Raw genomic sequence first — 72,089 nt, 5'->3', positions numbered from 1 at the left:
AAGAGCCATTTTGGAACAAATAAAAATTTAATTGAAAGCATATAAATTTGCTGATGTGATGGTATATCAAACACACGGGCTGCTAGTATAGGCTTTAAAAAAAAACCCACAACATTCTGTAATAACTCAAGGCTATGCTAGAAGATGTACATGCCTCACTGCATCTCAGAAACAAAACAATTTCCTAACACAACAAGAGAATTAAAATGAAATATGTACACATAATACTTGAGTAATAACTGCTTGTTTCCTGACCTGACCTAGTTCCTGGACAGTATTGCCTCTTTAACAGCTCCTAGGCACCTGCCATGTTATTTGCTCAGGTGCAGTATGTGAGCACAGGGAGCCAGTGCAGGCCACAGGATACTGTAGCTTTCTTTCACCTGGACCAGCACCCTGCCTAGTGAGCCGTATTATAACTAGAACTGTCAGAGCATGTGAGTATTAACTTCGGGTAAAGGTTGTTCAAATTGAGCTCTAGATATACACACCACATGGTACATGATCTGAAAAGCTTGGCCAGGTCTGCGTTGCTCCTGTGTGACCACACATCATGGTTGTACTCGTGGTTGACTGCAGGAAGTCAAAGTTTCCTTTCAAGAGAGCTGACTTTGTGTGTGAGTGGTACATGGGAGGAAGGAGAAAATAATGATTGTCAGCAGTTAGTATAGTTAATGGAAACGTTACCACCTTTATCTCCAGATCCACAAAGCAATGTGGTAGTCTTTTGACACTGCTCTCTCTCATCTTCAAATGAAAGTGTTGGACAGACAACTTTTGCTCATTCATTCTAATATATTTTAATTTTGTACAGTAGTTTGCTACACTTATCTAAACTCACCCTACAAGTCCTCCCACTGATGTTATTAAAATGTCTGTATGCAGTGACTGGGCTACTTTGAATATCCTTCCTGGAAAAAAAAAAAAAAAAAGAAGAAGAAAAAGAAAGGGGAAAGAATTTAATCTGTATAAATGTTATTAACTCATACAGACAAAAAAGCCTCTCCAAACAAATGCCCAGTAGAACAAGTATCATAAAAAATTATGTGGGAAAATGATTCTGGGAACATATTGTTATTACTACCTTTTCTTATTTCTAAACCTTCACATATTAAGACAGACAAATACTTTACTCCTCTAAACAAACATCTGGTAATCTTCACATTTATAGAGTTCTAAAGTAATGATTCTCACAATGCAATAAGAGCTGCAAACAATGCATGAGACAGAGCTTTTGTTTTCAATAGAAGTGAGTATCCAAACATCACAAGGAAAGCCTGAAAAATAGAAGGCCTCAGTAGGATGTAGAGCGATGTGTGGGAGCATATAAAATCACAGGGAAAAGGTTTTTATATTTAACATCTGTGTATGGTACATAAATACGTGATGTTTTAGGAAACTTTTTTCCATCTTCTATTTCATTTCTCCCTTGCTATATCACATTTCTCATCAGACTGCAATACTTCTGAGGGAGGGCTTACATCTAGCTGAGCCACCCCCAAGGTGCTATGGAAGCACATATTTTTAATCCCTACTTCTCCATACTCATTCTCATCTCTGTTTATTAACTGCCACTCTTTAGAAATCCTGGTCTTGAAGATTTCTCTGTGTTGTTATTTCCCTATTACTCTACGTTGCTATATGCTGCTTTCAATTTAAGCAAGTAAATTAAGTCAATGGCACCCAGCTTCTTCTCTCTCCAGGCTTTCACCTGCTGCTTCAAGGCAGGAAAAAAAAAGAAAAAAAAGAAAAAAAAGAGAGCAGTTCTCCCCAGTCTGCAGCTGTAGGCTAATTATCTCCCCCGTCTGTCAGCAGAAAATTTAAAGAAACACACACTTTTACTCTTTCTTCTTTTCTTTCAAGTAACCCACAGGCCAAGTCTTCCATCTAATTTTTTATTTAACTCCTCTGACTTCAGAGCCTGCTCATAATAGCAGAATTTAGTTGGGCAGATTATCACTCACTCATTTCTCCCCAGGCGCTAAATGGGGAATTCAGGCACCATATTTGTGTCTCTGGATTCTACCACAGAAGTCAGACACCTAAAATGTAGGTTTGAGCATTGCCATACCTACAGCTCTCTGTATGTGGGACATCCCGACCTACATCAGCAGTGCCTAAGGCTGCTTTTCCCTCCCACATCCCTTCAGCTGTGGTTAACTGGCCTGCATTCACAAATAAACGGTGAAGGATATTAAAGACACAGAATCTCTCTTTCAGATTATGTTTAAGCTGGAGTCAGTGTTTTAGGGGTGGAAAAAAAAAATAAACAACAAAAAAAAACCCTGTCTTTTTATTTTCTAGAGACATATTTTTCTGAAAGTAGGAGTTAGATAAGACCTCCGGATATTCAGGTTGGATATTTGAAAGAATTTCTTGTCAGAAAGAGTGGTGAGGCACTCGAACATGCGGCCCAGGGAAGTGGTGGAATCACAAGCCCTGGAGGTGTTTAAGGAAAAGTTAGATGGTTTTGTGGGACAACGGGGACTTAGGGATATGGTTTAGTGGGCAATATCAGAAATAGTGGATGGCTGGATTATGTGATCTTAAAAGACTTTTCCAACCTAAATGATTCTATTATTCTATGTGTTAGCAATTTTCAAGTTTATTATTCTTCTTTACATTATCAGGAAGAAATTAAAACAAAAATTAGTTCAGTAGGTGATAGTTTCCATTAATGACCTAATTAAATATGAAACAATGGGGTGACCTGTAGTTTACACCTGTTCCGTCTGAACAGAACTCAAGACAGCATATAAAACAATGCTGAATTCTTTCCTCAGCTAACAGTAATTTTATTCACGTTGCCATGGGAAATGCATTGCTCATTAATTAGTTTACTCATCCTTAATATTTTATTTATTTATTTATTTATTGCAATAGCTTGTAAACAGGCTTTTCTAAGTAAAATCAATCATACGTCAAGGATCTGATTGGCTGGCCATGTCTGCGTTGGAGAAAATGGTCAGCACTTGATTGAGAAACTAAAAATTGTCATCTCTGCTAATGGAAGAGAGTCCAAATCTTCTGGAATTAATTCTAAAATAACAAGGCACACCAGAGGCTTTCGTACATTTATTTTCCACCTCGTAGTGGAGAACCAAAAGTGGTTATAGACACCTAAGCAACTGAAGCTGATGGAAAAGACATATGGCATTGGATACAGCGTGTGTTTGCCTGAACGCAAAATACTGAAGACATCTGAAAATGTCATCTGTGAGTCTTGAATGTTGGTGGGAACATCTCTCACCCAGAGATAATCTTTTTGAAGTGCGAGGCCTCAGCTGTTTCCTCAGCACTTCCTGCTGACATCGTCTTTGATGCCAGCTCTGGCACTGCTGCTTTTAGCATAGAGTGTCTTTAACATGAGCCTAGATTTTATTCATTGAACCTTAAACAACATTTTTCTCTTGTTCTGTTTTTCCAACTGTATGTAGATGTCATTTGTTTTAATACATTTCAGGCTGTGACTATTAGAATATAAAGTCCCAAAAATGCTAAAATGGGATAGTATATATTTATATATACTATACTATTTATATATATGTATACTTTTTTTTTTTTTTTTTTTTTCCAGTTATTGTACACTGCATAATTGCCCCTTCTGCCAGACTATTATTTACAGGCCAGCTAGTTCTGGCTCTTAGGGGTGGAAAACATACAAGGAAATTGAATTCATGAGATACATTTACAGAAGTCTTCCTTTCTGCCTTTCCTCTTGTTGAGAAAATGAAGGCTATTGATTTCCTATTATTTATTTTCTGCTGTTCTGAGTTTAAGATGTTCATAGTTAGAACCTCAGAGGATCTAAAACTGCAGTGCTGAAAGAGTTAAGCAGGTTTTTAAGCAAAGAAAATGTGTGTCCAGACTTGCTGAAGCCTTCAAAATGCCATCTAAAAATCAGTGTATAGGAATCAGCACAGGCTCAGACACAGCACAGAAAGCAGTACTTTGAGAAGAGCTCTTTATTGTTCAAGTACTTTAAAAGTGTATTTTTAAACATCTGGAGATGTGAAAACTGTACAACTGAGACTGTTTGTTACGGGAAGAGGCAAGGGATGGCAAGCAGCTGTGAGATCAACAACATAACACCTGGTTTCTGACCTAGAGTGACTAAGAAACTGAAGATCTCATCATTGGCAGCCACAGCCTTGCAACATGATCTATCCTCTGATATATTTGTCTAATGCTCCTTTTAGGCCTCCTGTAGGCTGTGGCTGCAGAAAACAATCCCTCTGAGTTCTTTTTTTTTTTTTTTCTTTTCTTTCTGTAGAAACTGGCAAAGAGATAAGAAATAAAGTAGGAAAGATAGCAAATGGATCTTGGGGGAGGGTGGCGTAGGGGGAGCCCTTCTCCACATATAAAGAACAGCCTTTTCCTACAATAAAGAAATTCAAGTTCTGTCTTTAAAATCTCCAGGTGTCTCCTAGACCTCATGGATTTCCTAATTTTTCCTCAGTTTCTACTTTTAGCATTCACACTTCCTGCTGCAAGAGACTAACTGCATCAAAATGTTTTTAATCTGCCAGAAGGTTAACATATAAGCACTGTACATTTATTTCAGTCCTACGCACATCCGTACATTTTTTTTTTTTTGGTGCAGACGTGTTGCAAAGTCAGTGGGAATTATGCCTGCATATGCCACAGCTGAATATGGCCCTAGATTTACTGTGTCATCAAGTATTTGCAACACAATAGCATTTGTCAAAATGCCAGTGTGAAGTGCAAGTGGGTTTCAAACAGCTGTAGTACTGACATATGCTGCCCTTTGGTTAAGCCATGACTTAAAGTTCAGCTTCCCATTTAGAACAAAAAATTGACAGATTCCTCTTTTCCAGATCTTCAGAAGTAGTCAGACTCTCAGCTGTGCCTTTACTCATCTAAATCATTCAGACGGGCACTACGAACACCCCCTACTCCTGTTGAAACAAGTTGGTAGCTTGATTGCTGAAAAAAAACTCCTAATAGAGTTCTCTTTCTATCATCAATGATGTGTTTGGGATCTCAGCTCAAGCCAAAACTCAGAGACCTTTCAAATACGTGCATTGCCAGTAAGATATATACTGCCACTTATAATGTATACTGAACTGGGATAATGTAACAGTCAAAGTGAACAGGCTTTGGACTGCTTAGGAGTATTTGCATTCTCTGCTGTGATGTGAGCTTTGTCTTCAATATTGAAAAGCACTTCCCTAAATGTCAGGTTTTTAGTTGGTTTCTCTTACCAAAAAGCAACAGGGGTGAGGCTCGATGAGCAGGTAAGGATCTCACTCCCTAGACTACTGTTTAATAAACTGCTGTATGTTAGAGACTCTGCACTCTTCCTGTCTGTTCAGCTATCAAAAGTGTTGGTAATCCAACAAAAAAGAGAGATAAACTGAAAAGACTTGATAGGGCACTTACATGAAATCCTATACTTATATCTCTGCTCTGAATCACACTGGCCATGTATGTAAAAGCAGGACTCTTGCATCCCTGGTGGATAAACTAAAATGGAAGGCAAATGAGTCTCTTTAGAGACACAGGAGATGGTGGCATTCTGGCAGTGACACCTGGTACCTAGGAAAGGATCCAGCCTTTGCTTCAAGCTTGATGTGTCTGCAAAAGATGTATTGAGGACTAAGGCAAATTGTTGGTGTGTGGATGATTCACTTGGTTTGTGAGTAAGGAAACAGATTAAAGTGGATATTTGAAAAAGGAGTTTTATGCCTCAGGTTGGACGGTACAGTGATAGAGTATACAGAGAAATATTTCCAACCAATGTATTGTGAAAGAAATCCTGATTTTGTTGTAGAGAAATACAGGTAGAAACCTTTAAATCTTTTTGACAGTGGTCAAAAATATAATCCTCTCAGGATAAGTTGCCTAAGAGGTGCTGAGTAGTTTCAAATCCAACTACTATTAAGGCAAGCTGAAAGTGCTTATCACCAAGCAAGATACAGATGTTTTACAGGAACAGTCTGCCACAGTGCTGTGGACAAAATAATTGGTCACGATGGCAGCCAAACTGTTTCATATGTAGTTCCTACTCAGACAGTCTAAGATTGCTCTATCAGAAAAAGCCGTGTAATCTCAACTAGCAAACTATGTATTCTTGGCAACTTTGCTTTGTAAGGATACAGCAGAAAGTAAGAAAGATTTTAAAGTACAGAGTAAATAATAGTTTAGGGCAAGCAAAATTCCATAAATGCAAGTAGACTGAGAATAAAGAAAACGTACTATCAGGATGAGAAGGAGATGAATGAAACTGTCAAAAAAAAAGAAAGTCTAAATATGCAAAAAAGTGATAGAATTTAGGAGTTTTCCATGTCTCAGAAGACACTAATAGAGTTAAGTACATTAAAAGTGGAATGCTAAAAACTGATCAAAGAAATCACTCTTCTTTATGATGAGTGACTGAACTATAAAACTCAGCTCCACAGAAAGCCACTGAGGCCTAGAATTTAGTATGATTTAAAAAATCAGAATTCAAACACCAATCAAGAACTCTCAGAGTCCTGACTTTCACTGCTTTTGGAGAAAAGAACTTGCTACATTCACATTCACCTTAAAACACTGGGTAACAGGCAGGAGTTTTACAAGAGTCATATTTGTAAGAAAACAAGGGCTCGAACCATTCGTGCTACTGAAATCAGTCAGTGGCGTGAGTGAGAAATTCTGCTTCACATCTAAGAAATCCCTTTGTCTCCAGCAGCAGCACATGGAGTCTGCCCATACTGAACACCAGGCCTCCCTGCACCTCCCAGCAGTATGCTGTGCTGATAGGCTGGTGCCCACCCCCAGGTCTGTGAAGGCCTCACTGTGATGCTGACATCTGCTCCTTCCTGCCTTGGTGGTTTGCACCACGCAGGCTGGTTCTGAGGATTTAGTCAAGCCAGTTCCTCCTCGTTTATTGTTATTTCTGGCAAAATAAAGCTTGCAAAGCAGTACAGAGGGAGAAGTCAGATGAACTATGGCATGCTGAAAGCCCTGCATCAGCCCCCACCTGCACTCCTTAGATGATCAGTCACTTTGAGGAATCTTTTGATTTCCAAGTGGTCCCTTTGTCACTGTCATCTGCAGAAAGCTGAACTGCTTGTCACCACCGCTTGGCCTCGCACTTATCTCTGCTCAGTACAACCACCAGCACTGTCTGCGGAACACAGAGCAGCTCTTTGCTTTGAGAAAGAGCCATCAAAGCACTCAGCACTGAGGCCTCCCTACCTCCTATCTGCCTCCGTACAATAGCCTGGGCAACCCAGTGTAGTCCCTTATTGCTGGCGACATAGAGAAAATAAGATCAGTCCTTACAATGCCTGCAGGCCTGGACAAGGCCTTTTGGCACCAAGCTGTTGTGGTGCTTCAGTCTGTCAGTGACGTGGCACGAGTGAAACGTGACAGTCAAGTGGCAGTAAGAGATTTCCCAAAGCCTTAATATAAAATTAGCACAAAAATACGTTCTCTTGAGTCTCATCTACATATTCGTAAGCTTTGCTCTATTAACGGCGCCTTCAGTGAAGGGATGCTGTGGAAACATTGCAATCATCAGTCAGCTACAGAAAAAAAAACAAAAGTGTTATATAACATGACAAATACAGTCCTATCTTGAAAGTACTGAGGCTGGGGAAAAATCTGTTTGCTGTTTTAAAACACATTAAAAAAGGGTGGATGGAGGGAAATGGCAAAAAGATTTATGTTTCTCCTGCAGATACGATGTCTTTGTATAAATCTCTTGTATTGTGTGTAATCACATAGGTTACACCTACTGGTGGCCAAAGCAGTCAGACTTTAATTTCATCACTGCTCATCATAAGAGACTTAAAAGCTACATAAATAAGCCCCAAGGTGGATGCCACCAAGCTGTTGCACAGACAGCAAAACCAGCAGTGCTTTCTGCTTCTTTGTATAGACAGAAATAAAACAAAACAAAATACTGTCTACTGGCAAAAGTCATTACAACTTTGAAACATTTTCACTCTATTCTGAACAGCGCACCAATCACCATTCCTTAATTCTGCTCAAATAATTTCCAAAGGAAACTGCTTACACTTTTCTGTATTTTTAAAAACTTAGCATTTTATTTTAAAGCACAAGAAATAGGAAAATATAACTTCAAATATTTTATAATATATTGATGAATGGAGATGTAAAACCAACTGGACTGAAATGAGTTATATTTGAATTGTATTTAGAAATTTCACTGTATGCTATTTTCCTTAAGATGCAATTGAATAAATACAAAAGGAAGATAGAAAGCCACATAAAAATTCAAACCAAAGCTGATTGGAAAATAAGGGGCTTAGCAGAAAACACACTCTTTGTACAAGAACTGTTTTCCATCAGAATGTTTTCTTTACGAAAATGTTGTTACCAGCTGAAGTCCAGACCCAGTTACATAAAAGAAGGAAAGTCTAGGGTAACATTTGAAAAGAATCTTTCATAGTGAGCAACAAAAGCTTTGTCCAGAAGTGAAACCTTATCTTGGAAGATAAAGGGCTTTGAAACTGACAGGGCTAGTATACTGAGCAGGTGATCAGGGCATGGCATCAGGGTGTGTGATTCCTTAAAGGCTAAAGGAATGCAGCTACTATTTTCTCAGTCTTGGAAAGTCAGTAGTACTCCAGAATTAACAGTATGAATTTTACAGCCTGAAGCCTGTTTTGCAGTCTGGAAAACTCACATCTGCTTTGTAGGTTATGGACAAAGAGGACACAGAGCACATAATGGAGAAAATGTGAAACAAAGACAGTCCATATATTTCTTTATTTTTTTATTTTTTAATTTGTGTATCATCATTCGGATTTCCCCAAACCTTGAGATTTTTTCAGACTGACACACAAGGAGACATTCTGCATCATATTCTGACTTCTGAGCCTTCTGGCTTTACAGAGGATCATAGAATCACTTGAGTTGTAAAGGGTTATCTAGTCCCTGTCATGGACAGAGACATATACAGCTCAGTCAGGTTGCTCAGAGCCCTGTCCAGCCTGACCTTGAATGTCTCCAGGGATGGGGCATTCATCACCTATCTAGGCAGCTTGTTCCACATCCTTTAGTGTTCTTCACTGTGACAAAGGCTGAAATGCTATTTCTTCTGAATAATTACTGAATTGTTCATGTCTTCCAACATGCCAAATTCCAACAGTCAAATTTAAAGAAAGCCAGCATTCAGTATTTGGAGCTAATCGTGAGATTCAGAAATATTGGGACAATGGTTTGAGGGGATGAATAGAAGACATGAAAACAGCAGACAGCTGACCTGCCTTTTATGCTTATGGAATAGGACTGAATGTGGGAGTAGGAAGGAATGGGTTTAAAAATTGCAAGAGAGGACAAAAAGGCACATTAAAATGTGAACTATTTTTCATTATATATTTGATAGTAATCCAACCTATTTTTAATGAACAGATACAGCAAAATTGCTGATGATGTTCAATACTGTACAAATTACAATAGCTATAGCATTTAATAGCAGTATCTTAGAAAAGCATGTCATTATTGATATGTTTTTTAGTGCAGCCCTTATAATATTCAAGATGACACTCTTATAAAGCACTTTCTCATAGTGTAAGAGGTATAATAAAATCTGTATGAATATTGCTTATGCATGTGCACTTCTGAACTATGATAAGTAGGATCAGATAACAAACTGTACAATGCTAATTTATATCTACGGAAGGCCTGACCTAGAAGCAATCAGTTTTCCTACCCTCAATGGATTCTTCATATTACTAAATTTATGACTCCTCTTTAACACCCTAAGTATACGAGGCTCTTTCAGTGTACTTATGAAAATACTGATTTTTGTCCATAGGTTTCAAGAGCTACACATAAGCTTCTCTGCTGTTCAGACTTTTAATAATCTACAGTTGCTCACCTTTTTTTTCTGCAGACTTTTGATCCCTTTTCACAGGATCCATCCCTGCTTGCAGACAACACCAAGTTCTGGTGTCCATTCTCCATTCCATGTAGTGTCTTTTCCCTCTCTGTGTGTAGCAGAGCAACCTGGTCTGGTTTCCTCACATTTCCATAACAATAGCCAACACTACAAATTACTGTATTTATTTCCCTTTCCCCCAACATTTTTCTTCTACTTGCTGTTACCTGTTGTCCACTGAACCCTCTATCAGGGCTGTGAAGACACTGCCTCTCTTCCTCCTTCCACAGCTGAGCTTGTCTTCTTGGTCTGATTTTTGCACAGGGATTTGTCATTACAGATGTCCCCAGACCTCTTCCTTGGGCAGCTGTTCTGGTTTGCTGGCCTTCTCTCTCCTCTCCTACTTCCTCTGCTCTGCATGAAGCCTTTCTGCAGGAAGACCCACCTTCAGCTTCTCTCCATCCTCAGTCTCTTGCCCATAAATTGTAAAACTTGCCAGTCACAATTTAGAATCATAGATTCCCTTAAGGTTGGAAGGAACCTTTAAAGGCTGACATCCATAGCTAGATCAGTTTGCCAAAGGCCTGATCCAGCCTCACCCTGAAAGTCTCCAGGGATGAGGCATCCACCATATCTCTAGGCAACCTATTTCAGTGCCTCACCACCTCACTGTGAAAGATTTTTTCCTAGTATCTTAATGTAATCTAACCTCTCTAAGCTTAAAACCATTTCCTCTTGTTGGCAGACTCTGCTAAAGAGTCTATCCCCTTCTTTCTTCTAGCTACCCTTTAGATTCTGAAAGGTGACTGTCAGGTCACCTCAGAGCCTTCTCTTCAACAAGCATTTGCCAGCACCTCACCTCTTATTGCAAGATCCAAGCACAGGCAAGGATCACATCTGCACACTTCCAATGGTAACTCTAGTTCCCCCATGAGTCCCACAGTTTTATGGGCTGCATTATGCTTTAATTAAGCATCAAAGTATATCTGTGAGTCATGTGAAAAACAGATATTATTTTATTTCATAGATTATAGCTCAGTCAGCTGAATCTGGCACCATACGGATTATGAATGGCACAACTATGAATACACTGTGGTATATTCTTCAACCTTCTTCTTTTTCCAAAACAAATATTACTTGATTTTTGATCTGATGCATCATGTAATGACATGCCAACTGTATAATGAGTACATTTGGTGTTTTTAAAACCCTGGGCTTTTTCCCACTACAATTTCTATTTTGGCTACAAAGGTGAAGAATGTCTCTGAGAAAAAATGAGTTTTTGTTGTCTTTTATTTTGCTAACCACTACGCAATTTTAAACTTCTCTGCAAAAAAAGGAAATTTACTGTGCACACAGAACAGAATAAGCATGCTGCTGACTGAGCAAGCATTTGATCAATGCATCACAGCACGGATAAAGAAAGAGGTACAACCTCTTAAACATAGGTAGTAACACTGTTATGCTTACATTGTGAAGCAGTTTTTTATGTAATAGAATCTTATTCCACCCTAGATGGATAACAACTGTGAATTATAATTTTATTTTCCACTTAGCAAAGCCTATTGACTTGGACTAGTTCTTGCCAGGGAGCCAGTTTCATAATAAAGGCAGTAAATTCTGATTTTGTGCTTGTTTGATAATTAATAGTGCAGTGTCAGCAGCAGTGCAAAATGCAAGTATGATGTTTTTCTTCCTCTGCAAGTTATAAAAGACAGGTTATAAGTTAATAGCTTTATGCTATTTACTAAATAGCATTTACTATCATTAACTAAAATGAGTTTAACAGAGTCAGTGGGGGCTCAATTTTATGTGTGAATGCGTGTGCAAGGCCCACCCATTAACACAGCATCCTTTTCCCCAAGTATATCTATACAGTTGCACTGCCAACCATTCATTCCCCATTTATAGCTACACTCCATTGCCTTATTGCTAAAACAGTGACAGAAATAGGTGTGTGGGGGTGTCAGTATACATGCTAGATATAAATACTGTAATTATATAATAATGTTTATCTTGGATGGAAAAAAAGAGGCCCAGAAATGAAAATGACGTGTAAGCTTGACTCAATCAAATTAATTTTATCACTGCACTCTGGTTGTTTATCAAGGCCGAAAATAAAGCAATCAATTTAAACCTTAAATAAGCTAAGGACTTGCAGATCTAACAGACAAAATGTATCAGAAAAGCTTTTAGTGTGGACCACAGCATTAATGAGAGCCACACAGTCACATGGCAACCCTCACCGCAACCCACCAAGATGAGCAAGTAAAATTCCCCATGTGCAGGCAGAAAGCGGGGAGTGCAGTCTTGATACATCCAAGTCTTCATTTGAGTTGACTCACAGCCATAAATGCAGCATTAGGCCCAAGTGATTTACATGAGAAGTCAGCATATGCTCACACACTCCACCATGGGCACAGTTTTCTGCTGGATGAAGGAATTCTCCCAGGGATATACATGGCAGAGGCAGGAGGGGAGCCTGAGTTTGAATTGCCCACTAAGGTCAACCTCCAGCACTGATTCTGTAAGCTGGGTTGATAAAATGAGCTCCACCAGCAAGAGGCCATGCTAGCCCAACTGTTAGTAGTCTCTAGGGCCTGCATAAATCTGCTTTGAGAACACTTGTGCTACTGCAAAACACACACAATGCCTTGAAGTTTACCTTTGCAGTCAGTCACTTTTTCCCTGACTAGTCATAAAAGAAAATAATTTGACAAACAGGAATTGCAGGACCGATACTATAATAACTTGCTGCCTTTCTTCAATGAAAAATGTGTATCAGTTGCTACAGTGACAAATTCATCTTTCCCCTATGCAGACCTTTCCCACTTGTTAGTCTGTGGGTGATCATGCCATTTATGCACTGCTAACTTGCTGAAAGATGGTTCCTTCACTTTCAAGGTGATTGGAAATTCCCAGAAATTAAGGTATTTGTTAAGCCCAAGAACTGATTAACCAAGTGAAAATTAGAGCAACACAAGGATAAAATTTGTGTTAAGGATTGTGTCACCTGTATACATTGGCACCAATCTTCTTTAGCTTGGCTTTGACAACGGGTGACTTCAGAGTGCCTAATTCACAGCAGCAAAGCAGGGACGGGACATTGCACGGCCCCACTGAAAGACACACGCTCAGATGTTTTGGCATCATGTTCTTTTTAATCCCTCACCATTCCTCCCAGCTTCTTCCACCTCCTTTCCCTCCTTACTCGGTCCCAATGTTCCAGGCTTGATTCTCCTATTTATGAGCAGCAACCGCGCCCAGAAGTGTCTACATAATGTTTTGTTTTGTTTTCCTCTGGCTCTGCCCACAGTATAAATCCTCCACATAATTTCTAGGAATCATTTGTGTGTTTATAATCTCATCTCCCAGATGATCCAGACAACCTGGTTACCGTGCCTGCTACAAACTCACTGACTTCTGTGTGTTTTTAATCCATTGATATGCGCAAGCAATAGTCTGAAAAATAAGGTTAACGGAAGTCTGTATGCTGTAAGGAGCTTGTTTTGCTTATGAACCAGGAGAAACGCGAGGTAGAGAGATGCGTGAGGAGAGACAGGGAGGAAATGAAGGAGGGGCTTGCAGAGGCATGCCTGATTGCTTTCTTACTTAAATATCTGACAAAAAGAAGAACATACTTAGAAGGCGAGGTTTCCATAGGAAAAAAATATTTTATTTTTTTAAGAACAAATTCAGTTTGAAACAGACGTGGAATGTGATTTTCATAATTCTCATTTTCTGGGAGCTAATTGCAGTGTGGAACTAAAGCAGATTTCAAACTTATTACCGGCTAGTTTAAAAACAGAACAAACAAAAACAAACGAACGAACAAACAAACAAAAAAACCCAAAATAAAACAAACAAAAAAAAAGAGAAGAAATTATTTATAACTCAAGCATAATACTGTGTTACTTACAAACTGGACAAAGAAATTCTTAAATAAATATTCATGGTACACGATTTCAGCACAAATATGTGGCAATTTGGCAACCTTTTATACCATTTTTTCCTCAATACAGTGCAAAGGGGAATGACACTGCCTTTAAACAAGCTGTAGCTAAATACATTGCAAAATTTTATACAAAACATCTTGCTCAGACTTTATAAAAAACCAACATTGCTTTATATACACAATCTGGTTAAGAAAAGCCATTTTTGTCTTGTTTTCACGTGTTTTTTTTTTTTTCTTTTTTTCTTTAAAAAGGCGAATAAGGCTACTGTAACACCCCAAATCCATATACAGTAAATCTGAACCTATTTACAGCATCTTCACTTAGACATGATGGTGCAAATTTCAAGTCGGGTGACTAGGGATGATCATACAAGCAAGGCATTTACAGTAATTTTCAAAGCTGAACCAACGTCAAATAAAGGAACAGTTGGTAGATTGTCATAATTCTGCACCAGACACAAAGCAGACACACAGTACATTTTATTTTCAATTGGTTGCAGGTTGCTCTTGAGCAATTTGTCTGATTTTCTTTATTTATTTTTCACAGTTTAATACATAACTAGAATGTAGCCAGCTGATGATGAAGCATAGGTTCAATTTGATAAAAATCAGGATCAGCAAACCCGCCCCCTTCCTCCCCCTCCCCCCAAATAAAATCTTAATGACTTACAAGAGAACCTTGTATGGATGGATTCACAGAAAGGAAGGGTTGTTGAAAAGAATTACATATGTAGTGTAGTTAGTCACCATGGTAACCTTCCACAGATCCATGGGTTGGGATTTTTTGTTTTGTTTCTCTCATTTGGACCAACATCTCAACCTTATTTTCAGGTCCAGGAAACAGAGAGTGATCATTTCTATGACAGATTTTTTTTCTTTTTTTTCTTTTTTTTTCTTTTTTCTTTCTCTTGCAGGTGCTCAACAGAGATCTAAGAACCCCAAAATGCTGTTGCTACATTTTCTTTCCAAATCAGAAAGCAAAGCGTTACCATAGTAACGTGACTATGTTAGAAATGTCTATTTGCATAGCACATATAAAAGTAGAGTTTTCTTATTTCCTCCCCAGGGTGGGAGACGTAGGGGAACAGCCGTGCTAAAGAGAAAACTTTAACCTGAACCTCTCCCTCCCCCTACGAATCTCAATGAAATCTACAGAACACTTCAGTCCATAAGGCAAGGGAAAACACAACACAGAATATATATGCCGGCACACTTTGTTGTTACCTATGTGACTTCACGACGCTTTGGGCCTATTTCCCAATTTTCTCTTATGTGATGCCATTAAAGGGCTTTGGATTTTTTTAAAAATTATTTATTTTTTTAATATGCTCTCATTACCATTATTTTTGGATAGTGGTTGTTTTCCCCAGAATTGGTTTCTTTTTTATGTATGCATACACATGCATACATAAAGATATATATATGTTCATGTACACACACACAGACATCTGTAGAATGATGGCAAGTTAAGACTATTTAATTGCCGCACATGAAATTCACATCTTCTGGTGTAGATTCTGTGCAATCTCAAAACATGTATTAGTAAAAACAAAACAAAACAAAACAAAACAAAAAAAAAAAAAAAAAAGGAAGAAAGAAAAACTCTCACTTTGTATCCCTTGTGTTCTATACAGCTATTATAAATAAGACATATCTTCCTTCTCCATCTCAGTGTCATAATTTATTTATTTTATTCTTATGGACTGCAGGAGGTTTACCGTATGTGCTTTAACTTTGCCACAGAGCACCAACTAACTGCTGTGCCCATTACAGTACCTACAGGCACTGTGCAGGCACAGCACTAGGATAAACCAAAGTGTCAAAAGGCTCAGTCAGAAAAATATTGTTTTACTCTTAAGAGATGAGAATGGTTTTGTTTTTGTTTTTTTTTCCCCGAAACTTTACCGATGATAGCATTACAGCTCATTTGACCTGTTGGCTTATAATCACCTTGGTTAGATTTGGCTCTCTGCTATTTTCTTAAATGCTTTCCCTGTGTTTAGTATAACGCGACAGTATAGCAGCTGAGTCTGCTTAAAAGTCTTCCAAAGCAGACTACATTTTTGCTACAGCTTCGAAGCTGTATAATTTATTGCCAGTACCGCAACAGCCCTGCCCTAATATATCCTTGCTCTTGTCTTGTCCCCTCCAAGCTTGTTCACTTCCTAACAATACCCCTTTGTTCTACTGTATTGAAGGTACTATTTTTTACTGCACACTGGTATTTGATAACCATGAATTCCTTCAAATTCAGCTCTAAGTCACTGCACGTGTTATTGTGTCTCCTACTTGCCTCTTAAAACGTAGCATATCAAAGTGCTGTGCTACCTAAATGTGTTTTTTTTTTCTTCCCAGCTTTTATTCTTGAGGCAGCGACATTCAATCACAACCGCAGTCAGCCCTTCCCTCCACCACCCAGTCCTACTCTTGACTTGTTGACAGCCTAACTTTTTGGCTGGAAGGCTCCTTACTATCAGACACAATTTCTAAAAATGCATTACCCATTCAAGTGAGGCTGCTGTAGCAGATGGATGGAGCACGCATCTCTAAACATTAATGTTCCATTAGTGATTCAGGAGGTGGAGTGAAAGAAAATCTTATGTGAAGGATGGCAGAGCCCTGAATAACAAAAATAAATGGAACAGTGACGGACTAAAGCAAGAGAACTCTAGCAAGTCTTAGACACCAAGGTCTGTGTGACAAATCCAGTATGCACTGAGAGAGACACACAAAAGTCAGAAGATTGCATTTCAAGCTTGATATCCTACAGCACCTTCACAGGATGCCTAGAGCTATTAACATCCACAGATCACTCCATCTTCCCTTGGCTTTTGTACATGCCTGAAGGCCTGCAGCACATGGCTTTGAGGATGATGAATGTAACAAGAGTACAGCAATCAGAATGGGCATCTTCTACATAAAAGTCTTCCAGCTTTTAGTGAATACCAATTCACTGAGATAGGAATTCTACAGACTAGGTTAGCTGTCCAGCTCGAGTTGGCTCTCACAGAAAGAGCTGTTGCCTTCTTCCCTCTGTGCTTGAGTCAATGCTAGCGCACAAGGCGTCATCACAAACCCCAACAGAAAGCATTTGACCAGTGAGTGTCCTCTACGCCTCAACTGTACCACAGAATTGCTGGAGTGTTTCTCAGACCTTGTAGTAAATGTTTGCTGGACTCTGAGGAGGCATCTCTTGAACTATGTACACTGGATGTCCATAGTCACCGCTGACCTTTTCATAGTGGGGGCAAAAAACACTGTCTGCAGTCCTTAGAGGAATGATAATGTCACTGGGCTCAGAACCATTGTTGTTGCCACTGCGTTTTGGGGTGGCTAATGTACTAAGTGAGAGAGTTGTAGTGTGTTGTGGGGAATGCTTCCTGTGTCTTCTCCGGTACTTCAATAATAGAACCACCAAAGTGATGATGATGACGATGAAAATGATGCACCCTGATGCAATTCCTGCAAATAAGGCCACTTCTGAACCCAGTATACTGGAATGCCCAGCCTTACTGCCATCTGTGCTAGATCCTGGAAAGAAAAGAAATACAACAGACAAAAGTTATTGCCATCCTGTGACCTGTTTACGCTGCTTAAAAATGTGTAGAGTAAGCAAAGCTAGAAGAATTAACTGACAGCTATACTTTGACAAACCAATTACCCTGTTAGATAGCTAAATGCAAACAGCCGAAGTCAGCAATCAATATTAAACAAGACTTTGTGTCTGTTGGTCTCACTTCTGTGCTGCTCCCAAGCCACCCCGTTTCATACATCATCATCCATCAGCAGTGAGGACTGGCACTGACAAGGCAGCCTTTGATGCACACGGCATCTTTTAACAGATGCCGGCCAGCTCAGGGCAGCAGAAGGGGGTGGGATAGGACTGCAAGGGGAAAATTAACAGAGTGAAATGGTAATTCTCAAAACAACTGGTACTGTTTAGTGTCACACAATTCTGCTATTTTGTTCTTCCGATATTGATTTAACTGTCATTAGTGCCTTTCTATGTGGAGTTCTCATGCTTACAAATGAAACAAAAGAGCTTGAGGCAGTGTGGAAGATGGGCAAAACAGTTATGGACTATATCTGTTTATATTATGTATCTTACATTTATTTAAAAGAAAATAACAGCATGTATTAGGTAGTCAGGAAGGGCTCAATAGCTGAACAGCCTGTTGAATACTGTCACATTATTTGTCACAAAAACAAAATCAACATTTACTTGAGAACTCCTCACTTGAAAATCTGAACTGACTTCCCTCTCTTAATGCTCTCTTACAAGTGGAACAATGCTGCAGATACTATGTCCTCATAACATCTGGAACCTCAGCAGGAAATGGCAAGAGCCTGCCCAGTAACTGTCATATCAAATGATGCAGCTAGCAAGGAAAATATGCAGCCATTTTTGGGAACCCCAAAATCAACTGTCAGCATATTTTGCTTTGTAACACTTCCAGCTCACTGAATTTTCTTCCAGTGAACTTGTGTTTTAAAAGTTATTCATTTTCTTGCTCGTAATACCAGAAATGCATCCTCAAGATTTTTGTTCCTAAACACCCCATCTGTTTATCCTTTTTTGTTTTTTTTTTTAATCTTTACATTTAGTGAAAGACTGGCCAATCATATGTTGACTTTATATTGTCAGTTAAAAGATAAGGATATGAATTATAGATGTCTCGAAATAAACTTTATAAATGGCTGTCGAGAACCACTTGATAATGTATTGTGCGGGAAGAGAAAGACAGAAAGACTCGTTCATCTGCCAGAGTACTAAATGTAAGGCAGCATTTACCATCGTAAAGCTGCTCAGAGAATGCCTTATCCAAAAACTTTCCTGTAAATGAGTGATACTCTTACAAGATGTAATTAACTTCTACTGCAGAATGAGGGGAAAGAGCAGCCGTTGCCAAAACCAGGAGCTCCAAAGGTCTATCCATGAGAGCATCAGAACTGGCTTTTCTGTCATCTCAATATGAAAATATTTGCTTTTCTGACATTTTAATGCTTAAAGAAACTCATATTTGGGAACAAACAGGAATCTGCTAGAGCCTTTCTGTTCCCAGGGGAAACCTCACAGAACCTACCTGAGTGGTCCTTCACAAAGGGACTCGTGGTGGAGCTCTTCCCGTTTGTACCAGCTTCCTGTTCGGGGCGCCTGGTCGGGTCTGTGCTCCGAGGTAACCCTGCAGAATTGGGATCTGTGGGAGAGAAAAATGACTCACTGCAGTTTAGGCGCCTAAAGATATTAAGCTTTATAAGCGGGCTATAGGTATCTTGTGAGACACAGATAGCTTTGAACAGAAGAATCTTTATGCAAAGGACTAGGAGATACAAGAATGTAATTTTCTTTTTAAAGCAAAATGGTTATATTAGTTATTTCAGAGGTTTAAATTGTAAGGCCATCTGCAGAAACTATAGGGACTCCTGTAATTGGCAAGAAAAGCTTTGCAGATGACATTTCATTTTAACTGAGGAAGTTGATTGACTACTAAACCAACTTCAACTTAGAAGAATAATTCTTTCTTTCTGCACAATAGGTTATCTATATATGAAAAGAGACAATGAACAAAAACCTCTCTGTAATCAGAATTCATAACAAGCAAACTATAGAAATATTAGCTTCCCTCCTTTCATGTATTTTAAATAATTTTGAACAGCGCAGTAGTGGCTTTTGTTTTTAAAATGAAAATAAAAATGACTGAAACGTGTAATTCCCAGGTGACCTTTCCTTCTAGGGAGCTCTCCAGTGAAGAGATCTTATTACACCAACCCTCCTCCTGCAGAAATCTGTCAGTAGCTGAGGAGCAGAAAATAGGCTTTGCTTTCAGACTGGAAGGGAGGAACAACCACACTAGACTCGGCTGGCTCTCTGCTCTACGCTTGCACAAGAAGCCTGAAAACTAAAAGGACACTGAGACTTATCAAAGTGGTTTCATGAAACAGCAGATGGTCTTTACCTTGTCCAACTTTCATGAGGATCTTCATGGTTTTTGTCTGGCACACCCCTCCCTCCTGGTTATTCAGGCCCTCCAAAGACCCATTTGATGTTGCTGATTAAAAAAAAAATAAAAATAAATAAAATAAAAATAAAATCCAGAAATCAACAGGTAAAGTAATGTGAACATGAGTGTCTGAAAGCAGAAATCTTTCAATCTACTGAGATCTGTGCTTCTTGCTCAGGCTGACCTATGGAAAGTTGTGAAATGTTGAAAGCCAAAGGAATGAATACATTGGTAAGCTGTACAATACATACAAATGGAAGAATGTGTTATCAAGGTTTCAAATTTACCCAGCAACTTTTTTTCTGCACACAATTGACTGACTGACTTGGACGAAAACACAGCACCTGCTAAAAGGTAATGGAGTCAGCTGAAAGGGAAGCCCTGGCAGCCTCAAAAGAGCAAAGCATTGGAAATTCACCCCGTTGGTGTTTTTTTTTTTCAACAATATCTTTATAATCACCACGTTACACCTGCTTCCTCTATTACAAATCTCCTGCTGGAAGAAGCAAAAGCATACAAAAGACCCAGGTGAAAGCTGAGATTCTGCACTGATTGGAAAACCATTTAATATTTGAAAGTACAATCTCACTTTTCTCAGCATTGAGGAGCCTTCCCTGTTGGGGGCAGGCTGGTGGGGACACACACGCTCTCTTCTCACAAAAAACCTTCCAGCTCATGCAAACAAACGGGTGCTTTCCCCTGTGTTTATATTGTTCTCTCTTATCTCCACACTTGCTGGGACCGCACACCCCCGCACAATCCTGTCACTACAAGCTGACGTGTGTGCAAAAAACAGCTCCTGGGGAAAGTCCAAAGGTTTGAGTCACCACCACCACAACCACCACCACCACCATAACGAGGGCTGCATATCTTATCAGCTGCCAGAAAATCCTTCAGCAGCTCCTGGGCACTGGGCACCACAGCCACCATGAGCCGTACCAGGCCCCAGCTGCCATCAGTGTGTGCTGATGCCCAGCCATGATGCTGGCACAGCAGACCTCAGTGGGTTGCCTACAGAGAGACTGGGCCAGACTCATACAATGGGGACACCTCACACGAGCCAGGCAGGGAAACGGCCCCTCAATGACCCCCACCAGCAGGTCTCAAATCATGTGTTCTCCTGCACCCTTGTCATTTCTTGGACCTATGTATGCAAGGCCCCAAATGCACAAGCAAGCAGACACATGCTCGCACACCGATACCAGGCCACCAACTGGAGAAAACAAATGGAAAACGAGAGAGCAGAGCTCACTGCGGTTCTGGCAAACAGCTTAAGCAGCACTTTTCTACGTGTGCCTCCCCTCTTTTCAGCTAGGGATCTGATTCAACAAGGGCTTCACACTGCTCAGATCTTTGTTTTTAATTCTCTCTCCTTCTCTTTCTGCTTCCTTGGGGATTTTCTTTCAAATGGAGGCAATGTATATTTCCTTATGCCTTCACAATGTCTTCCTAGCCCCATGGCAGTATTTTTCTTGCTCTAATCTTCTCTCTAGCTGTAAAGATATAAACCCCATACTGCTGAACCCTGCTTCCTAGCCTTTGATCTACTTCTTGGTTTTGTTCCACTCCTGCCTCTTTTGTGACTAACTCAAATTACAGCCACCATACAAACTTCCCAAACCAATCTTTCTTCTCCTAAAATTCCCGTTTCCCTGTACAGAGGTCTTCCCAGTTCCTCCTCTTGTTCTCTCCCTCCCCCCCAACCCAACCCCCTCATAAAAGGGAAGTACGTGAAACTACTGCTTTTTTCAGACTTGGGAAGACTTCTAAAATACAAAATAGCACAATGAGTAATTTAAGATAAAAACAGATCTGAAATGTGCCACTGCATTGCCAGGCTCAGAAAATAATGGAGACATATAGTTTTGTTTTCTTTTGTTTTTTTCCAGAGGGAGAAAAAAAAATCAATACTAAGAACCAGTTCTGGACATAAATCAAATGTGTCTTTGCTGAAAGTGTTTTTTATGACCTATTTGCCAATGTACCAGAGCACAAGGACAAGGGAAAAAAGCAGTAAATAGAAATACCAAAGCTGAGCATCAACTGAAAGTACAACTAATAAACACTGACTTTGTCTTGCTTTTTTGTAATTCTTCGTTTGCTTTTTAATCCAGACTATGGGGGTTCACAGCTCTTTAACCACCTTCTACTTGATTTTAATTGAATAGAGTGCTGCTTCTTCTGAACATCAATGCCTTTTTATTCTTTAAAGGCTTATCCATTTAACCTACAGAGCAGGAGATCTCAATAAGATGCAGAGGATGCAGAGGATGCAGTCTGACCTCAGTACAGAATAAGAAAGTAAGACAGCAAAAAGAATGCAAAATTACTTCAAATACAATCTCCAAATGAGAGGGACCAAACATACAATGAGTCTGGTTGTGTGCCTGTGAGAGTTCAATCTGCCTCACTTGCTTGCTAAAAGAATGCTTTCATAGCTTTGATGTCAGATGAATGAATTTGCAGAAGTATTCACTTTTTCCACAGTTCTTCAAGGGGTTTTCTGAAAGCTTATGTTATAGCTCAGAGTAGAGAGCGCTACATCCTGAGGAACAGAATTTTCAAAGAGGAGTATTTCAGTGACAAAGCAAAGTTTCCATCTCAGCTTCTCCCTGTAATTAAACCGACAATTACCCAAGGCCACTGGAGGAAATTATTTTTCAAAATTCATTAAGACTATCGAAATATAACCTCACATATCCCTAGTGTACCAGGAAGAATGTGGGTAGTTTTAAGCACATACTTCTAAGCTTTGAAAAGTGGCACAGAGAGAGAGAAGTAATCTGGGACATCAGAGAAAACGGTTTCATACTGCTAATACCCCTTGACAGTATAGTGTGCAGAAGTCAAACAAAGGAACAAGTACAAAATATTCCTCAAATGCTTTCCACTGTCTTTTTATATTGATCTTCAAGTGAAAATTATACTTGCTGCCTTCCAAACTCCTCAGTTACACTCACACTTCCGCAGGGAAGCAATGCTGTACCTGGATCTCTGCTTATATTGATGTGATATTAAAAAAGGAGAAAGAAAAGTGTCTGTGGATACATATTTGGGTATGAACACAGAAACATAACACAAGATCCTTGTGTTATGTTAAGAGGGAAAGGCTACTCTTCAATTGTTTACACAATCAAATTTTAGAACCTCCATTCAGTTTATTTTTACATACATGTGTATAAATAAAAGAACATTTTTTTAACTTATAGGTCCAAATATGGATATATTTAGAGGAATTTACTCACATACACATGACCTTGTGCTAAGACTAGATATTACTTAAATGTTAACATTAATAAGAATAATTAATAATTACTGTGTAGTTTCTCATGAGTATTAGATTTTCTCAGGATCCCACGCTTCATTTTATATTAATACAGAAAGACACAGAAAACTAAAACTAAGTATCAGTAACAAATTTTTTGTTAATCTTTTGATGGATAGGTACCTCTGATTTTCTGAGACCTGTTCTGTTCCACTGGTGTCAACTGCAAAACTCATTACAGTCAAAAGCACACTGAACTATTTACAGTTCAACCACACCTACAAATAAATGCATGAAATTGCCCTAAAATATCTATTAATTTTAAGATTTTTTTACAAAATCATAATTTTTAGATGATATTTTTTCAGTAGTAAGTAAAAAATGATGTTTGAGATCTACATAAACACCATGTAACTGAAGCTGTCATTTTGTAAGAAATACAAGTTCAGGCTTTCAACTTTAAGAGTTTGCCAATGCAGTCTTACTTTGGAGAAGAAACTATACATTTTCCATTTCATGAAGCACTTCCTTAATAAATAATCTCCTTTAACACAGGCAGAAATAAATTTATTTGAACCAAAGAATTTCATGCCAGCTCTGCTTTCCCTTCTTTGAAATACATATTTTATATATATATATATATATATAAAAATATATAAATATATAAAATATAATATATATATATGTTGCTAAGAAGGAAACTCATGTAAATTAATGACTGATGCTTTACATTCGTTTGCTTTTTAAACTTCACAAGCTCTGTTTATTGTATGAAATGCATTAGTCATAAATGCAGGGGCAGAGAATCAGTGAGCAAAACAGAATCAGCTGACTAGAGTAGTTTCTGGCTATGATTCTTATACAGTCCCCATGGAGAGGAAGTAATATTACATTTTAATATGTCTTCATTTGATTGTTATTACACTGCCTCCCAGGAGGCTAAGCTACTGCACAGATCTTGGCTGTTTTCGACCTATCGGGTTGGTAACATTGCTCTAATCAGATGGAGAATTAAGCTGCTGGATTTGTGCCTGTATAGCTTTTCATTCACAAAGAGATTAGAAATGAAGGCACAGTAACAAAAATTCATCTTCCCTCACTCTTAAAAATACAGATTACAAAATTAAAAACACCATCACAATTACTTAACAGGAAACACCAGTAAACTAAAACCTCAACCACTTAATTCTGTCGCAATTATCCATACTTTTATGCTTTAGGATAGTGAAAAACATTACCCACTTGCCAAATTAAATGTCACATCCTTTAAACCAAGACAACTTCATAACACATGTATTTCTGGACCTTGGATATGAAATGAACTACATGCCTGAGGAGGGTAATTCGGACCATCGTACATAATTTCCCTGTGAAAATTAAACGAACGTTAAGCCACAGACTATAGGAAAGAGTAAGTAATCTCAGCGTGTGGGTTAGGACAAAACTGGTTTCATGCGTGTGGACAACATAAGCCTTTCAGCATTGTATCAAAATAAGAATTAATTGTTGCTGGTGTGGGTCTGTTAAGAAGGAAGGTGAGAATTACAAATTTCTTTGAGTTAGATCAGTACTATTTTAATAGCAGTGACTGTCAACGTCTTTTATCTTAGATTCTCCTTCAAGTCAGCATCAGAAAATAGGTTTCTCAAAAGCAGAGCTAAATAAGACGTAAAAACTCTATCCATCTGCACTTGTTCACAGCTGTGCTGTTTCCGTGCTTAGAATGGAAAAGCCTACACACTGCAGGAACAAAAAAACACAAAAGCTATAGATTCAACAGTAGTAAGAAGTTATTCTTAATACAAAGCTGCACTTGATCTAATATGCAGTCACAGCATTATTAAGAACATGTAAAGCCTTTTGAGGTTTTTCTTTTTAAATTGTATGGAGTTACAGTACACTGTTTTGGCCAGGCATCATGTATTTGTGCTCTGACTGCTTTCATCTGCTTTCAGTACTTTTAATGACTTTCTTAGTAAAGCATGGAATAAATAATTCTTCTTTCACATAAATTATCTGAATTTATGGGACAAGTTTAAGAACACAAGAAATCACACACTGAGAAACCACAAATCACAGATCACAACACAGAGGTTGTTTCTAGACTAGCCAGGGATGAAGAACAAGGCAGCTGAGGTAATAGAGTGTTTTAATTAAATGAAATTAAATTCCTTTTTTTTTTATTTTTTATTTTTTTCTTTCTCTTTTCACTTAGTAGCAATGCCAGACCTGTACAGAGATCTGAGGCAGCTAAAAAAAAATTGCTCAGGCCACTCACCAAAGAACAGGTAGTCTGGCAAACACTTGGTATTGGATGAGCTGCATAAAGTTTAAACCGAGAAGATAAATATACAAATTTAAACTACTAGTAACTAATGGTCTACCCTTGTATGTTGTTACAAAAGTTTAGACTGACTATGAAACCTTCATTTTTTGCTTTAGAATGAAAATGTCTCCCAGAATGTAACTAGGAGTGGTCTCAAACATGGACTGTAAGTGGTTATATTTCAATGCATTAAGAACAGTTACACAGAGTATTGTCAGCGTGTTGCCTGCATTTGTATCTGCAGGCTGGGACTGTTTAACTCTTTGTTCCTGAACAACACAATTGCATCCTAGCTTTTCTACTGATCTTAGAGCAACAGAGAGAAGATCTTTAATTAAAATAATAATAATTAAAAAAAATAATAATATTATATATAAAATTAACTGTATTGAGCAAATTAACAGTATTTGCTCAATTAATATTTTCTAATGTACGATACCAAAATAATCATTAAGCATCTATAAACAAAATACAATTTGCCAGTCATCTTTCATTACATTTTTAACACCTCTGCTTTTTGTTTGTCCTACTTGCAAAGTCAAAGCAGCAGCTAAATTTCATGAGGACTTTCTCAACCTAAAGATCATGTCACTGGTTCAATTTTATTCTCTCTCTATATTTTTTTTTTCAAATTAACATATAATTTCTCTTAAAATAAATATTATGGTATATTTTAAATATTTTGCAGTCAACCTTTTTTCCCCACTCTTCGCATGAGACAAAACTGCTACATGAATGAAGGACAAGAAGAATTTTCCCTTCTTTTTCATATCTCATCATTTCTTAAGTTATGTCGTATGTTGTATCTCTCCAAATTGATATCTAAACAGGATCCACAAACTATACGCTGCACAGCAAGCAAGCAGCAATGCCCACTTCAGTCAAACTAAAGCCAGAACAAAATGAAGTAAAATAAAAAACAGGCCTCTTCTTGCCTGGAAGAAGGCAAAGGTTCCGCAATGGAATTCTGTGATTCACTTCCCTAACCACTACTCTGAAATGTATCTTGTCCAAATGCAAATGACGTGACTGGTGGTAATTTGAATGGACTTGTGGCTAATGGGGTTCTCTATAAAAATTTTCCTAAAATTCTCTACTTATATTCATATGACATGAGAGGGGTAGATTTTTTTTACTGTTTAATTCTTTGAGGGTGCAGTGTAGCAGACACAACCAAGACAGAGCCGATCGGTCTGTACTGTAGAATGTACTTTAAAATGCCTTAGTATATATCTTGTAAATGTAAACTGTTTAATTACAGGAACACCTCTGGAATTCTGTAGTCTCTTTACTGAATCTCTCATTGCCTGACTAAAGAACACCCAAAGACCAAATAATTAAGCACAAAATAGGAAGAGGGAACTTGCAGTTTCCCTCCTTCCCTATACTCAAAATAACTCTATTAATTCCACGTGGACATGGCATCACACAACAAGAGCACAGGTAAAGGAAGAATACAATCCCTTCATTTCATTTTTTAAACACTTTCCATTAAGGGAAAAAGTGACAATGAGCAACTTGAACCAAAGAAGCTGTGAGCTCTAACTGGTTTCTGCAGCCCATCATTTTAAAAACAACACCGCTTTATCTCTTGGTTAAGGAACATCACATGGTAAGTGTTCTAAACTGTACATCCTATGTTACATTAGTATCCAATATAGAAGGTCGCAGCACCTACCCATCTACAGCAAAAACCTACTTACTTCACTGCTGTTGTGTCCCTTTTCTTTCAGAAAGATTTACAGATGTTGAAAAAATAAAATAAAAATTAAAACCATCTCAACATTGTGCCTCTACAGATGACAATTTGTCTTTCATTACAGCTAAGCATTTCTAAAAGTATGTCAGTCGTACATTTCACATACTGAGAAATGTTTTCAGATAATGATCTACCGTACACATGGTTGATTCTAGTTTGCATAAACAAATTATGTATTTGTGAGCACTGAAGAAACTGTGGCAGATGTAAGCCCACTAATTATGATATATTCAGTGTATATCAGAATGTATACGTTTAAAACAGATTACTAGCTAGTTAATTTCACCAAGCACAAGCAGTGTTTTTTATATAGTTTTATCCTTTCTCCCAGCACACTGCAGGCAAAGGGCTCTCATGGATGAGAATACCTTCTTGCTACCACAGAGAGCTTTGCTTCAGCTGAACAGAACTAACACAATTAGTTACCATTCAAGTTACACTGATTGTCACTAATGACAAGTGGCCTTGCACGAAACAAAACCTTGTTTAATATTAAACAAGAATCTGTATTCCATATCATATGAACTCAATGTTATTCTTCGAAGATGTTCATCTGTCCTGAAAATCTCATGTTTCTGTCTGCAGTATTTGGATAAGAAAGGGTTATAGTGAAAATTCATATTAAATAAATAAGAAACCTCTTGCTCGTTCTACTGTCACTAATTGCATGCAATGATATTAATGACCCAGTAATTGCTATACGAGTAGCACTGAAGTGGAAAACATCATTCTGAGGCAGAGTTCATCTCTAGGTGGTAGGACTTCACCACTGACTGAGTTAATGCCAAGTGACAGTTCAGAATATAACACTATAGATGAGAAAATGCACCAGTCTCATGGTTATAACAGTTTAGAGGGACATGACGTTATTTGCTTTGACCACACAGAGTCCAGCAGTAACCCCAATAAAATGCCACAGTCAGAGTGTGCCCTATAGATGAACCTCATTCCTTTCAGGGGAGATGCTCTGTACTATAACAATCTAGAGCAATTTTCCACATGTTTGCTCCAATAAAAGAATACCTTCATCTCCCGCTTTTACATCAAGCGCAACAAAAGTGTGCTTTATTGCAAAACACAAAAAGCTATTTACATCATCTAACTATCCTTCAGCAACACAGAGTTTGGCACCTCAGTACTGAGATCAATTATGATACTATTGGATGACTGCGCACTTGGCAAAGATGATCAGAAATGAAGCAGTGTTTTGCTTGCTGCGTGCTTCTTTGTGCTTAGAACTTTTAAAAAACTTCTGAGGAACTTAATGAGGGAACATCGCTGAAAGAAAACAAGCTGAATTTTCAAGATGCTACGGGACATTTAGTCCTTTTTTCTTTTCTTTTTTTTTAACAACAGTAATGTCTTGATTCTTCTGCTATGTCAATCTGACATAGCAGACTGTGGAAGATGGGTGGAATCACAGAGCTGCAACACAAGCTGGGGTAACCACCTGGGAAGAAGCTCTCCAGAAAAGGCCGTGAGGGTTCTAATAGACACCGAATTGATCACAAGCCAGCAATGCACCCACGCAGCAAAGATGGCCAACAGCCCTGTATGGTTGCACTAGGCAGAGTGCTGTCATTAGGTCCAGGGAGGTGATCCCTTGCAAGTACTCAGTCCTGCAGAAACATCTGGAGAGCTGCAGCTGTGCCTGGGCTCCCCATTGTGAAAAGGACAGAACACAGCAAAGAAAATCCAGCAAGTGCCTGCAAAGATGTTGAAGAGACTGACGCAGAGGGTGAGGACACAGGACTGTTCAGCCTGGGACAGCTGAAGGAGATCTTAGCCATGTGTGTACCTGTTATCGAGAGTAACAAAGATTGAGGCTGCTTTCAGTAGTGCCAGAAAAAGAGGCAATGGGCACAAACTGAAATACAGGGAATGCTGTTTAAAATTAAGAAAACCTTTTTTAACTGTGAGGCTGACTGAGCACTCAAACAGGTTGTCCTGGCAGGCACCAGAGTTTCCATCATCAGACATGATCCTGGACAGCCTGCTGTAGCTGATCCTGCTTGGGGAGGTGCCATTCAAATTCAACCATTCTGTGATTCTGTGAACATCTGCACTTTAGCAGTATAATGCATTTACTTGCTAAAATGTAATACTTGAAAAACAGATTCTTCTCAGTTTCCCTGGCAGGATTCAGATTCAGAGTTGTTTCTCACACAGAAGATCAGTGAGCATAAAGACAAGTCTGCTGTTGCAGTTTAGTTATGTTTTTCTGTCATCTAATCAACAAATTCTGCTAACAAAGGCCTGAACATGCTTTTAAACCAGGCTTATCCGCTTAGTAGAAACTGTTCTTCAAGAAATGCTAAGACAACCTTAAGCTTAATCCTGGTTTTACTCACAAAAATATTTGCACAATTTCTTTGGGATTGAAAGAAAAAAAGCATCTGGAAGACTGCCCTTTAGGGCTCAGTCTTATAGTTACACTTACCAGAAATTAATCCTGAAATACTCTTCCTCCAATGTTTCCGGGGCCAAGTAAAATCAGGAAAGAAAATATAAACTGACATGTAACCCTGTTTTCAGCCATTTCAATCCTGTGCTTTGGTTAATGCAATTCTCGAACAAAAATACTTTTCCCATCAGTTCAACTACGTAAAGACTTCAAAGAGGAAATAGACTACATGTATTTTAAAATCAGTTTCATTAAAACCTTAATAAATGCTTATGTTTTCATGGTCTTTTATTTCAGGAATTAGAATACTGTAACATAGATATATTATCAGCAACATGATACAAGAAAGACCTATCACCCCTCTTTGACAAACATATGCTCATCACCTAACTAATGTTAAATGAAAGTTAAGAGTTTCAATACGGTGTATTTCTCAGTTTCAGTTCAGAGTACTTCCTTCATAGCATGGTGTATTTCCCCACAATACATCCCCACTATTTAAACAGCTACTTATAGTCTGAATGTAAAGCATATAAACGACATGTTCATCCCAACCCTCTCCTACTGCACATAATCATATCAAAGATATCTGTGTAAATGTAAGAATATATACAATCATTGGAGATCAGGGCTCAAGCTGTTTTTCTGAAAAGTACTATGTGTACTATACATATATATAAAGACTTTTAAGTGAGAATATTGTGTTTTTCTTTGTTAATGTACTGTATTTTCATTATGTATAAATTGTTTATAATTAACTAATAAAAACAGCAAAGCGACTAAAAATATTAAATAGCTTCCTATGAAATTTTAAATCCTGATTAATTCTTGAGTATTTCCAGAAAAATTCATTCTTCCTCACAACTAATTATTCTTCATTTTCACCCAATTCCATATCTGTTTGGAATACCTGGGGGATGTGGAGGAAGGATAAATGTATTTTTTCACAACATACCATCAATTAACAAACGGAGCATTCCTATCTTTCATTTTGTTCCCTAAGGAATAGAGAAATAATAACAGATTTTCTGCTCAACTATCTCTGTCTACTTTAAAGGAGATAAACGGTCGGTATTGCCTAGGTAATGGCACTAAATATGAACTAAGTCCATCAATCTAAAATTGCCTTATTCTCTTACAAGAAGACCTGTGTGGTCTGGGACAAAATCCCACAGGGCCATGATTCCATTAATCCTGTAGGTCTTAGACACTGTTAGAAATCTGAAGCTGCACAGACACTGATTTTCTTCTCCAATAATATTATTTGTATGAGCTGTATTTATATTTAATTCAACAAGAGCTAAGTGGCATTGCTGATATATCCCTTAAAAGACTCTCAGCAAAGTCAGTGACTGACCTCTGGATATCATTTTACACTAAGGAATCATTTATCTAATTTGCTGAAGGAGGAGGAAGAGAAAGGAAAGAAAAAAGCAGACCTTTGTGCAACTGGAATCAGGGTGGCTATTATCACATAGGCTCTCCTTAATACTACCAGCCCCCCGCCAAAAAAAAAGAAAATATATATGTATATTAGAAAGCTGAGATGTGCTGTCTTTAAGAACAACAGTAACAACAACAGCAACTGTAATGTCTGTGTTGCAAAAGAAACCAAACTGAAAGTTTGATACTGTTTTTGTCCTGGTTTTAACGAGTTGAGAGTTAGCCTCAAAACAATGGAAAATCTACTGTTTTCTTTAGAGTAGATCTTACTGGGTGTTTGAAGGGGAATGAAGACTGAATTCTATCTCAAAGAGGTGTCAGAATGTCCAGCCAGGAAGATTAGCTGGTGTTTGGTCAGAATACTAAAATAGCATTTTAATGTAAATCTATTTGGCCATGCAAAGACACTTATTCTTCCCAACTGAGCTGTATTTCAGGGTGCAATCTATATTGTCCTTTAATGTGTTCTTCCTCAGACAGTTATTGCCCTTTAATTGTAACAGAATGACAAAGTGAAAACATAAAAGCTTTGTGAATTTTTAAACCCAGCTAATGCTAAAGTTTCAGAACAACTGTTTCCACTTTAAAAACCACCAGACTATTACAAGAATTTATCCAAAACAAAGCGCTGCTAGCCAGAAGAACCCTTTAAATCAGTCAGAGGTTGAATATGTATATTTTTTAATTTAAGCCAGAGGCCATTTATGTATGTGGGTCATTTGAAAAAAATTGACGAAAAACATTTAGGGAAAGCTGTATATCGCATTTTGCCAGTGTCAAAGCCAATCAAAATCACTAGTTCAGCAAGCTTGGCTAATGAGGTGGCAGGCAGAGCAAGTACTATAGAGAAACCTTTTGCAGGACCATTCCGCAGCCCCTCCCTAAATCCCAAATTTTCTTCACTGATCAAAATCTACAATTTCAGCAAATAAATTTTGAGCAGGTAAATTTCATTTTAAGCGATGTATCATTTTTTTTTTACACTGATGGTACTGGCATATAACCCTCATTTTATACAGAAGAGATGAAGTGAGAAGATGATGGGCTTGCTTGGCCAAACTATCTCAGAAGCGTGATGGTGGTCTGAAGGCAAGTGGCAGCACAGTTCTCCTTTCCCTCAGGCTATGAAGCTTCTTGCAGGCTTTCCTGAGGCACTATATCAGTGCAAACTCAGTGTACTGAAGCTCTCCCCATGCCCTATGACTAAAGGCCAAGTTTGTTGGAAAGAGATCAGGACAATTCCCATTCACCATAACAAAACATATTTGGCACAGTGCGTATGCCTGTATTGCTCTACCACATCTCCTATCCAGAGAAGAAATGCTGCAGTTGAGTGGTACTGAAGCAATTACACAACAGACCAAAGATTTGCAGAGCCTTCTACAATCAAAGGAGTCCCTATTCGTTCTGAGCAATCCACACAGCAAATTATAATTCATTCCTAAAACACTCAAAGACATAAAAGGACTTTTTGTTTCAAACATTAGAATTTCAAATCTACATACCCTTGCTCCGCTCAACTTTGCCCTTTGCACAGGTATTTATGTTGTTGGGCATGGTGTATCTTCGTGCATTTGATTAGGGATTTCCTTAGAGACTTATGATATGTTGGCTAAATGGTTGAATATTTTAGGATAATCTAACATTAATATATCCATGATCTCAAGGGCATTTGACCTTCTGCTGAAAAGAAATGAGGTAGCTATTGGAAAATCAATCTATTAGTTTCCCAGGAACCAAGAACTTATGATGGTAAAAGAGAAAAGCAAGGACATTCTGTTATATCACTTATTCCCTTACACAATACCATTCAGTATCATCTTTCTAAGTATTATAATTCACAGAATTAACTCTTTGAATCCTAGAACTTGTATACAGAGGAGCATATTGCCCTGCTGTTGTTGCAAGAAATTGATTAGAAAGTGGAATGGGGAATGAGAAAAGTTACATCTTTTATGTGCTTAAACCCAGGGAAGAAGTGAGTAGAAAAGTTCTTCTACTGTATCTGTCAAAAATACATCTAAGTGATATAAAAAATTATGGCTTGAAGAATTCATGTATAATCACATTTCCCTAAAGGTACACAGGGTTCAGGAAGCTTCTTTATCCTGTGTTATAACCCCTATGCTTTGTTACTTGAAGGCTTCAAAAATGACTAACACCTTAATCTAAATAGAGATTTTACTGTATAATACAGCTTCACAAACCACATATTATTACTTTAAAAAACAAAACAAAACACAAACACAACAACAACAACAACAACAAAAAAAACATACCATGATTTCAAATAATGACAAAATGATATGGGTACATGATAATGCAGAGAACCTAAGGGTTGACAGCAGCATGCCTGCGTAAGCAGCACAGCCACAGCCAGTGTTGAACCAATGCTGGACTCAGTAAGCTGGCATCTCAGGCTGTTTGATGCCCCTTACTCAGGGGAATACAAGATCCAAGAATACCTCAAAATCAAAAGCTGGCAGATAAAATGCACTGATGTGTTCGCTTCAAAGCAATCCCCCTCACCTCCAAATACTCAAAACATCATCAACAAAACCAACAAAATTCCCAAACAAACAGAAAGGAAAGAGAAGAAAGAGGAGCAATGTTTGTGTTTCTGAGTCAGTGGGAGGGAGATGGAGTGCACTCCTCGTTTGGGTCTGAGCACACCTGGTGATTTACAAGTCTGGTAATAAGGATTAATACAAATGATTTATGGGCCAATTTACGTACAAGATTAAGATGCATTGTATTACTTTAAAAAAATGACAGTAAACAACCTGACTACCAGAACTTGCGTCTGACAAGGCTGCATGTATCAGGTCACAAGCTTTGGAAAACAAACTGTTAAAAATGCTAGGTAGCTCTAGTGTCTCTGTAGAGTCCCAGCTGAGCCATAGCCTAATTTCCTGCCCCTCTTCAAGTTTTTAAGGCCAACATCACTGACTAGGTTGGGTTATCATGGCTTTTTTGTTCAACTTATTAAAATGTATAGGTAATCTGCTTCAAATGAGTTAGCACACTAGCAATACATGATAAATCAGTCATTTGTTTATGCCAGATTGGGCAAGGAAGGTAGTATTCTAAGGCAGTCCAGACCTATTGCAAGGCCACTGTGACTTTTGAGGCATTATACTGAAGTCTCAGCAAGTTCTATCAACCAAACTATCCTTTCAGGAAGTGCAATGTCTATTATGTCTTCTTGCTGTTATGAAATAATTATACAAAATTAATGAAAATGAGTCATACTTTATAATTCTGTGGGTAAACCCATGACACGGATAAGACATAACTGACGGTGTGACAGAAAGCCCTATTTGTGCCCACAGTTTTCAAGCAATAACTGTAACAGTGCCATTCACTCCATTATAGCTGGCCTGTTGTGGGTTTTCTAAAAACTAGAACTCAATAATGTACTTCACCATCAAAACCAATGATTTGAGAATGATCATTTTTATGCTGCATGTTCTCCGTGGAGTTTCAGGCAACTACCTCTCAGCATCTAATCATACTTCAGTAAATCTCACTGGATTTCAGTGGGAACTTTGACAAAGTTAAATGCTATGTAAGTGGGATCACGTTTTTATATACCCCCTGACTAAACTGAGTTAAGTGACTGCTTTGTCAAACCTTAAAAAACAACAAGTAGTGTTTAATATCTCCCACAATTGTTGTTATTTCTGTATATATTAAATACCATGAATTCTTGCTTTGTTTCTGTAACACACAACTTGTATTCTAAATAATGAGACAGTGTGTACCATTATGGTAGTAACTAGAAAGTGATCATTAATTTATATTTAAAGCATTTCCATTCCCATTTGTAAAGTACTTACTTAGAGCACTGGTAAAATTGCCAGTAATTTAAACTAAGAAATTAAGAAACATATAATGCGGCAGATATTATATGAAATAGTTATCAGCCTCTTTGAATGGTCTGATTTCAAGAAGGTGGGAGAAATAAGACATACCAATAGGTGACTTTATCGTAAATGCAGATCAGCCAATGCATAGAATCACAGGAAGACAAGAAACCAACCAGCTCCGCGGGCAGGGCTGCCTCCTGCCAGATCACACTGCCCAGGTCCCAATTCAACCTGGCCTTGAACGCCACCAGGGACAGGGAATCCGCATTTCTCTGGGCAACCTGTTCCAGTACCTCACCACCCTCTGAACAAAGAATTTCTACCTAACATCTAAACTAAATTTCCTCTCTTCTAGCTTTAAGCCATTCCACTTTGTACTATCACTATGAGACCACGTAAAAAGTCTCCCTCCAGCTCTATAAGTCCTCAAGCACTGGAAGTCTGCAAACAAGACATCCTGGAAGCCTCCCCTTCTCATAAGAGAGATGCTCCAGCCCTCTGATTGTCTTTCTGGCCCTCCTCTGGACTTGTTCCAACAGATCCACAACATTCTTGTGCTGGAGGCCCCAGGCCCCGGAGCACAGACTTTGTCCAGCTCTTACTAACTAGTTGGTAATTATTGCTCAAGACTTCAGAAGTCCTCAGAGGACTAAATTAAATCTGCAGGCCACACAGTATTGCAATGACAACAACTAAACTAATGCAAACTTGTTGTACTACTCTCAACTTCTGCTGTCCCCTGATCTGTTAACACAGTAAAGTTATCTGCAATCACAAAAGTAATTTGAATCCCAAAATTTAGTGGTTACTCCAGATTAGCTTTAAGGCTTAAATCCTTGATTAACTTGAAACTCTCACAAAGCTGAAATTGTTGGACAACAGGCCTGTGTCATGAAAATCCTTTTAACAAGTCTAAGACAATACAAGAGGAGGAAACTTAAGATCATGCTGCATCTGGGTTTTGTCCAAGAGCATTCCTAGCTACTGCATGGACACAGGAGGTAAGTATGCAGATACAATCCTACCTTTTGGGGAAATCTTACAGACAAAATTGGCAATCAACATGGTCAAAACATGTTTCCCAGGAGAATCCCTGTACCACTTAGAACAAGGCCATGCATTTCTTCTAAAATATCTCAGCGTACAAAGGCTGTGCCACCCTAGTCTACATCTGGCATAAAAGGCACCCAAGGGAAAGGCCAATAGTTTGGCATACTATCAGAGCCACACCGAGGAAACACATCACAATTTAGCTGCACACAACCTTTCAGTATGAATGCAGGACATAAAATGTTGTGCAAAAGGAGAAGTTCTTTGAAGGCATAGAAGTACAGTCTGATTTGATTTGCACAAATTAAGGAAAAAAGAGACAGAGGCCCTGTGAAAATCAGTAATAACATCAAAATGTTTCAGGTAAAAAAAATACAAACCCATTCAGAATCCTCTTGGTTTGCTTATAGCAAATGAGACAAAACACAAAGGAACAAACAATGATATTATAAGGAATAAACTGTTATTTTGAACTTACATATGACGTAATAATCTTTGTTCTTCTGAAATTCCAGGCCCCAAAGATTAGGGCTGAATTCTTGAAATTTGATGGTAAACTTAACATCTTGATCTGGCTTGGCACAGTTGAGTAGAGGTGTATTGTCCTTTCTAATAGCACAGCTATCTGCTTGGTCTTTATCAACCATGTAGACCTTATAATATTCATACTGGCCAACAGTTTTAGAGTCCACCTTTGGGCATATAATATCCAGTTTGTCTCCGATCTGTGGATATAGTACCAATCCTTGTCCAGGAAGGAATCTAAAAAGAGAAAAAGAAAAAAAAGAAGAAAGAAAAAGGGGAAAATGTGAAACACTTGACCAAATCTCATTCAGAAAAGCAGCAATTAAAATGGACAGAAAGGAACAAACACACAATTTCCAAAACCAGAATGACAGAATGAACAAACCAGATTTCAATAGTCTGGGCCTGACTCAGTATCAGCACGATGTTTGTTTAGATCTTCAAAATCACAGATGGATTGAAATTTTAAGCCAAAGCTCCCTGTTTTGGGAACTTTAGAAGGTTCTGTATCTCTGGCAGGCACCACTGTTTCTTCCACATTTGGCCATTTGCAGCAGCCATTGTAATATACGAGAGGCTACAATCCTGTCTTTCCACTTTGGTAACATTTCTACTATTCTTGCACATATTTTGCTAATTTTGGATATGGGAGAATGACAAGAATGATTGCTCATTTGGAGGAGCCATGTGGGAAAGGAAGCAACTTAGACTTTCAGACTTAACATATTGAAACGTTGATTAATGTTACTGGTGTAGCACGAAAGAACATCAGTCACTCATCAGGATGATTCTTACAGATCTAGGATGGACTGGAGACCTACTCGAGCCAAGGAGAGCACATGCTTCCAATAAAACACTCTTTCAAGATAGTGTGATTGCTACACTACAGTGATTTCTTTGTAAACTCATCATTATCTTTCTTTTTTTTTTTTCCTTGTGCTATAAATGAAACATGGGTATACTTTTGCCTTTGTATACATGGAGACTTCTCACACAGACTGGCAGAAAGCTTTAGTATTTGGGGTCAGACTTGATATTTTATCTTTCTCATCAGTATTAGTCACCAGGCAAATGTCACTACTTCTTCACTAATGAAAAATATAAGTAATTATGTATAGTTCTGTTTTATCCACAAAATGAGGAATCTCCTTCTTAAAAGTACAAAAGCCACAGCAGGTCTGTTTGTTCATTTCTTTTCTCCTTAAGATATATTTGCTCCAATTAAGGCCAGGAAGCACAGTTTTAGAACTACAGCCAATGATACAATGTCCTCTAATGCACAGACCTAAAAGTCTGACTTTCTTTCCTCTTTCTCTAGTCTGCCAGTCTTTTCCAAAGAGCTTCCTTAATGGGGAATCAGCCAGAAAAACTGACTGAAACAATTGCTGCCTAATGAACACCCTTCTGCAAGAGCTAGTGCTAAACAGCAGACATAGTAAATCTAGCTTATTCACAGGCAGCCTTCCTGGAAACTTATTAGAATATTAAGGCTCAGGAACAAAACTGTAGGCGTAGATTACTCCCAGCCTTTTGCTTTGCTAAAGAAGCCCACCAGCAAGGAGCAGTACTGGAAGAGAACCTACAAAATGAGAAATAAAAGGAGGATGCAATGCCCCAAATTTCAAACACATCATTTGCAACTGCTTGCTCCCATACAATGAGAGTTTATGATCTGTGCTAATTGAGTGGGATTATTTTCACTCACAAAGCCTGTGTAAGAATTATATTTGTTGTGAAGCAGCAAGTAGCAGGACAAAGACATGTAATTACAGATTTAGGGGAAAAGAACAATGAAATGTTGTGGCAAGAAGGGAGACTGTTGATGCATAAATCACTGTGCTCCTTTGTGTTGTGCAGTGTAATTTCTAGACTATAGAAACCAGGCTTGGCCTCGGCTGTGCAAATAGAGGTACTGGAGACAGGACGAAGCTGCACCGCCTCCTTCAGTTCCCAGACGCGACATAGGAATGCAGTGACTACCATGTCCCTGAAACTGAAATGGCACCAGAAGTGCAAAGGTGGAAATACATCCTCCTTGGAGTCGCCAATCCTGTGAGGAGTTACCAAGGGAGTGTCTGGCTCTGAAAGGGCACATCAGAAATGCGGAAAGAAATAATACCACAGTGGGCAATGTTTCCAAGAAGGTAGCACAGATTCTGACTCAGCCCCTCCTTTGGGAACAATTCTGCCCAGGCAAACAAAGCAACAACATTTCTGGGCTAACCCAGGTCACTGACAACTGACTGTTATCATCTTGTCTGACCACAGCCCAAACTAATGCTGCAGGAGACAAACATTACCCCTATTTCTCCACCTGCATGCCAGGACAAATGCAAGCTCCTGCTGCAGTTCCTCATATCATGGAAACGTTTAAGGCTTTTCAGGGGAGGCCCTTTGTTTTTTAATTGACTAACTTAGATTTGTGTGCTTAATAAATGCAAAATTTATAAGGTTAGAAATGTGCACCTGTCTGTCAATATCAATAAAATGACCTAAAAATGCCATGAAAAAAACAAACAAAAAAAACCCCTAATATCTAACCTCAGATTTCTTAAATAGACTTGTATAATCAACTAGCATCAATGCATATTCTCCATGGAAATTCTGACTACAACCAGGACAGGTTCAGGGATAGCAGGTAAGCAATTCTCAGAAACAGCTACCAAACAGAAAGCACACTCATGTTGGTTAAGCAGCCAGGAATGGCCCCATAAAAAGCAAAGGACAAAACCACCCCCAGCAGACAGCTAAAGTACATTTTACAAGAGCTTTAACCCAAGAGCTCGTTAGACTTTACGGCAAGGGAATACTCTCACTGTGCGCCTGCAGTCTGTACAGTTTTAGCATTAAACTCGGCAAATCTGCTTCCACTTCAGTTTCTCAACTTTTAAGATCTAACGCTGATAGGATTAGGAAAGAAAAAAGGCTGAAAATGAAAGGATTAATCTGAGAACTTGATCATGTTGATGTTTTTTTCATATATATTTTTGACAGCTTGTAGTTTTGACTGTAGCCTTTACAAGGCAGATAGTTTTGTTATCTTTAGTGTAACTAAGTAAAACTAGTTATCCTTAGTGTAACTTAGTAAAACTAGTTTTACTTTCCTTACTTCCTTACAACAATAAAGCATAAATATGGATGGAGAGAATAAAAAAACTTTACCTCATACATTTCAGTTTGACCACAGCAACTCAGTGACCACTCCTAACTAGACAGCACTGCTACCCCTCTGTTTGCATTGTACCAGAGCTACTGTATTTTCATAAAGACTTAAAAGTAAATTATTTGCTGGGTAACAAGCATTTCCTGAAACTACTTAATGACAAGGAACAAGATTAAGACTACTGTTTTATGATGCTTCTTTTGACAACTTTACATCCTAGAAAAAAAAAAGGCAGGGGGGAGGACAATGTACACTTGACCTTGGTAGAAGCTAATAAAAACTTCACTGAGGCAGAATTTATCCTAAATCTTTATTTCTGCAAGTGCTGGTGTAGCCTTAAGCGTTCTAGGATATAAATATGCCTGCAGGGCTGCATCTGTAAAAAATAAAGTTAATAAACTGGATTTAAATCTGAAGTGAGCGTGCGCCTTCAGTGACTAAAAAAAACTTCCCCCCCTCCCCCAAACAGAAATAAATATATTTTTATATAAATATATATAAATATAATACATATATATATATATATTTAAGGATGGATCAAGAGGTTTCCAAAGTCCTGAGGATGACACTCAGGGAGGCTGCACTACACCCATGGTTGCTTAGGATACTCATATGGCTCTTTGAGCAGTTGGGAGCAGTGACAGCGCCAGAGCCATTGCTTTCTGTATAAAGCTAACTTCCTAACTTTCTGCTTCTCTAATACAAATTATCATCACTGAGAAAGATACATACCCCAACAGAAACTTAAAAAAAAAAACTTAGCTAGTTTCCTGACTCATTTGTTCTAGTAGTCAGATAAAATTCCAGGGGCATCTGAACAGTCTTACCCACAATTAATAATAGCATTTTCTGTGAGAAAGCACAGGAAAGTACATGAAGTACAGTAAAAATGCTGTACAATGAAATTAATCCACTTTCTGTCTGGCACTTTTGGATACAGAGGGCATTTTTGCTGGCAGTCCCAAATGAGTGTACTGCGGGTGACATATGACATCTGTGCAAAGCCCATGGATGTGAAACCCTCCCACACGCATCCAGCTAGTCGTGCCGCTTAGCAAAAAACAGCAAAATACCGAGTTCACAAAGCTTTTAAAAATAAACTTTTCTTAGCTCAAAAAATCACATGCTACAGAAACTAGGAAAAAAAAACATTAAAAGAAGGAGCAATCTCTTCCTCACTCCCATCAATGTTACAGTAATTTTCAGCACTGTGCTTTTTTTAAGGTGCCACTGTTCCTGGGCATTAATGTGTTCTAACTGGTCCAAGTCCTAGAAAAGTTAAATTTGATTATTATTATTATTATTATTATTATTATTTAAAATTAAAAAATACAGTTTCAAGCAGCTTTCGTAAGGACATCACTTTTGTTGTATAGAAACTTAGCACATTCACACACACTAAATATCAATGGAACTTTCCTTAATGATAACCATTCAAAGCTGCCTAATTACGTAATAGTAAATACTCAATAAAATTAGAACTCTTATCTGCCAAAAGATTTTTTCACTGAGCATATCGACTATTCCTCAATCCACAACCATTTCTGAAAGTGTCAACATATTTATATATTTTTCTTTCTAAGAAATAAATTTTAAATTTAGATTTTAAGATTTTGTTAATCAACACTAATGTAAAAACTGTTGGCATACTCTTCATAACTTGTAAAACTACATATATATATAGACACAAGCAAGACACTTATCTTTAACTTTTCATTATAAAATAAATGCAGTTTTAGACAGCATGTTACTACTTGCTGAGAGTCTCTTACATTTAACTGGGGAAACAGTGCCAAAATTCTGTGCTTTAATACCTTACCTGAACGGTGTAGGCGGTTAGTTTTAAATTAATATAACAAAAACAACCCTAGTAATGTGAACAATCAAGATGTTTCTTAAAATACAGCCTGAAACCTTCTGTTGGAGAATCCTACCCACTTAGCTTTATGAAGTTTAACTACCAGCTTGACTATAAAATTATTCATTGAAAAGCTTTATTAAGGAAATTTCATGAACACTAATAGCACAGTGTGTTAGTCCGTTACTTGTGCAAGTGCAAATGGAATACAGAATAGCACGCCCCACACTTGTCTTTATTGTTTAAAAAGAATGGTTATTAAATAGTTTGTGTACTCATCGTCTGGCTTTTGAGGAAAAAAAAAATAGATCTTGAACATCATTTTGTCTACAGCAAAATAATTAAGCAAAGCAAAAGTCCTAACAGAGCTTGATGCAAGGAACATAAAAAGTTCTAAGAAAGGGTCCTAGTAATTCCAGTGATGTAGCAGTGCCTAACCACAGCCTGCTGAATGAGCTGAAAATCTGTGTACTGATTCCTAAAGACTTTGAACTGAAAAAAAAAAATAAAATCCAAAAGCACAGACCAAAGTTCTCTATAAAATGAGTCTTTTGCTTCTTGCAGAGCTTTCATATTAGTTTCTGTCATATTCAATATTAGATATAAAGATACGCCATGTGGATATAAGGCATACACCCAGCTATAAACCCCAAATGCTTTTTTTTCCAGATTCAGTGATTGTATAGGACTGATCTCATGCCAGTTTAAATGGATTAAGCGAACAAGAATTCAATGAAAACAGGATCAGTAACTGCTATGGAACAGACAGAAAAACAGGCTTCATCAAAAAAGATTAATGTGGAGTCTTTGTCTCAAGATGAGTAAGGAACTCAGTTAAAAAGAAAGGAGCTACTCTTACATGAACTCTCTGCAAGAAAAATTACCATAATCTTAACACAGTAAAATGATAGAACTGGCTTTACACAGAGACTAACAAATGAAACTTTGAAAACACAAGAGGAGACACAGCATCTAATATTATTAACATTCTTTTAAGTGAGTTTTGGAAGCTGCTTTTCTTTGCCAGCACAGTATTATTAAATTATTTTAATACTATAAAAAGGCTTTTACAAAATATGTTAAATAGGTATGTTTTTGAATTTCAATAAAATTTAAGAAGTTTAATCTGCTAACCTTTATTTATATGTAACATTTTTCCAGGCAGTTAATGAAACTAAACTAATGGTTACTTGCATTAATAGGAATTGCAGAATGGAAACTAAATGGAATTCAAATAAATAAATAAATATATTCACATCCCTTAGAATCTTTAATGTTAAGCACCACATTACACAAAGTCAAATTATGAAATACAGTAGCACAGGTTTCTGAAGCTACAGCTCTTGTGTTTCTCATTTCCATTGGAATGGAAGCGTCTCTACAGGGGGCTCAGCTGCTTCTGTAGTTAACCCCTGCAGAAAGCCCATAAATACACTGAAACAGTTCACTGAAACTGTAACTCAGCTCAATTCTGGGTATTGCCATGCACCACTTTGTCCTTCCCCTTTTTTCACCCCCCCATGGCCCATCTTTTTTTCACCTCCCCAGTAGCCCATCTTCTTTTGGACCTTCTGGGAGAAAGGCTTGCAGTGCCCTGAAAAAGGGAACAGTCAAAGGTTTATTCTGTTTTAATCACCACCCTGGAGACAAAGTGGTTTTAAAAAAAAAAAAAAAAAAAAGTGCTACCATTTTGTGTCTCAAGTAGCCACACAAATTGATGCCGCTCTCTGTGCCTTTTCCTGAACCCTCATTGAAGTCAGTTGCAAAACATTCATCGACTCCACTAGGGCATGCTCATGTAACACACTTACAAATGAATGCTTAGCTACCTGTACAGAAAGGATTATTTAACATATATTCTCAAAATTCTAAGTGGATAGAGAACAAAGCATGTATGAAATTTTAGCTGTTTAATTTATGCCACCCTTTGAAAAATACCACAGGAAAGCATTCAAAATACAACAAATAATTTTTTATAGGCATAAAATAAGAATTTGCTGAGAGTGCATATGCTTTTCTCCAAATAAGACATTTTTTTTTGCATGGATCTGCAAGATTTGACAGTCAAATTGCACCATGACATCACAGTCCCTAAGGCACAGAGCTTGCAGTGTATAGTGGGACACCCACGGACACGATGACTCTTCAAACACATTGGGAAATGCCTCCTTGAACAATGTGTCACGAGTTTCCTTTACCAAATAACTCCTGTGACTATTGCTGCTGCATATATATATATATATGCCCACGTCTACCTTCCATTCTTTTTAAGAGTCACAAATCTAAAGCAGCCTTGCACTTGACAGAGCCCAATACCTGCAGCTGTGACATGTCTGGTGATAACCATACCAACTCCTTTCCCTGTGTAGATGGAAGGTCACCTGCAACCTGGCACGAGATACATCTTTTTGGAGGCTCTTCCATGAAGGCCTTGCTGTACAGCAGAGTTCCTGCTGTTCCTGCTGCCCAGAGATGGGCTAGCTTTGCTGGAAAACTGCCCCTTCCCTTGCTGCTTGATTCTCACTCACAAAGCAAAGCAAAAAATAAAATGAAAAGAAAAATAAAAACCACCTAGTTATATAAATAAAATCTTCAGATCATCTTGTGCTTTACCCGTCATCCCTCAACATAAATCCAGGGTGTGAAATGAATGTGCAGTTTTCCTCCTGTAAAAGGAAAACACATTTTCCTCTGTCTTAAAAACTTCTCTGAGAGCAAACATCTATCTAGTGGTTTTTCTGTTTGCTTGTTTCTGGTTTTTTTTTTGCCTCTGGAACAGTCAGCCTATATCAAAGGGAAGCAATATCTGGGCTTTTTGCACAAAGCAGTATATACTTACTGCACAGATAAGGCTCGTAGCACTGAAAATTTATACAATTTGATATTTTACCAATGATGGCAAAGGATTTTTTAATTAGGTTTTATATTAAGCTTTTCTACATGATCTTCACATAAAGCACTATTATTACCAATTAACTTTTTGTATTACTGTGCATAAAGCTGTTACCGCTTTGCTAGAAGCACATACAGCACTACAGAATTGTGATCTACTTACTAAATGTAAATGCTGGTTATCACCAAAGAACCCTAATGTGCTTCAGAACAGGATGCTAATTAAGGAAGGAAAAAAAGAAAAAAAAAAAAAAGAAAAAAAAAAGATAAGACCTGTAAGTGTATTATAATATAATTTCATCAGCATTTACAAAAATATGAACCATCACAACAGTGCTGGACTTATTTAACTTCAACAAAGAAAGAATTACTCCTCAATTTGTTGCCTGCTATCTCTCACGCACAAGCATGCAGACACACAAACACACTCTCTTTTATTGCAGTTCAGCAGAAACATACTTTCTACGTAGAGTTTAAAAACTGCAAGTGGCTGCACTGGAGAGCAGAAGCCAATCTGTATAAATGGCTTATTCTGAGGAATTTCTGAAAGAGAAAACACTCAGTAGGTGCATTGTAATTAGCTGCTCTTTCTAGTTACCTCTTGACAAATGATGCATGTGGGTCTGGATGAGAGCCCAACTCTTGACCCATGCCACCACTACACACTTTAGTACTTCAAGCAGAAACCCCTAGCCTCAGCACTCTTTTCATTTTGTTTTTCCAGAAAGGCGGCATTGGTAATGCACAAAATGAGAACTAGACATGATTAGCAATGTTGGAATTCTTTCAGAAATGCTTCATATAGCTATGCCCTAAATATATCTGAGGGCAGCCTTCTGCCTTCAATTCCTTCCAAATATATAGCATGTTTCAGGATTAGGTTAAAGGACAGAACATGGACACATATCCTCCAAGCACTGTTCCCACAGCGCTTAAAGACAAACTTTTGCTATATTTACAAGCCCTTCAAACAAAATCTATTCATATGATCATTATTCTAGATACAGAAGATTATAAGCCCATTGAGAAATACAACTTCTGCCACAAAAAAAGCACCCTTTAAAAAATAAACATTTTTTGGATAGCACTTTACTGCCCCCTTTTGCACTTTAACATTAGAACAGGTTTCAACATATGCACGCTTTTATGAAACGCTTGTTAAGAAATAGGTTAAGACGACAGGGCACAGTGTTTATACAGTAAGAGATTATCCCCAGGCACTGCTCTGGGGACATATTCCACTTACCTGGCCTGTAAACAAATGAAACATCTAGCTTTCATTGTCCCTAATTTTCCATGGAAGAGATCGGTAAAGGGTGGTTTAAATGACCATTTTCCATTTCAATCTGCATGTACATAGGCAACGGAGAAAGAAAGCTATTCTGCTCATTAACACTAGTTGTCCTTCTGTCACAATTTTCTAAAGCACAGATCATCTGCAACTTGAATTTGGTTTTATTCAACAGGAAGAAAAGAATGACAAAGGGCTTTCTAGTCCGAGGCCATTCATGTGTTAGCAATCTCTTAACTGAAAGGATGGGTGTATCCTTCAGAAGAAAACTTCACAAACTGGCAGGCAAGGATATTTTCATGAAAGGTGAAGACAAGAAGCCTAGACATTCAAATACCCCGCAAGCCTACAGGCATAAACCCGTTCTGCAACTCCACATTGCAATTACAGTCAGTGCAGAATTCATGTGTGTCTGTGTGTGTCCCCATATATCTACAAAAGGTAATAAATCTATAGTCTAGTGGCCAGTTATTTACAAAATACTAATTCATTATGACAGAGCCAGAGGGGGACTCGTCCTGCCCTCACCCTCAGCTTCCATTTGACAAAGTCCATGTGCTGCTGCGTACGCTTATATTTAAACTTAATCCATTTTCCTCTGTCATCCTACAATTACAATACAAGTCACAATAATATTAAATTTCACTGCCTACAGCATTGCACAATTGAACCATTACTGTAATGAAAACTGACTCCCTTTGATATTAACACTGGTGTTTTCTCTCATTTGCTAGCCATGAAATACAGGAAGAGACCAATGTTGTTTTAATTAAAGAATTGTTGTTCAAAATATGCTACTGGGAATATTAAAGTAGTTCTTTACTCTCGCAGCAAAGATAATCAGGTATTTATATGGCTTGGGTTTTTGAAAAAAAAAATCAAAATAAAAGAAGTCTGTGTCATGGATTCAGCGTAACACAAAACCACTGCTCTACTTGTGCTCGCAGAGGCAGGGCGTGCCAAACCGAAGAAACATGGCGCTTTGTTGAAAAGATGCAGAGCAGTAGTTAGCATGGAACACAAAGTCAAACCAAACCATGTGTGCTTCTTACAGAAGTCACTGAAGTCTTTGCTGTTAGAAAGCTAACAGAGACCGGCTGGCACTTGCCAAAAAAACACTTTTCAAAAAGGGCACTGTAAATCACAAGCTATGGATGGGAGAAATAAACAATGAAAACAGATTGTTCTGTTGCTGTGCTGTTCTGAGCTCCTCTCCACCATTTTTATTGCAGAAACAAATCTTATGTCAGCCACAACACAGGGATACAAACCAAGGTTTTTGGTCTTCCTCCTCTTGGCTACAATTTGTTCACACCTGTACAGTCTTGTTCCAAGACATGCTTCAAGCAAAGTCTATAAAACAGGGCAGGGACTGTCTTCTTTCTTGATGAGACATTAATTATCAGTGATGATATCTCAAATTCAAAGAAAAAATCAGCTGCTTTGCAGTTGTTAAAAAAGATATTACTGCATACCATTTGCCTGCATAAGGAAACAGTGGAAGCGGAACAAGTTGTTAACTCGCAACATTTAGGAAAAGCAACACCAAATCAACTACACCATCATAAGACAAAACAAAATGCATTTTGGCAAACCTTTGTTACACAAAGATTTCCAGAATCCAGCTACAATCTTCTTCAAGGCCCATATTGCATCTTTTTCCTATTTATTAAAAAAAAATACAGGTCTAGATGGGAAAAAATAACCTTAAGCAAAAAGAAAACCCCAAACAAATGAGACACCTGCACCTCACATTAAACCCCAGATTAAGCCAGGTGTAGGGATACTATGTTAAATACCAACTTTTTTGAGGTCTGACTTGCAGAAGCAAAATGAAGTATGTTTGCTGCTGCCACTTCCAAGACAGCAGTAACATCAGAACTACTAAAAATCAGCTTTTGGCCCACTGCAGCACTGAGCCTCTCAAGATAAACTGACTGCACAGTAGTTTACACACTCCTGCAAAGGTCCAGAGGTTTACTCATCCCTACCCAACTGCAAAAGAGGGTTCACTAAGCAGCTGGAGTCCGCAGGAGCCTCAGCCACTCTATTTGACTCTGCTCTCTGCCCTGCATTTGGCAAGGTTTTGTGTCTCAACCTCTTGCACAGGGACGCTCAGAATAGCCATTTAGAAACCAACTGGATTATCTTTCAGGGAGCAAACCTGTACTGCTTTGGGGACCAGCAGAGCTGCTCACAGCAACGCTGCCTGTAGAAATACACTGGCATCACACTGAATTGCAAGCAAAAAGGATGTAAGACTTTGTACTGACAGAGCTACTGGTGCAGAGACAGACCTGCTCAAGCTGTCCCAGCCAGCAAGAAGGATCACCACCAGCATGGATGCCCTGACAGCTGGCAAGCTACATGGAAATTAAGAGTCATTCCAATTGCAGACAGAGCTGTAGCTTCTGACATCACTTTCTGATAGAAAGAAATGTAATGAAGCTTCAGAGAGATGTGTATTTGTCCAACCCCAAAAAACCTTTTCACACTGGCTTTGGTTCAAGACAGCTCATGCTTAAATTCGTCCCGCTTCAGCAAAAATATTCAGCATTCAGCACGTGCTCAACATGAGCTCTTCTGAATGAGGACAGTTTTCCAAGTCAAGCTCTAAGAACACAGCTCAATCTTGTTCACCTTGTGGCTGTCATGCACTGAGATTACAAGGAGCAATAAATTTGTAATATTTGCCTTTTGTTTCTCTCCAAAAACAATGCGAACGCTGTCTGATAAAAGTAGAAGGATCAATGATTACCACCAAAAAGCACATATTTTAGAATATTGTGCAGACCAGGAGTCTCGTCTGCCAATGTGACCTGTTCAGCTAATCCATACAGCTTGAAAACACCTAGATAAAAAAAGAAAAAAAGAAAAAGAATTGAAAAAACTAAAGGCCAAGTGTTGTGCAGTGCTTAAACTAGACTGCTTCTGAACTAAACTGAAATTAATTAAAAATGACAAAAGCAACTTAATATGGACAGTGAATGCTATGAGACCGTAAAACCTCAAAAGAAGACAAGATGTGCCTCACTTCAAATCTACACTTTCATCCCACCAGGTATAGAAACCAACCACTGCTCAGGCGGCAGGTAAGCAGATGGCAACCACCAGCAAAAACGAAAATGCAAAACGATGCACCACTTGAAGAGTAAGAACTGTAGTTATGTGTGCTTTCACCAGCACTCACTGCATAGGTTCCTTAAACAAACTGCTTCAAACTTGCAGAACATCAAAAGCCAGATGGGCCTTCCTGAATGAATCCACAGGCAAGGAGCCAGGATTCCCGTTTGCTGCAGAAATAGGCCTGGACTTGATTTGAGTCTTCTCAGTTCTGACAGCCTGGTGTCTGGCAGATCTCCCAATCCAAAATAAAATAGCTTTCAATTGCAACTGGGCTTTAACTAATAATAATAATAAATTTTAAATCCCTCTTATTAGTTTTAACATGCACTTCCCTTTACAGGGTATTGTTCACTTTTCCCACCCATGTTTTTGGTATGGGTACCTCAGTAAATACGCCATTCAAACAAAAGCTAACAAAATAGTGAGAAGTAATTTACAACACCGCAGATATTTCAGGCTAACATATCATTCCAATATCTAACCTATTCTCCTGTTCAAGGTAAGCCATATAATTTCTCATTTTTGTTGATATGCAAAACTTGGTTAATCTTTGAAGTGTACACAGCTCCAAATGCTACTAAAGAGAGTTCTGGAAATTCTATTTTGGCCAATAATTGAGGCATTTTAAAAGAACACTATAGGAAAAAAAAAAAAGAGGAAACTTGTATATGCTCCACATAAGGAATGATTCACCTAGCAACATAATCCTCTATCAGCCTTTATCTTTTCTGGCTTGGGACCTGTGTTTAATACCAGAAGAAAGCACAGACTATTACATCAAAGTTTAAATCAGCTGCATTATAATTATCATGCTGATACCGCAATAAACAGTGGGTGTTGGCTGGCCAGGATTGCCAAAAAAGATAGAGGTCCTGCCCTTATTCGCTGTATTTGACAATGTATATAATCACATCAAAGGAAAGTTCTCTGCATCAAAACTGGCAGAAAGAAAGGAACGTGGATATTCTCTTCCTGAATGAAAACGATAGACTTTGTTCATTGCATGAAAACTAAAGTTTTTGCCTATAATAATAATAACAATTTTTAAAACCCAAGCAATTATACCGTAGAGCCCTTGAAGGCTAATGTAATTCTGAAGTCACTGGAGGTATTTTCATGGAGTTGAACAGGAGCTAGACAGAAGCCTTAAACATGCTTATCAGCTTAAAAGCGAAAATACAAATCCTTAAAGACAGATTCAAATATGGAATTTAAAATTATCGATTGTTATCCTGTATTTAAGACTCCTAGAGGATTTCTGAATATCTGGCTAGCCCCTAACATGCATTTATAACAACAAAAGTAACAAAACCATCAACTAATTCAGACTGGCACTGTGGACATTATTATTTTAAGGAATTTCTATGTGTGCTTTACCAGTTCAGTTTTGAAGACCTAGCTGTCCTTGAGGGCAGAGGAGCAACGGCAAAACTGTGTTTTGTTCTGCCATTTGATTTTCATACTTGGCGTTCAGAAAAAAGACTGTGTGCAGCAAATATACTTGTTTTCTTACAGCCTGAATGCCTTTTTTACCCCCTCAGTTTGGGAAACAAAGTGCAAACTGCAAAATCTCCATGTTTTAAGTGCATCTCTGAATTGATGAGCAACAGAATAGTGCAAACTGGTTCAGGACAGTGGAACCTAAAGGCTGTTTCGCGCGGTGGGACACAGCTCTGGTACCCCCAGCACAGGAGGCCCTCCACAAAGAATTACCTACTCCTTTCTGTGCCCTGCAAAACGGACTGAGTCTTATCTCGCACATTTCTGAAATGTGACATGACAGGCAGGTTCGAAAGCTAAATGTTGGATAATGGTTGGCAAACAAAGGACATCGGTTTTTGCATTATTTCTTTAATTACTTTAACCCTTGTTCTAACAGAAAGCATAAGGCCAGAGTAATTCAGCTTCTCTCTTTGTCATTTGCCTGCCATAAATATGCACCAGTCTGCATTTGAAAAGCTGAAGGAGGCCGCAAGCTTGCTGGACATTTATCATGCTCTGTTCCCTGTTAACAAGCAAATACTTTAGTTGAATGGCCCATTAGCAATCATTGTCAAATGCAGAATGCAAGGTGCTTGGATGTGACCGGCCTGTAAATTAGATGAGGGTGCCCCTGCGCTTTGGAGAATTTCAGCAAATGAATTGGATCTTTTGATACAGATTTCTGAAGGTTAAGCTGCGAAAGAGGAAACATATCTGAGTACTTCAGACATATGAAAATCTGTTCGGCTCCCTCTACGCACTTGTTTATTTTTCGTTTGCTAAATCACATCGACATCAGCATCTTGACAGTTTGGATTCTAAAGTTCCCTTTCCAGTCAGAATTGTGAAGCATTCCAGCTTACTATGGGGTAGGATAAGAATGATAAATTCAAGCATGTAATTAACATCTTCATAAAAAAATAAAAAGAAAAAGAAAAACAAAAAACCTTAAAAAGTGTCCAAGCCACTGCCAAACAAACAGCATGAATCCCATTTTGCCGAGCTCATCCGAGGCTCATTCCCACTAAAGAAAGACACAACTGTTATTGTAGGCTTGGTGCTTTTTTTCCCTTATGTCTAGACTGCCTAACAAATGCAGAGTACTTTCTTTTTCCCTTCAGTAGACAAATGAGCAGGCAATAAAGTAAATATTTCTCTTTCGAATGGTAACCCCGATTTGCAATGTGATGCTGACTTGAAGTTCTGGGCGTTTATGGTTGTTATTTGGGTAGAAAAGCAAGCCTTAACTACTTGGAAGGCGCTTTATGAGAAAAGGCAAGAAAAAAACACACACAAGCAGCTGCACTGGGAGAGGTATTTTACTACCTTTGCAGCTGCAGATCGCTTAAAATAAATGACAAAGCAATGGCTATATTCTGCAGCCTGAACCAAGAGGCTGACAGCAAACTCATCCCAATGACTGGGGATGAGGAGGGGGGAAGAAGGAGGGGGAGATACTTATCTCGGTTCATTCTAGATTTCAGGCAGCCTTTCAGAAGTAAACACCACCTAGAGACTAAGCCAATCAATTTGGTTATCTGCAAGCTTCCCTGATAAATAGGAAAGAATGCTGTTTTTGGCTTTAGTTTCTATTTTTCCTACTACTTTTTTATTATTTTTGCACAAGAAATGCCTTCATATCACCTGGCTGAGGCAAGGACAACGCAGCATGATTGTGCTGCTCCCACAGAGTTTGGGATTGACACCACGGCCCAAAACACAGCCGAAATCACAAAGTCTCTGTTTTCCGGGCACAATAACCTCAGCCCTGCCTGCCCCTGTGCTGGTGGATGAAGGCAGGCACATGGCTGCTGCCAGGCCAGGCCTCAAGGATCAAGGCCTTCCCAGCCTCACCACTGCGGCCTGCAGCTTCAGCCAGCCCCCTCTCCAGATGGAGCAGCAAAATGCAATCTATCTTTACCATATTATACACCACCAATGAGTAAGAACTGAGCAGCTTTTCTTTGCTGCTTTACCCAGCCTGAGCCACAAGTAGGGCTTTCATACCTCCTAATCCCGCTCCCAAGTTCTGTGAGGCTCTCACATAATGCCCTGCAGCCCCGAGCAAGGCCCTTAGTCTCCAGCACCCCTTTCAGAGACGTGTCATTTCTAACATCAAGCTAATCTATATGTTGCCATGGCATCACCCTTTATCTGCCTTTGCATCTTATGAACTGCATGGATTTACCACATTATTTTTATCTGAAAGACAGAAAATGGTGGTTTTATTGCCATACAATCAGATTACTGCTGCTAGTTTCTCTATGCCTTTTTACCATACTTCAATCAAAAGGGATCAGTTTCTTTATACTCTGCCCTTGATTTACATTACATCTGTAAAGACCTAGTCTGGGTTGTAATCCCCTTATTAACTATGACCAGGGTTGATTTGCCTAAAAATAAAAGCAAATTGTGTCAGACCTTTTCACTTTGTTTTTGATTCGGAACTACAAAATGGATTACACTAAAGAAATCTTCAGAGTTCACACGGCTGGTATAGTGCTGAATTTAAAATGAGAATTAAACAAGTTAAACATGGGAGCTGTGTCAACGGTTTACATTTTCCATCATGGGAGAAAGGCTGAGCTGCGTTTGTCTTTGTGTTCCCCAGCTTTAAGGAGACAATGAAGCCACAGGAGTTTTTCCAAGCTCTTCTGACACCGTCCCTTTGCCATCCTCCCTTCCTCTGCTTTTCAGGCAGCTCCCTCCCAAACTCCGCTCCCCCACCACTCCCTTCCCCCCTCCGCCCCCAGAACAGCACTCTGCTTGAAAGTTTATAGTTCCATGGCACTGCATATTTTAATCAAAATATTTCAAGCAGTGTAACATTCCTATTTAAGTTTCCACAATGCCTCACAAAGAATGAGCTCATAAGCAAATCCATGTAGATGTATGATAAATGACCTGAAAAACAGGTTCCTTTATGTCAGCAGTCAAGGCAGGCAGACATTAGGCTCACATGAATAACATTTTAATCACTACTTTCTTTTTTTTTTTTTTTTTCCTCAGAAGAACACTTTCTTCTCATTTGCAATAAGCAATTTCAAGTACTGCAGGTTGTGTGACAGTGGCAGACCAGATCCTCCAAGGAGCTACTGTGCAGGCCTGCAAGGCCAGTATCTGTGCCAGCACATCACCACCATCACTTCAGGCCCTCTGCCACCTTCCCACTGCAGGAACCTCAGATGAATCTGAGACCATCCTAAGTATCACACCTCAAGCAATGAAATCAGGAAGGAGGAGGAGAGATTAAAAAAAAAAAAAAAGGAGGGAAGGAGGTGTTCTTGTGTGTGGGAAGACAGAACTTTGTGATTCTAGCTCAACTTTTAGTCACTGACTTTCTAAAGGCAATTACTTCATTAAACAAAGTGAAACGATACAGCACAGCTTACAGATAACATACATTACAATAATTGCTATAAGTCATATAGCAATTATACTTCACATATGAAAGGCTGGAGAAAATAACCAAGTGGAAAAAAAAAAAATCAGGCTGCCAGCTCGTTCCAAATTCATTTTGTTAATTCACTTGTCTTAAGGCCTGGCTACAAACACCAGAGATATCAAGTGGACTGGAGGCCACCACTCACTGCTTGTATTAGCATGCCAAGTGTCAACAGCTATGTTTTGGGTACAATCTAGAAGCATGTGTTTAAATCGTTTTAGCCTTCCACTCCTGTTTCTTCAGCTTGAAGCTGCAATTGTTGAGGTTAGAAAGTGCACTCCCATGACATTCGATTCCCAAATAAATTCTTGTCTAGCAAGAGGCTACCAAACATGTTGTGAGATATCGTTTTAGCAAGCTCTTTGTGCTCTGCCAGGCTCACTTGTCCTGTGGAACAAGGACTGTCCATTACCTACAGTTTATCATCCTGACAAAATGTGAGGAATGTGGATGTGAAAGCACTAACAATTCCACCCCTGGTGCTTTCTCCTTTTTTCTCTCTATATTAAAACCGACAAGATTAACCCAAACGCAGACTGCAGAGCATAGTTCAAGGGGCTATTCAATCGGTAGTGAATGCGCATTTGTTTACCTACAAAAATAAGAATTTCAGATACAATGAGAAGCAGACTATTCTATATGCCGCTGAACAGACCATTTAACAGGGTCATCAATTGTAGTTTATTTTATTGGTTTCTGACATGTGAGCATGCATTCAGAGATGGACTGTGAAATATCCCATATATAATTGGTTATCAGAGATAGAGAAAAACAGCTATGTAATCTAACTTAATCAGTGTCAAATGCAGCAGTTCTGAGGATAAGCTTCCACATGTTACCAAGGAGAACCGCTTCGCTCACCAGCCTACAGCAGCAGCACGCAAGGCATAGCAACACTGAGACAGAAACAATAGGTTCTGAATGAGACTTCTCTGAGGTTTGACTGAAATGCACTCCACAGTGCTATGCTCCATCATACATTTCAGAGGCTGCACTCAGCGCCTGGGAGGTGTAACAGAGGTAATCTATACACATTGTTTATCTTGGCAGAAACGGCAAAGGCAGAAAGTCCCCAATTAAAAAGTATCAACAGGAGTTAAACGTACAGAATACATTTTTCACTGTACTTTCAGTATCATGAAATCTACTGTTGTTCAAATGAGAAGTCTGTAACACCTACAAAGACATCTGTAACAATGACACTTAGCCTCCCAAGCTATAAAGTCACAGGTATAATTATCCTGTGTGTGTCACTTAAATACACCTCCTGTGATTGGGCTGAGGCAGTGAAAGCAGAGCTCTGGGAAGGGAGAAAAGCAGGAGAGCAGGGCAGGGAAGTCTGTGTTCAAACAGCTACCGCATGCTCTCAATCCCTGCCACCTGCTAGAAATTACAACCTCTAAACTTCAGTGCAAAACCAATTCAGTTTGTATGTTCACCTTAACCTAAAATTTATTATTTCTTACTTTATATTAACCTGACTAATAACTTCTCCCAGCATTTAATTGCCTACCTGTTCAGCAGATTTATGTGCTGAGGCTTTCAATAGAGTTAAATGCATAGCTTCCCTGAATAAATTAACCAGCACTAAAGATAGTTATTATTTTGAGCCTGGAAAGGAGCTTTATTATGCTATGCTGAGATCCATTCAGCAGCTTACTTCTCAAGCAGCTTGAATTCCGAGTGAAGACAACCTTGTCTAAGAAGAAATTATTCAGTATCCTTCGGGCAAACAATTGTGACAAGAATTAGTAAGAAATCCTGCTCTGAGAAGTGGAGCTGTGTCACCGGCAGCAATATCGGTAATGCATTAGTAAGCTTCCTCAAAGTAGAGGCCTCCGAGTGGCCTATAAATCACTAGCCCCAGCAATTGAAAAGACTAATTTTAATAGTGTGCGTCTTCACTGTGGTGATTAAGCCTCAATGAATCACTCAAGAAAACTCAATTACATCAACAGCAGAACCTATTTTTAAGCATGCATTTAAGTTGAAAAAGTAATTAGATATTATCATTAGATCTACCATTAACAACATTCAAGCCTTAAAAAAAGGCAAAAAAACAAACAAAAAAAACCCCCAACAGCTTAGAATTAACCAAATGGAAACACAACTTATATATGATAAAGGAAGCGTATCCCCAGGCTCTGTAAGATGGGTTAAGTTCAGCTGCTTTGGATATTTTCATTTCACTGGTGGCCCATAAAAGCTACCACGGTAAGTTGGAAGGGGAAAAAAAATTAAAAAAAAAAAAAAGAAAAAAAAAAAGAAAAAAAAGAGGGAAAGCATGTTGGAAACGGAGGAGCTGCAGAGGCCGGAGCAGCAGCTGTTCTGTATTGGAAGAGTGACCTCTGTAGGACAACACTGCATATAGGGCTGGGGAAGCGCAGCCTTCCCCTTCCTGCCGGGCTGCGCCCCGAGCACAGCAGGCCCACTCGTGCAGCACAGCCCGGCCCACAGCTGCTGCTTCAGTGAGCTCAAAGAGCACGGTAAAGCCACCGCAAGCCGGGAGGTTGGCTTTATTCTCTGGTGTCCTGCCATACTTTTCCTTAAGCCAAATAAAGGCACTGGCTGCACGCAGCATGGAAGCACAGAGCCAGAGACCGGAGCTAAACTTTGTTATCTTAACAGGCTTCCCACCTGGTGTATATGTGATGTGGTCATTTGTCACACAGTACTGGGAACAAAAACATAGCAGTGGGTAGCCCACGGTGTTCCTGTCAGTTTTCCTTTTTCTTAAAAAAAAGTAATAAAAATAAAAATGAAAGATTAGAAAACTTATCCAGAAAGAAGTCCCGCAGTAAACATTTTTATTACTGCTGATCTCTGCCAGTGTTTTTCAATGACTTTTTTTCTCCAATGAGAACAGTGATGGGGAATGATGACATCGAAGTGAGACTACTTGGTCAACATAAGCTGCCACTTTGAGCCCAACTTGGAAACCTTCCCCAAGTTTTCAGTCTGCCACCCTGTAGGATTAAACCCCAAATCCAGGAAATTCTCCTTTCTTCTCATTTCTGCACAATATTTCCTCCAAAAAAGTCCCCCGGGAATACAGACGAGTACTCACTGGATTTAATGGGAAATTTAAAATTCAATTAATGCAGTGTATACAGTTTGCTTTTAAATACATACATCATTAAAGATGCAGTACGAGTTAGATGAAATTACTCCAACTCATTTCTGGTGGGAAGCTTCCTAAACTCATTACAGACTTTCTCCTAGCGTGGAAAAAAAACGTTGCTAAGGTGCTGCTCATCACTCAAGTTCAAAGGGTTTCACCACTGGGGAAAGCCAACTTTTACTTTGCATACGTCAAAAATGAAAGGGACAAAAGTTCTCTCATCCTGTAGACTCCTCCTCAGAAGAACGGCCCACTTTATAAAAAGTTCCTGTTCCCCAAAGCATTCATTATTTCTTATGCTCAAGTTCTTGAAGGACGTGCTCTTATTTTAAGGGTGTGCTTTGATAGCAAAGCTCGGGGAGCGCATGTACTTTTTTTGCCTGGGTTTGTTAATGAAGAATGACACTAAATGGTTGTGTGATGGGTAATGCTTAGTTCATTACTCACTGCCATGTGCCTTGATACCATCAACTCCACAACCAAATTTAGCCCTGCTATAAGCAGATGGAGCTTCGCTGGGCTCAGTGGGCTGAGCGTGCATCTGCAGACGGAGAAGTTGAAGAGGATCACCCCGCAAGAAGAGGTTCCCTCCCGCACCCCGGACAGAGGGCGGCGGCCCCGCAGGGTTAGGCTCAGGGCCACCGCCCCTCCCAGGTTCCCTCAGCCCTCCTGGCAGGGCCAGGCGGCGGGGATACCCCCAGCCCCGCTCCCTCCCGGCAGGGCCGAGCCCCGCGCCCCATCCCCGGGCTGCGGAGGGCTGGAGGAGGAGGAGGGCAGGAACAGGGCGGCCACTTACTTGGGGTTGGAGGAATTCCAATAGATGGGGTCTAAAACGATGGACTTGGCCAGCGCGGTTCTCCATAAAACCATGAGGGCTCCCCAGCAGTACTTGCAGGCGGAGGCGTCGCGCCGCCGCGCTGCCATGGTGCCGGCGGGCGGCCCCGAGTCCCCGCCCGGCTCCCCCGCACCTGGCGGCGGGGGTTGCCGCTGTCCCCGGCCTCCGGGACGGGGAGAAAAGGCGAAAAGGACGCGCGGCGGTGATTTATCGGAGGCTGGGCGAGAACCGCCACCGATCTACTGAGTCATGTATGCCAGCCGCGTGTGGGCACTCCTTCAGCGGGGTAAAGATCCAGGCCACCTCCGGAGCGACGACGGCAAGAACGGGCAGCGCCTCAGTCCTTCCTCCTGCTCGGGATCCCCCGGCTGCCTCGGATGATGCCACTCACAATGCCAACTCCCATTTGGATCCAGTGCGTCGTACACATTCACAGTGTCTAAGGCTCGCGTGAAACGAAGTAGAAATAATAATCATAATAATAAAAAATAAAAAGGCGGTGAAAGAAATCAAGAGGTTAGAACACTGCCACGACTGAGGCTCCTCCCGAGGCTCACTCTCAGCGCTCCCCGCAGCGTATGGTCCACACGGGCACCGGCCCGTGCTGCTCCGGGCGGCTCGGACGCAGCCGCGAGTCCATAAATCCACTCCACTGGAGACGGCACCCGCGCTGCCGGGCAGGCGTATCCGCAGCGCTCCGATCCCCGGGGGCTCCGTTGCTGTCCTTAGCGCCGGCACGGACCCCGGAACGGGGCAAAGAACGACAGTAATAATTAAAAAAAAATAATAAAAAATAATCAGAAGAAGAGGGGGTCAGCGGCGTCCAAACCTCCCTTTCTCTCTCCCTTCCCGAGATCCGCAGTGCGTGTCGCGGCGGCGAGAGGAGGTGAGCCGTGCGCGTACTTCAACGCGGAGGAGGCAGGAAAAAAGCGAAGAAGAAACGGCACCCGCCGCCGCCGCCGTTACCACCGCGGCGCCTTCAGCCGCGCCACCGCAGCTGTGAGCGCTCCACTGCCACCGCCGCCAAGTCCCCGGCGCAGGAGCGCGGCCGGCGGCACAGCGCCGCCGTAGCCATATAAGCGCGGCCCCGCCGCCCCGTCTCCGCCGCTCATAGGGCCGCCGCCGGGCCGCCGCGCTGGTTGGGCGCCGCGCGTGTCACTTAGCGGCGGGGCTGCGGCGGGCGGGGCCGCGACGGGCCGGGCTCAGTCGGCAGGTAACACCCCTCGGCCCCGCGGGCGGCCGAAGGGGAAGGAGAGCAATCGGGAAGTGTAGAAAGATTAAGAAATATAAATAAATAAATAAATAAAAATCAAGAACTAAAAGTCATTGCTCAAATAGAGCGATTTGGAAGCACAGGTTTGCCTGGAGCTGGGGATGGGACGCGGGCTCTGCTTGTCCGCTGCCGGCCGCCCGCTCCCATACGCTCCGTGAGCTTCCCAAGTGCCTCCGGTTGCGCGGCGACCCTGCGGCCCGGCAACCCGAGGCCGGAACCGGCGGAACCCGTGGTGGTAGTCAGGACCCCGCAAGGGTTTACGCCCCCTCCGTTTCACGCCCGCCGTTTTCTCCCTTTCCGCGCTGATAAGAAGCGGATTTTCGGACCCGACTTTTTTTCAGCTCCTCGCACATCCCACTTGGCCCTGTTATCTCATGTCACCATTCGTTTTAATTATTATTAAGCCCGGACATCACAAGATGCGCCAGCCCGGAGGCTGCGGAGGACCTACAGAGGGACACCGCCGCTCACCCTGGCTGCGCCCCCGCCGTTCTCGGCCCGGCGCCGCTTGCACGGCCCCACAGCTCCCACTAGCGGCAGTCGGCGGCCCCTCGGCTGAGCCCCTCGGCCGTGCCCTGGCCGCGAGCCCACGCGGTTCCCCCCGAAAGGAGCTGCGAACTACGGGTGAGGGTCTCCCAACCGGGCTGGAAACAGAACGGACCGTGTCCAGAGCTTCGCGGCGGTGAATAGCCGCTAAGTAAAACGCGAGAGGGCTCGCAGAATTTCTTCCGGCAGGGATTTCATGCCAAAATAGTATCTGCAGAAAGGCTTAAAAGTTAAATCCCAGGAAATTACGGCGCCGCTCCCTCTGTCGTTTCCCTACCGTTTAGTTCAAGTGAGCAAAGAGCGGGCGACAAAGGATTGTAAATAAAGAACCAAATTCGTGTAATTTTATTATCAGAGGAATATCTGCCTATGTTTAAAAATCGGCGGGCGAACGCCGCGTAGACGGGCAGGGAGAGCGGCTGCAGTTTGCTTTTCTCACCAAACATCGAACGCCTTCTAAGTAAACTGCTTAATTCAATTTGAATTCGCAGGCGGGACGGAATTGCAGAACCGGAGACTCGCTTTGCTGGGAAAAGGATCCGCTCCCCAGGATGGGGGCTTAGCACCCGAGTGGGAGGCACAGATTGCGCGTCGGGGGCCGCCGCGGAGCGAAGCGCTTCGTTATCCGAGTGTGAGCAAACGCGCGGCGCGGAGCCCGGCGGGAGCCAAGGTAAACACGGAGCCCGACAAACGCTCCCAGCACCACCGACGTGTAAAGTGGGTTTGCCTCGATCTTGTCACGCTGCCGCTTCTGTTTGTTTGGAAGCAAAAGGTGATGGGCGGTGTTTTGTGAAAGCTGTGAGTAAACGGTGACCTCTAGCTCGCCGTATCCTTTCCTTAAGTAAACCGGGGGAAATGAAGAGCGCTGGTATTGTCTGAAAATATCCTCCTGCGGCTAAATATATCGCTTGACTCCTATTGTGCAGCGGCTAATCATTCTGCGTAAATACAGCTGTTTTCGTCCTCACGGTGCTCGCCATAACCCACAATAACAAAACCATCTTGACTTGGGAACCCGGCGAAAAAAATGGGAACTTATTTCTGGAATACCCCAAGTAGCAACGGTTAAAAAAAGCCCAAAGCGATGCGGCTTCGGGTCCCCTCCTTGCCAGCGGGGCCGAGCTGTTGCAGGTCGCGGCAACAAGCGGGGAGCGGGTGGTGCTCAGCTGCCGAGGGCCCGGCGTGCTGCTCCCCGCGGCCCCGCTGCTTCCAAGGGCATCGCCTCGTACAAGTAGACATGGGAATACGAGTCGGGAAGGGGGTAAAATAATAACTGAAAAATAAATTACAAAGTTAAGGGGTTTTGTTCGTTTGTTTGTTTTAACGCGGGGGGGTTATTGCACGAGGAAGGCGAGGAGAAGCGCGTTTTGGGATTCGCGGGGAACGAACGTGGTTTCCTGACAGTCTAACTGAGAAGGGATAGGTTTTTCGGGGAGGAAATCCTGCCGGTGCCGTGGGGAGCGATGCCGCACATCCCCTCTACACCCCAGCTGCCCGTGCTGGTCGGTGGGAGGCCACAGGCAAGGACCGGCAGGCGAAGGAGTGAGAGCCGCCGAATGCGGGTGACCTTCAGGGAAAAAGTAACGATAAAAATCAGGGCTGTGTTGTTTGCACTGCTTAAACCTCTATTTCCTTTACTTCATTCAGCTTCACGGCAAAAGTCGGGTTTATCCTGGAATAATTTGTTTTGGCTTCTTTTCGGCACTGAGGAGGGAAATGCATAAATATTTGCTTTGATCCTAAGAAATCTGTGACAAAATTTGCAGCTAATTTGAACCGGAGCAAGGTTGGGCCCGTATCCCGTGTTTGCTTTTAAGCGCATATCAGAAATAACAGCTAATATTCCCCTGCCCGTGGCGGGGGGTGGAGGGTTTGAAACAAGATGATCTTTATGGTCCTTTTCAACTCAGGCCATTCTACGATCCTATGAAATAAGAATAACGTGATGGGAAATTTTAAATGGAAATTTTGAAGTGGAAAAGCCCACCCTCATTTGTCATGACTCAAAACTAATGTTTCGGTAATCCAAAAGAAAAGTGGAAAAGATCTAATAAGTATTGCCACATTTAACAGAGATAAACGATCGCTGCTTCTTTAAAGCGATTTAAATGCAGCCTTTATTGGTTGTACAAAAGGCCAAGTGTTCTGGATACTTGAAGAAGCTCCTAAAATATCATTAACACCATAACAATGTATCTTCTGTATTTATGGTAGAGTTAATGTATATTCAGATGTTTTAGTACTTCTCCACGTCTGTTTTATAACTGCAATTTTGGTTAACCAGAGCTTTTTAGAAAATGAGCTTGGCTCTCCCTAAATATAGCCATGGAACTGAAGCAGTCTTGTAATAAAAATCGGAAAAGAACTTGGTACATTCTAACCATGCGCTTCAGTCCTCTGTTTGATTTATTTTTATATGGTCTCTCACTGCCATTGAGTGAAAATAGAAATTCTTATTTATTTGCGGTCTGCAGCAAGACAGGGTGGGAAAGAAACGGACTAAGCCACTACTACACAACTCCTCTTTTTATAAGGGTTTATGTTTCCTTGTCCACAGCTGACCACTGAGCCAACATAGCCTAAATGTCAGTCCAGGAAAGATGATAGGAAACATTAGCTTGTTGAGTATGGAAATGTCAGGAGAGACGCAGTACTCCCCAGCTGGCTAACGAAGCGATGGGATGGCGAGAGGGAGCATAATCCTGATGTCCATGCATTAGGTAGCACTAGCATGAAAATGAAACAGAGATGTGTGAAAAAGTCACTGTTCAGCTCTACTCGGTTCACTCCTGGTCCAAAACTATGCAAGCCTGGGCACTGCTACCATATCCGTATTGGAAAGTCTTCGGTACACAGATACCTTTGCAATTCTCTTTCTGAAATAAATCACCCCTGCAGTGCAAACTGAACAGTATTTATCAAACCTGAATTTTACTTGAACTTAAGTCAAGACTCTACAAGAGTGCAGCTAATCATTTCACCGCCGCTTGCCAAAGTACACAGCCCCAGATACTCCGAGAACACTTAACAAGGCCTTTCTTGCAGTTGGAAGTGAATCACAAACAACTGAGAGCAGACCTCTCTACGTTTGGGGTACACTTAAATAATAGCACAGACATACTCAAATAGAGGGCACATTAACAACTTCAGAAAGACGGTAAGAGCAACAGACAGTAAAGATGTACACTTCTGTTTTAAAACAAGAGAATGGGTGAAATATTGATACTTGAAGGTTGTACAGGCATATTTTCCTATACGCAGTATGCAGTCACTCAGCAGCATTAAGAGGTATCAGCAACCCAAGTCTCTGCCTTGTGAAGCTTCTAGTACACCAGCTCCCCAGTACATCTCAGAGCATTCAGCCTCCCACATTGGTAGAAAAATAATTATGAATGATCATGGGAAGCCCAATGGGCAGTTCAACCTCCAAAGCAGCTTTCTGCTTTGAAATAGAGCACGGACTAAGATACCGCTGCCACGTCCTCTGCTCTTTCCTACATCTGCCAGAAGGATGCAATAATTCTCCAGGATGTTTATGATCAGGGGTGAGAAAAAGAAAGATCTCCCCTGGAATCAAGTATGGAAAATGAATACTGCTCAAGGCAGCAGCAACTGAAAAGGGCTTACTTGCCTCCCTGGGAATGAGGAGGGGAGGAAAAAAAAGAGGAACACAACAAAAAAGAGGAACAGCTCGAGTAACTGAAAAATGGAAGTTTAAACTCCAAACTGTAATATAATAACAAATAATCACCTGATACAATTTCTAGCAGCAATTTCAGCAAGTTTTCCGGGTAAGTTAATACCTTAATGGAGACTGACACCCACTCAGATTAATCATTAGCTAAATAAGAGTCTGCACATTAACAGACTTTACATCAGATGTGTATCAATGGAAAATAAATATATCTGAAGTTCTTATCAGATGTCAGTTTAACCATCCTCAAACTGTGCCCCTCGTATTTCCCTAGAAATCAAAAGCAGCCCTGAAGACCTAGAGTAAAAAACTGGTGAGGACCAGAACAACGCAAATATGTAGTTCACCCGTGCCACCTCTACAAGATACTAACACCTAGTACAGTTCCCACCACCTGCACTTCAGCCCACCCCCAAAAAGTATCTGTCGGTACCTTCTTTTTCAGGACAAAGAAACACAAGTAGGAAGTTGTGGAATGGATTAATTTTAACTAACACTTTGTCCACAAAGTAGTCCTAAAAGTGTGAATGGAAATAAACTTTCACAGTTTAAGTCTACGTGACTTTAAGTGTAAAGAACAAATACTACTCTTTAACAGAAAACCAGTGATTAGAAACCAAAATTCCTAACAGCACAGCTGCATGTATGACAATGTAGCTTCTTGCTTTTAGAAGAGGAAACAAAAATGCATAGGTCTGTTTGAGTATCCACTTTTAATAGCTTGTTTCTCTTAAGGGAACAGGGGTTGTTTTGTTTTAGAAATACAGGTATCAGTTGAGCTTTAAATACAGCCTGCTCCTGCCAACAGGTCACGTACATGATTTATTTGGTTTCAGCCTTTTGTTTTTATGCATTAAGAAACCTTCAACCTTCTCTTTTTTTTTAGTACAATATATAGAAACAAATGTAAGTACAGTTAAAGTGTAGGTTTTTTACTGTCTTGGCATTTTCTTGACATAGTGGACAAAGCGATACACATCCCATCTACCCCCCAAGCCCAGGCTTCATACAAAGCACGCTGAATGCTCACACTCAACTTGCTTTACATTTAATTTGGCAAATCTACAGAAACAGATCCGTAGAGAATATCAGGAATTATTTCCATCTTTATCCAGCAACATCCAAATGTTCCAAATCCAACTACTGATTTCTTTCATTTTACGTATACTATAGTTGTTGCATACTGGTAGGAGAAATGTTTCAGAGCTGGACAAGTTATAGTAATTTAGGTTCCAGTAGAAGAGTTGTATACCAAAAGGGGATTTTTTAATATCATTTTCAATCTATCATTTCATTTTTCAAAATAGCGGGTAACATTCAAGATCTTGTATACGAGTTCGCATTTGCAGTCTGCTAAAACAATTTATTTAAACAGAATCTTACTTTCTGCTTTCCACTTGTGGAAAAAACAAAACTTCCATTTCTAAATCCTTTAGGATCTGATTCATTATATGGTAATGATATCAACTTATAGCAGTATACTGTGTTATGAGATAAACTGAAGGGGATTCGATATTTATGTACTGGTGTAGGTGCAGTAAGCCATACAGCTGTTTAAACATGATAACGCAGCTGAAATAAGTCTCTGTCAGAAGGAAAAAACACAACAAAACCAACATTCATAAAAACAGCAGCAGCCATCAAAAACATTCACAACTGCAGGGATTTTTTTCTGTGTGTAATTTTGCATTGTAAGTAGGAGAAGCCACAATAGTTTAAAAGCAAAATTAAAAATATACCACTATAGTCTTGCGCTTAATAATGTGAATTGTCATTCTCACAGCTGTTTATAGAAGTGTACTAAAAAAATTTACTTAAACATATCAATTTAAGACTTTCACTTTATTCAGCAAATTGGTTTATTTACACAATGGGGAACGCTGGTTGAATGCTGTCAATGTAATAAAAACAAATCTAACAGAGACAATACTGAACTCTCCCTATGTATTCATAGCAGAAATGACAAACTATTTCCTTACCTGTATCAGGAACATCAAGCGCAACAATGGGACAGTATCATAGGACACTGATTTAACAATAAGCCACAGAGGTCCAGTAATACCATGGCAATTTACTCATGTATTCACTGACTTTTAAAAAAAATAATTAAGAGTCAGCAATACCCAGTATAAACTTCTGTCAGCTATCAGAGTCAAACTCTGATGAGTAGGTCCGTAAAACCTTATCAGATCATCCACAACTCATAGTGTCCTGATGTGCTTCAGACCACTAATACAGAAACGAATACATGAGAACATATTATTCTCTAAAAGGCAACAATGATCTGATAAGGGTTTAACTTAATGGAGTTAAAAAATAAAAATAAAAATTAAGAATTGCAGAGCACAGCCCCTATTAGAACAAGCTAACTTTCCAGATTTTCAAAAAAAATAAAATAAAATAAAAAGACAAAAAAAAATTGAGAGAAAAGAAAAAAAACAAACAAACACTTCAACATGAAGCTACCATACAAAGTTTTTTGTTGGTGGTGTTGTTTTGTTTTTTTTTTTAAATGTTTTTTTTTTTTTTCTTCTTGTAAGAGAGTTCAGAGTTGTATTTTAATCTTGGCTCTTTAGTGAGAAGGACAGTTTTGGCCTAGACTTTCCTTTGCCCAAGATAATTTTTTGCTCTTCCTTTTGCTGACGTTGCCTCTCTTGTTCTAGTTTCATCCTCTCCTCATGAATCTTTCTTTGTTCTTCAACAATTTTCAATTGTTCTTCAGCCTACGTATGAAAATGGCAGAATTTAAGCCAGCATATTTAGCAGTCATAAAAGCAATTTAAAAGTCTGCAACCAATTCCACATATTTGCGCCAGCATTACCGGAGCTAGATGCCACAGTCACTTTCAACTGAACTATTTAAAAAATGGTGGCATTAAATAAATGCAGAAGAAGCGCCAAAAACTTTTTACAGATTTACAGCTAAAATATCAGAATCTTTGATGCTTATTTGAAATATTTTTCAGTGCTGTTTTGCAAACAATGTATTACATGTTAATTAAGGAAGTCAGCGTATAGAGAAATTTGCCTGACACCTGTCACAACAGATAAAAGTCAGTATATAATGAAATAACAGACCTTCAACAAAGGTCTCCCACCTCCAAGACCCTCCTAATTCAAAGCAATTTCTACATGATTTTTACATCCTTACATTGACTTACAATCCTTACAGCTCTTCCTATAGTCTCCTATGAGGCGCTTATTTTGGTCATTACACCACTTAATAACTTAAATTTTATCATGAGGTGATTAGAACCAGCTAAACCACGCTGAACATCATAATGAGGCAAGAACTCATTTAAATCAGTTTGGATATCAACATAATCGACTTTCAAGTCTTAGACTTCCACTTGAAGTCCCACTCAGCAATTGTGCATCAATATTACAATAGTCTCAAATCCAGTTTACACTTGTCCTGTTCAGTGAGAAAAATTAAGGCATTTCTTTTGTCTTTGCTAACTTACTTCACCTCTTCCTGTGAGATATAAAAACATACTTAATTCTAAAGGCAGCAATTCTGCTCTAAATTAACAAAGCACTCGAGCAATTTTTTCAGACTACTGTTACTGTTAAAGATCTGGTTAGTTACGCTCGAGGGCAGGAGTGCAACGGCACTGCAGACATAACCAGCAACAGACAAGTAAAATTCTAGAAAGCATTGATTTGTTTATTTTAATACTGTTGCAAATCAGGCAGAAGGACCTGTATTTCCCTACAAAAATGTTAACTACATCTTTACATACCAGTTTAGCTTGTGCTTCTGCAATTTTTCGATTATTCTCTTCTAGTATTCGTTCTAGTTCCTCACGCTTTGCACGCTCTTCTTCCTAAAGGGGAGGACAGGGTAAGATGTTAGTAAAGTAAAACATTCATCTCTGCACTTTCACTAATCTTTCTCACAATTCTTTTGTGAAGTGACTTAAAGTGGCAGCTTTACAGCCACCTATTTTGTCTCACAACGGTAAATTGTGCAGCCACTAAAAATCGGTCTCATCTCTAATACTAAATTTAAATCATCCCGCCCAGTCCAAACAGCAACCAACTAAACCCTCCCTAATCACAGAATCCTGACAATTTATTACTACAACTTTAATACCACACAAATCAACAAGGACAACTACAAAAACTGGAAAGTATTTACCAAATTAAAAGTAATATATAAAATATAAATAAAGTGAATAGTTTGTCTCACCAATTAAGTATACCTACGTATTCTTTACCTATACTCCTTTAATCAGCATTAAAAGTTGAATATTTACTGTCTTGTCCAGTGTCCTGCAGAGTGTGCTCCTCGGCTGCCATACGCGCCAGCTTCCTCTTTAAAATGATTTGTACTGTTAGCTTGGCAATACCTGCATCAGCAGCTCAACCATTTATAAAGAAACAACATACAAGGAAGGCTGAGCTGAGGAATGCAGATGTTTATGATAGGAAGGAACAAAAATATGTAAATCATTCCTAAGGCAAACAATTAATAAGAAAAATACATTTACTGTTAGTGGAAAATACAAATGGTAATCCATACTTCATGGAGCTATGGGCTTCCTTCATGGGGAGAATGGACTTTACATTCAGTATTTTGACAATTTTAAGACAGTTGAAACTGTCATTAGCAGTCTGAACTTGGAATTCTGGAATCCAGGGAAGGCAAGATCAGGAAATAAAGCCTTGTAATTATTGTTTTCTTGGTGAATTTTATGGAACTCTGTTATGCAACCCATAAATATGAAGACTGCGTGAAAGATTTTGAGGTGTTTCAGTTTACATAGTATATATCCAAATTATTTTAATATGTGGAAGATTTAAAGTAAGCCAGAGGTTTGTGTCTGTGTAAGAAAAAAAAGTTAATATGAACAAAGCAAGCATACGAAGAGAAAACTTCTTACTATGACTAGTAACCAGCTACTAGCTAGCACACTCCACTCCAGGCATAGACGTTTATTCTGTACTGCAAAGGAACTGATGGGGTTTCTCTGCATCATATTAAATGTAACAAAAATACTTTAAAAAAAAAAAAAAAGTCATGAATATGATTAAATAAAAACCTGTATCAAGCATTTGCTGAGTATACACACCTGAATTCAACTTCAATTCCTTTATAGGTGAGGTCTGAATTTACAGAACAAGTATAATTTAATATCCCTAATATTTGTTATAACTCAGGCTTTTTTTTGTTTTAAAGGTGCTTGTGACAGACAAGTCATATTCAGTACAAAGGTAAAGCTTCAACGCTATTGTATTTCCTTTTGTAAGCCAATCAAAATATTAATTTAAGACAAATGTATGCAAAGTGAAAAAAGCATTTGACACTCATGACTGCTTAGTGCAAGTTTTCTTCAAAATTTAAAATTTGTCCTGACATTTCTGGATCCTGGAATGATTGGTGCAGGCAGGCATCAAAGCCTTTAGTAGCAAATTACTGTCTCACAGAAAGACATTTTCAGCTTCTGCTCCAGCTGCTGATTTGGAAAAAAACCAAAACAAAAACCACACAAAAAAAAACCAAAACAAAAAAAAAACAACCAAAAAACCCCAAGTCGCATGTTCAGCTTGACTTGACTTCAGACAAGGGCAATCTGCTCTTTTATTAACTTCTAGGGAAAAAAGGAATTGTTAGTAGTTATTAAAAGTGGATATAATGATTTGGACATAGATCCTTCATGAAGACGTGGATGGGCTTATGCTCGAAGTCCCAGAATTAGTCCATGTACGCTCAAAGAAAATGTTTCAAAAGAAGAGTAAGAAACCTATTTGTTAAAGACAGGCATTGCAGCTCAGTGCTGGACCCTGCTCTTTGCCTGACTGAAGGCAAAAGCCTCTTACAGTCTAGGTAAACAAAATGAAACAAATGAAGGATACATAATTACAGATTTTTTAATACCCTTCCCCAGAAAAGAAAGGACCGTTGATAAATCCTGCAGCCATGGCAAAAGTTTCAAACAATACTGAAATATGTAGGTCAGTTCCATTAAAAATCAAGTATCCTTGTTCAGGTTTTAGGAGAATAACTGTTTAAGTATCAGTGAGCTCCTCTGAATAGGCTAAAAATTAAGTTTCGCAGCAATGAAAGTTTATACGAGAAGGGAATTAGATTTGTTGTATTCCATCTCTTTCTGAACCGAACAGGAGGCACAAACCGACACTGAAAGTTTTGCCATGGACTGTCTCTACTTTCCAAACGACCGAGCGTTACCTCTCTGGCTTTTTGTGCTGCAAGTTCAGCTTGTCGCTGTCGCTCGAGTTCTTCGAGCAACTGTTTTTCCATGATGCGCTTAGCCTCCTCCACCCTGCGGAGAACCTCTCGCTCAATCTCATCCTTCCGTTTCTCCAACTCTTCTTCCACTCTTTTAGCCACAAGCTCTTCCACTCTTCGAGCAGTTTCTTCCTCTATGAGTTTCTCTTCGATTTCTTGTTGACGACTAGAAAATGCAAACATGAAGATAAACTTTTTAAAATCAGTAAAAATAGCTGCACTGAAACAAACTCATACAAAACACCAACCACACTACTGAATCAACTTTTCATAGTTTTACTCCATGCACACAGCTATGTGTATAGACCAGATACTTCAACAATTTCAACCAATGTTGAAAGGTGCATTGAAATGAACATTTAGGCAATCATAAGGACCTTTAAGATCATATCACATTTAACATCTCTCCGTATCTCAAGACATTAAGCTGAGAGAAGCTTATGACGACAGCTTGTCATAGTACTTCTTGATATGAAAAGGCACCGTTTTACATGAAAAAAAAGACACCTCGCATCAAAGCTTGGTCATTCTTCACCCTTAATTTTATACAAAGTAAGGCAACATGACCCTGTAAACACTTGTCTTCAAATCAGTATCAAACTAAACAGATTTTAGTTCAGCAACAAACTAAAAAAAAGCAATACAAGTTACAAATCTAATATTTATTGAGAATTTATGGTGTAATACTTTATCTCTCCTTTGTTTCCCACCGCAATTATCAAAAATTCAGCATGCCAAATACTGCCCCATCTGTAGAACTACGTCCAGGCCTGGGGCCTCCAGCACAACAAACGTGCACAACTCTTGGAACAGGTCTAGAGGGCCTCTAAGATGGTCAGAGGGCTGGAGCACCTCTCCTATGAAGAAAGGTTGAGGGACTTGTTTAGCATGAAGAAGAGAAGGCTCCAGAGAGACCACATTGCAACTTTCTAATAAACAGGAGAGAGAACAGCTACTTATGAGAGAGGAAGTCACAGGACAAGGACAAATGGTTTTAAACTAAGACAGAGGAGGTTTAGTTTAGATATTAAGAGGAAGTGTTTCATACAGAGGATGGTGACGTAGTGAAACAGGTTGCCCAAGGAGGCTGTGGATACCCCATCCTCGGACGCATTTGAGGCCAGGCTGGATGTGGCTTTGGGCAGCCTAGTCTGGAAGCTGGTACCTTGCACATAGCAGTGGGGTTAAACTAGATGATCATTGTGGTCCTTTTCAACCAAGGCCATTCTACGAAATGCACTCTTTGATTAGGTCAATTTGCAGGTTGAATTTTCCCAAATGAAGAAAACCTTCTAGGTAGTAACCAACTGTGTATGACAACTGGATACCCAAAAATTAACTCTGTTGTTGTTTTTTGTTCTAAAAAGTTCTAAAGTGAATGTTGTCTAGCTGTATTTCATATAGCTAAAGGAAAAGGTTTTGTTTAGCAAAAGGAAAAGGTTGTTTTGTTTTGTTTTTTTTCACCTTGAAACTGAACTTCCATTTTAAGTACTCAGTGTATAACAAAACAAACTTATCAACTTACCTTCTGGCCTGTCAGCACCAGGAAACCATGATTCAGAATTATACCAATTGTTTTAACATTCTAATATCCTCTCATTTTCATAATGCTTACATTTTCCTACCTTATTTATGTTCATAAAATATCCAGACTTGGAGGGGACTTTAGGCTGGACATTAGGAAGTATTACTTCTCAGAAAGGGTAGTCAGGCATTGGAATGCACTGCCCAGGGAGGTGGTGGAGTCACCGACCATGGGAGTGTTCAAGAAATGTTTGGATGTTGTGTTGATGAATATGATTTAGCCGGGAAGTATTGGTAATGGTTGGACTAGATGATCTTCTAGGTCTTTTCCAACCTTGATAATTCTGTGATTCTGTGACTTAGAACCACGAAGTACAACTCCTAACTACACACAGGATCATGCAAAAATGGAGGCACACAAAAGTGCTAAGCTAGATAGTCATCTAAAATATCAGGGTGAAAGGCTTCCAGATACCCCTGGCTCATGTATCCTCTTAACAAAAGTATTCTGAATGAAGGATGGATTCCTTCAATAAAAAGCTCTGGAAACCCCAACTCAGACATTCAGACCCAGAACATAAAATTTCTCCTTCCATTTTTCCAGTGGCAAATCGGGTCAGCATTCACTTTTGAAAAAGTAGTACAAAATCTCCTGGTGTGATTTATTAAAAATAAATAAATAAAATAGTCAAAAATAAAAATAAGTAAATAAGTTTTAAAAAAATAAAATAAAATAAAAAAAATTAAAAATAAAAGCTCCTCACAGATGTTCAGAAAAATGCATCAATCCCATTTTGTTACTATTTCTTCTCCAACTTATGGTCCTTTTTTCAAATAGAAGTTGGAGAAAGGGTCAAAAGTTTCACTTCTTTTTTTTACTTTTAAATACTTTTTATTTATTATTACTCTAAATAATGCTGTATTTTTTGAAACTTTTATTCCATTCTTGGGCTATTTTCTCCGTAATGAGTCCCATAACAACACACAAGAGGCTCTATTCTACGGAAATTAATTTTTCAGAAGCTCATATTCAAGTGCTTTATTCAACTATTTTAGTTTTACTTTTAACATTACAGAAATCTAGAATGAAAGTTAGCTAACTGAATAAAGACAGTATACAGCTATAGAAAAC

At 39.5% G+C, this 72,089-nt stretch overlaps 3 protein-coding genes across 5 annotated transcripts in view; 1 reads left to right on the top strand and 2 right to left on the bottom strand.

Annotated features, from left to right (window-relative positions):
- Positions 1–13,510: 13,510 nt before the first annotated feature.
- On the bottom strand, positions 13,511–58,723 carry EFNB2 (ephrin B2). The gene is made up of 5 exons (XM_015851459.3): positions 57,629–58,723; positions 36,408–36,691; positions 19,769–19,861; positions 18,896–19,009; positions 13,511–17,342 (listed from the first exon to the last, which is right to left on the bottom strand). The coding sequence occupies exons 1-5, from the start codon at positions 57,754–57,756 to the stop codon at positions 16,960–16,962; spliced, it is 1,002 nt and encodes a 333-aa protein (XP_015706945.1). The 5' UTR covers positions 57,757–58,723; the 3' UTR covers positions 13,511–16,959.
- A 464-nt stretch (positions 58,724–59,187) lies between these two features.
- On the top strand, positions 59,188–60,783 carry LOC116652749 (uncharacterized). Its single transcript, XM_032442010.2, has 2 exons — positions 59,188–59,564; positions 59,978–60,783. Exons 1-2 carry the CDS (start codon positions 59,315–59,317, stop codon positions 60,277–60,279), a joined length of 552 nt encoding a protein of 183 aa, XP_032297901.2. The 5' UTR covers positions 59,188–59,314; the 3' UTR covers positions 60,280–60,783.
- Positions 60,784–65,005: 4,222 nt separating this feature from the next.
- Positions 65,006–72,089, bottom strand: part of ARGLU1 (arginine and glutamate rich 1) — an 11,473-nt gene continuing 4,389 nt past the window's right edge. The window contains exons 2-5 of one of the 3 annotated variants that reach the window (XR_014948059.1): positions 69,374–69,599; positions 67,440–67,497; positions 66,924–67,007; positions 65,006–65,903 (exon numbers count right to left, since the gene is read on the bottom strand). Coding sequence is in view for 2 of the 3 variants with exons in the window: in XM_015851458.3 (XP_015706944.1) it covers positions 65,739–65,903; positions 66,924–67,007; positions 69,374–69,599 (475 nt within the window). In the remaining variant the exon portion in view is untranslated. Of the gene's footprint in view, positions 65,904–66,923; positions 67,008–67,290; positions 67,498–69,373; positions 69,600–72,089 lie in introns of those variants that run through there. The other 2 variants (XM_015851458.3, XM_085552671.1) reach the window with 2 other exon arrangements.

This window comes from Coturnix japonica, chromosome 1 (assembly GCF_054131305.1).
Source record: "Coturnix japonica strain WE chromosome 1, WE-NBRP24, whole genome shotgun sequence".
Taxonomy (NCBI): Eukaryota; Metazoa; Chordata; class Aves; order Galliformes; family Phasianidae; genus Coturnix; species Coturnix japonica.
The sequence above is the reverse complement of the archived record's forward strand: the minus strand, read 5'-3'. Positions and strand labels throughout refer to the sequence as shown.

What these genes read in the sequence shown, in the direction of transcription:
- EFNB2 (XM_015851459.3), bottom strand. Translation starts at nt 57,756, where the DNA reads ATGGCAGCGCGGCGGCGCGACGCCTCCGCCTGCAAGTACTGCTGGGGA. An exon ending in TGGAATTCCTCCAACCCCAA is followed by an intron (nt 36,692 to 57,628) that starts GTAAGTGGCCGC and finishes TTCTCTTTTTAG; the next exon opens with ATTCCTTCCTGGACAAGGAT. An exon ending in CCTCATGAAAGTTGGACAAG is followed by an intron (nt 19,010 to 19,768) that starts GTAAAGACCATC and finishes TCTCTCCCACAG; the next exon opens with ATCCCAATTCTGCAGGGTTA.
- LOC116652749 (XM_032442010.2), top strand. Translation starts at nt 59,315, where the DNA reads ATGTCACCATTCGTTTTAATTATTATTAAGCCCGGACATCACAAGATG. An exon ending in AAAGGAGCTGCGAACTACGG is followed by an intron (nt 59,565 to 59,977) that starts GTGAGGGTCTCC and finishes TTGAATTCGCAG; the next exon opens with GCGGGACGGAATTGCAGAAC.